At 34.8% G+C, this 69,254-nt stretch overlaps 1 protein-coding gene across 1 annotated transcript; it reads left to right on the top strand.

Annotated features, from left to right (window-relative positions):
* Positions 1 to 21,587: 21,587 nt before the first annotated feature.
* LOC128856612 (death-associated protein kinase related) lies at positions 21,588 to 56,634 on the top strand (the record flags this gene model as incomplete). Its single annotated transcript, XM_054091922.1, has 5 exons — positions 21,588 to 21,646; positions 51,581 to 51,793; positions 51,867 to 52,042; positions 52,143 to 52,461; positions 52,827 to 56,634. Coding segments are annotated over 5 exons (2,775 nt in total), but the record flags the coding sequence as incomplete, so codon positions are not given.
* Between the last annotated feature and the right edge of the window lie 12,620 nt (positions 56,635 to 69,254).

Here is a 69,254-nt window from a genome sequence, read left to right on the forward strand (position 1 = left end):
TCATCACTAGTGTCGCGGAACTGAAATGCCAAACCATGCTGTGGTGATGTGATACTGAACCGAGTAGCAGATGGACGGCGAAATTCATTCCAACAATAGACAGATGGGTTCAAAGGAATTTCGGGGAAGTGAATTACTTCTTAATTCATTTCTTCTCGGGCCACGGATGCTTCCGGAGATACCTATACCGCATGGGTTAATTAAGCGACCTCAAGTGCATATACTGGGAAGCACCGAGCGATGACGCTGAGTACACTTTTTTAGCTGTCACAGATGTCCCGCGACAAGAGATGCTCTGAGGGAGCAGATGAGCGACATCGCGCTGAGCAGCACAACCAGCAAACTGCCTGAACATGAGGACAGCTAAAACGCGGTAAAGAGATACCTCGAGAACTCATTTGTTGTTTTGGCATCTTTATTTGATATTCTTCAATAAATTCCATTAAAAGAGGGATTTCCTATTATTTTTTATTTCAAGTCTGCGTTGGCCATCGCACTTCAAATCATGCACAAACCCAGCTCACCCACCTCGCCTGAGCTCAAATTCAGCAAAGCTCGTATTTCGCAAGAATGATGGGTTTGGACTACCAAAGGATATACAACTGAGAATCTCATTTACCAACAAATGCTAGTTTTGACTATGTGGGCAATTGAGTAGTAAAGTCCTCCCTCGTTAAACAAAACGAACAATTTATAAGGTGTTTTTCACATCCGCTTAATCGGATGGCACAGAAGCTTGAACAATGACAACATCCGATGAGACGAAGCGTCCGAAGAGAGAAATATTCTGCAGAAGACCTTTGCACGTTGGTGATGGCGAATGTCCCATGCGTTGGAACAAGAGTAGCGAATAAAGCTGTAACTGCTCCCCTGGCTTGCTCTTATCGTCCGAATGGACACAAACGGTCCAGCTCTGAAAGTAATCGATGCGGTACCAGCTGTTGGTAGCAGAGGAAGAAGGAGGTCTCCTTAGCGTTTTAAAGATCAGGTGGAGATCAGTTTAAAGATCACTTTGTGCAGAATTTTTCAAATTTTGGAGAATTTTTCAAATTTTCATCAAAGCTTTAAATTTTTTAAATAGTTTCTGTAAGTTTTTTTTTGGGGTATGCAGCTTTATTGCCCATTGAATAAGTGGAAGTATTAATAGATAGAATAGAATAGTAATAATAGATTTTTGAAAACAATTTTTTTTTTGCTCGCTGAGATGTTACACATTTTTTCTCATAAAACGTACATTACGTCGAGAAATTTGTTTTTAAGAAGAAATGGCCCAGCACATTCCTCGGATGGTGTTTGGTCATGCCGAAATCAAGCAATATTTTGCGCAAAAGTAGCTTTACATATTATTTTACTTAGGGGCCGATATTACTCTTTGGCTATTGACCAGTAAGAATTTATTATTTTATTTATTACCAACAAATAATAGCTGCTACCTTAATTTGACAGCCAGCAGCTGCCTTTTTAGTAGATTATAGCAATAAAAAGTGCTATCAGCCCAAAAGCAGCCCATTTAAATTTTTATCTTAACATCTTATTCTTATTCTGTTCGCTTCTATTTCGTGCTAGCAGCCATTAGAAATAAAAACATTTAACTAAATTTGTTGGCGCTATATATTAAAATCGCTCTATGGTAAATTCAAATCCTATCGTACATATTTAGTATGAACAAGTTGCGCTTAGCTACCCCCAACAAATTTCTAGTATTCGTCTTGCTTTTAGCCCTTAGATGACAACTTTAAAGTAGCCATCGACCTCTCTGTGATTATCCGATTCTGCGATGCCATTGTCTCATTTTTTGCGTGGTCAAATATAGCAAAATTTCCCAAACACGTTCGACATAAATGTGTTTGCCATTTCCGCTTTAAGTGCCACCGCGTCATCCAACACTCGACAAACTCAGCCTGTCCACACTTTTGGCAAAGCGGTCAAAAATGCGAATCGATGCCCAACGAATCTAGTCCTTAAAATCTTTTCAATTTATCTGTTTTTTTAATTGGGAATATATGTAAATTGTGTTTTTTTTTTGTAGCGCATACCATATTTGGTTAGCATTTAAATTTAATTTCCACACATTCGTATGCGAAATTCGCTATGCACTTCACTGCTATGGATGAAATGAAATGCTGAAATGTTACTCATACGCCGCCTACGCTCCCAAATGCTACCTTCGCTAATTGCTTTCGAATTTGGCAGCAGTTATCGAATATATATTACAAAAAAAAAAAATTCGAATAATAGCAATTACAGAAAGATTTTGTTACAAAAATGGCAACGTTCGATGTTTGAAATAATATCGAACGCTTTTTATTCAAATCGAATTGAGGCAACAAAAAAGGAAGTGCTAAAAAACTGGCACTTGACTGACCGCTACCACCACCGAAACACATATTAATACGCGAATGCCTTTTTTGGTTGTGTTCACAAAAATGTAAGTGGCGAAATATAATAGGTGTGCAAACGTGGCAGCGTCGGTATGGAATTAACTGATTTAAAAAATTATATTGTATTTAAATTTTTTTTCGCAATGCCTTTTGTGTGAGATATCGATTGCTGAAAGATTGAATTGATTGGTTATTGTTGGTATGTGCATTGTTTGCTCGGTATTAGTCGGTTTGATTTAAATGGTTTATGAAGCTAGTTTTTTTTTCCTTTTTTGCACATATTTTTTAATATTAAAAAAAAAAAAAATGTGTTTAAGGTTTTTTGGAGCATTTTTTTTTCTTTTCTTGTTTTACCTTATTTTATTTTATATTGTAATAATTTTTTTAAAATGCCTTTTAGGTAAAATTACAATTGCTGCGAACATTTTGTATACAGTTATATTATCGCACTGATTGATTATTGATTATTTTCAGTGTTAGCTTAATCTTTTCCTTCTTTTTTTCGTACTATTTTTTATTTTTAATTTAGTAAATTTTTTAAGGCCCTCGGATCGTTTGAAATGGTGTTTTTAGGTGTTTTTTTAAAGGCATATAAAACGGAAACGAAAAAAGATTTTATATTTTTGATTACAGTAATTTATGTTTTAATCCATTTCTAAAAACTAAAAAAAAATTTTTTGGTCATACGAGATTTGTTCAAAAAGTTATCACCTTTAAAAAAATTAGGCGAGGGCTTAAATTTTTTATAATTTTATATTATTTATCGCGCCGATTGATTATTGATTATTTTCAAAATTGGTTTAATATTATTTTTTTTAATTTTATTCTCATTTAATTTAATTTAATTTTCAATTTTATTCTCATTTTAATTTAATTTAATTTTTAATTTTTAATTTAATTTAATTTTAAATTTTATTCTCATTTTAATTTAATTTAATTTAAAATTTTATTCTCATTTTAATTTAATTTAATTTTTAATTTTATTTTTTATTTTATTTTATTTTAATTTTATATTTTATGTAAAGTTTTATTGCCTCTTTTATGAAATATAAAATTCCCAAAAATTAATTATTCTCACACCTGGCTACACCAATCCCTTTAAGGTCTAAAAATATAAAATAGCAAAGTTTCTTATTAAAATTATAAGAATTTAAATTTCAACAGCCTGATAAATTTTAAAATTGATTGGCCAAACCAATCATTAAAGCTACTTTTATTAAACTTTGTGTGTTGCCTTTTTGTGCGAAGAATTTTTTTTATTTTATTTTTTTGTTTTAATTAATGATATTTCATCGTCCGCGCCTACCCGGCGTTTTGAAGATTCATAAGTTTAAGGAGTTGTCGTAAGAACGAACAGACGAGTACTGTTAGAAGCAGCTGCCATAATAACGTCGCAGACGAGTACAGCTGGATATTAAATGAAATGAAAATAAATTGGAATTGGCACTTTGTGAATTTTTTTTCGTCATTTCAATAATAGTGAAAAAAAATTAATTTCATTTTCTTTTACTGTATTTCATTTTATTTATTTCAAGTTTATTGACTTAATTTTAAAATAAAATTTTTTTTGTTTATTTATTGGGTATGCGAATAAGTTTCCGCCCTCGTAAAAGAGGTGTGGCTGCTGATATTATTTTTGTGTTCGCTCTAGTAATATACTGGTGATTTGAAGGTGTATATGTGAGGTCTCGATCGCAGTAGTTGACATTCGTTTGAAGCATCGTTTTATCTGACGTCAAAAATGTTTACATTCGGTCCGAAAAAACAGCATTTGCGGGAGTCATGTTCCATTATTACCTTTTAAAGAAAAATGCAGCTGAAACGTCTCTTATATTGATCAATATTTACGGTAATCAAACTCCCTCAAATACAATTTATAAAGAGAGGTTTCGACGCTTACAAAGTGGCAGTTTCGACGTAAGTGATAAAGATCGCGAAGAGGCACCGATAAAAATTGAAGACTACAATAATTATTGGCTGAAGACGCATGACGAGTCCTTGATGTGTCTATAGAGTTGGATGTTAATAGCTCAACCGTCGGTAAACGTTTGCACAAGATGGGAATGGTCCAGAAAGCAGGTAACTGGGTGCCACATCAATTGAACGAGAGGGATATCGAGAGACGTTTGGTGACGTGTGAGATGCTTCTTGAACGGCAGAAAAGAAAAGGTTTTCTGCATCGCATCGTCACTGGCGATAAAAAATGGATCTATTATGATAAACCTATGCGTCGAAAATGTTGGAGCCTGTCAGGTGAACCAGTCTATCGACAGCGAAAAAAAATATGCATGCTTTAAAGGTTATGTTGTGCATCTGGTGGGATCGGAAGGGTGTCATCTATTATGAACTGCTTAAACTATCTAAAACCATCACTGGCGATCATTGCCGACGAGCTCTCAAAGAAAAGCGACCGGAATGGGACGGTGGACTTGACAAACTGGTTTTGCTGCATGACAACGCCAGCCCACGCGTTGCTAAATCGGTCCAGAAATATTAAGAGGTACTGAAATGGGCTAAGAAAGGATTGAAACTTATTCCCATACCCAGCAATTTTGTTTTGTTTTATTTCTTTTTACTTATCCTGAAATTCCTATGTATTATTTTTTCATTCCTGGCTTCTGTTCTGTTGCTTTTTTTTACTTAATTTAATACCTACTTTTTTAATTTTATTTTAATTAGTGCTATTTCATATCATTCTATGCCCTTTCAATTGATTTTATTTTACGGATATTTCATTTTATTTGATTGACAATCTTTTTACGAGAAGTTTCAGTTTTTAATTTTTTTAATATTGTTGTGCTTGTTGTTGTATATTTACTATATTTTCTAATATATTTTATGATAAATATTTTTATAAATATTTAATATTTCGCCTCTAAGTTTTATTTTCTGGGTTTTTTTATGTTATTTTATTATTTAACTTAATTTAATTTTGTTTTCGTTTGTTCTATTTATTTGTATGGTATTGAATTTAATAATTCCTTTTAGGTTTATATTTTATTTTTTTTTTTTATATCATTCAATTTTTTTTAATTCCTTTTTCATTAATACATTATTAGTACCCTTTTCATTCACTTTATTTTAATTTAATTTAGTACATGTTTTTTTGGTTAATTTTGTTTTATTAATATATTATTTTTATCTTATTTTAACTAATACTATTTCATGGCATTTCATTGTTTTTCATTCCAATTAATTTTGTTATTCCCTTATATTTTATATCATCCTATTTTATTCTATGCTATGTTATTAATTTGATTATTTTATTTATTATTATTTATTTGTTTTTTATTGTATTGATGATATTATTATTTATTACTTTTTTATTTCGGTTATTTTTTATTAAATTCATTTTTTTTTTATTTTTTTTTTCTTTTGCCTATTTTTTTAAATTATTATGTGGCTTCATTTCAATTTTTTAACAGTTTTTCATTTTAAACATTTCCAACCCTTTCTTGCTGCTACTCTTAAACATTTAAAATTATGTAGGTGTAAAACTTGTCTGATTGCTATTTATATAAATTAAATTTATTATTACATCACTTTATTCGCCGACAGCCCGTATTTCCCACCTTTCATGCTAAAGCATTGACCTCAGCGATGTTGTAAATATCTTTTGAGCGCTTCATCCTTCTTTTGTGATGCGATTTTTTCCCAACCTGCTCAACCATTCTAATTTAAGCAAAAGCATATATTAATACTCATCGCCTGAGCGCTCAGCAGCAGATAACAATTTGACACATACTTGCACTCGACTCGACTCCAGTAGGCGCACTTCAGCGGGGCGAGCACCCACTTATCTTCACTTCACTTCGCTTCTAAGCCAAGCTATCCAATTCTATGACACATCCTATCCGATTGCATGCGCTCCAAGACGACGAAGACGATGACAACGATGCGAACGCCCTCTTAACCTCTTGACACTTGGTGCGGCCAGTAGAGGCTTTTGCAACTTCCACATACTTTACTGTATAGTCAGGCGTCATTTAGTCAGTCATTCAGTCATCCATGCAAGCAGTCATTCACATTCACGCGGCAGCATTCAGAATGGATTTGCAGACAATGAGCGCGCGCTCGTACTGAGCAGCAGAAGTAAATGCAATATATCTGCAAACACGCTTCCATGTATGTGTGTATGTGTGTGTGTTGTTGTGCGCACGAGTATGAATGCAAATAAAGCACCAGGAAGTCATTTTGCGTTATGCAATCTTAACGAGCTTTCTATGCCTCTGTGCCAGTAATGGCGGTTACATTCACATATTTAGTACGTGCGCTTGTGTATGTGTGTGTGTTAGTGCAAATAATTTATGTATGTATGTATGAATGTTTGCTTTTATCTGCTGTAATACCTTCATTGCATTCCATTTGTGTGTGTTTTTTTTCAATATTTTTTCTGTCTTCCGGCCTTCCTCTTTGCCTCGATTTTTTGTGTTATTGTTTGCGGCCGTCAATGTGTGTCAATTTGCGCGGGAGCAATGCACACACGCATATGCACATACCTCCCATACATTATGTGATTACGTCTGACTGTCTGTTTTCATATTTTGAATTTTTTGTACGAATAAGCGCTTTTTGTTGATTTGGTTGACTTACAAAGGCCTTAAAGGTACTGCAAGAAGTTGAAAATAAAGAAATCCCATTAAAAACGGAAATTGCATTCGAATGTAAAGCGGCGGCACTAAGGACTTTTAATGGAATTGTGTACACTAACAGCGTCAAAAGAAAGTTGTGCACTGCATTTTGAGATGTTTGCAATTTAATATTTGTAATATTTTTTTTATTGCTTTATAAAAAAATATCACGTACAATAACAAACACCACGCAGCTAAAAGTTTCACACGTTGTAAAAAATTTATAAAATTCGCCACATTTTCTTGAAATTTTTCAAAACATTTTACAACTTTGTAAAACCGTTACCGTAAAAACTTAGAATTTCTTAAACACCAAATGTTTTCCCAATATGTTTTTTAAGGAAGAAAATGCACAACACCTAAGCAAAAAAGTTGTCAAAACTCAACGTGAATTTTGAGCCAGTTGAAACTTGTACTTTGTTATATTAAAATTTAATGAGCAATAAAACTATGTACTCAAGTTTTTTTTTTTAAATATAAATTTTTTTTTTATAAATTTGAAAATACATACGTTAAATAGTTTTTATTATATTTAGTATGAACTATATTTTTTATAACAAAATTAAAAAAAAAATAAACAAGAAATACGCCAAAAGAAAACCGCCATTTTTTCCCTGATTTTCATTAAAATTATTTAAAATGAATAAGTCAATATATTTTTTTCAAAATTGGCATAAAGTTTATTTATACATTAAAATAATATAACATTTTTTTTTATTTTAATCATTTAAAATGGCGGATGTACACTCAATTCTTTCAGGAAAGTCGCAACGGGGCTTCTCAATCGGCGGGCATTGTCGCATCGGCGTCAGTGACCTGAATAAAAAAAACCAAAAATTGTTTGTTTATTAATGTCATAATTCTATATGAATTAAACAAAAATGGAAAGAAAAGAATTCGTGGAATAAAATAAAAAAATATATTAAATAAAAAATATGTAATTGGCGCATACACCCTTTTTGGGTGCTTGGCCGAGCTCCTCCTCCTATTTGTGGTGTGCGTGTTGATGTTGTTCCACAAATGAAACGACCTACAGTTTCAAGCTGACTCCGAAAGGCAGATATTTTTATGAGGAGCTTTTTCATGGCAGAAATACACTCGGATGTTTGCCATTGCCTGCCGAGGGGCGACCGCTATTAGAAAAATGTTTTTATTAATTTTCCTTTCACCGAGATTCGAACCAACGAAATCTCTTTGAATTCCAACCCATTGGCTACGGCGGAATAAAATGCTTCAAAAAAAAATAAACATTTTTGGAGCGAATTTTCCTACTATTTTTGATTCGAAAAAATTATTTTTTCGAAAAATTTTCGAAGAGTTTAAATTCACTTAGAAAGTAATATCATAAAAAAGATGTGTGCAAAATTTCAAATTTCAGGGAGATCGGTCAATAACTTTTCGAGTTATCGTTTACGCCAATTCGAAAAATATAGTTTTGAGAAAAACTCGTCTAAAGTTTGAATACATGAAAATTCCTCTCCCAGCGCTCGAACGCAAAGAATAGAGTCGTCACGGTTGACGATATATAATATTGTATAATACAAGAAATAATTAAATTTACCTTCTAAACATTTTTTGACATATTTTTAAAGGATTATATTAACATTTTATGAAAGAAAAAAAATTTTTTTTCGAAATTTTACAGGTATCTGCCCCCTTAAAACTTTTCAATATGCGATGTATTCTTTTTTTTTTTTTTGACGCTGACAGTTTGTGAGAATCTCTTCCTGTGATGTGAATTGAATCTGTATGGACATGTAATGAAATTATTGGGCTGAAAAGTCCCAGGCCTAACAAAGAAATCACTTGTTTTTGGTTTGTTCAAAATCTGCTTTATTCATCAACGTAATTTCCATCAAGAACAACGCAGTCATTCCAGCGCCGCTCTAACATTTCAACATCACTTTTGTAGAACGATTTATCTTTTGCCTCAAAAAAGACCGCCGTTTCAACGATAACCTCTTCATTCGAGCGAAATTTCTCACCGGCGAGTACTTTTTAGGTCTGCGAACAGCCAGTAGTCGCTGGGACCCCAATCTGAATGTGGACGTCCACTGCGTTATGCATCATCGGTGTCTCTATGGCCAGCAAATCGGTGATGTCAGCAAAACATCCTTTTTTTCTGTGTCTGATGGAGCGGAATGCCCATAACACTTTTCAAGCCATTGCTTCGCTTGGACGGTATTTTTCCCCCATCAAGAAGAAGTGTAAAATTGAAGCACGAAATTCTTTTTGATCCATTTTTTAAAAATAAAAAAGGCGGATTCACTCTTAGCACAACAACTCACTAACTAATCAGTGGAATATCATGAAATTTTAACAGCTGCCCCTTTTTAAGATTAGTACTAACTGAAACAGAGGTGAATGAAATAAAACTAGTGCCATCTATGTGACTTTTCAGCCCATTTGGTATTCTCACTTTAAATTTGTTTATTGGTAACATCACAATTTCTCCCATGGGGCGCCAGAGCTGCAAGGCTCACGCTGTCAATAAATTGAATATTGGCCGCAATATTCACGATAGATTCATTAGATGCCTGCCCTCTCTTCGCAATCCATCTTCCAGCTTTTGAAATGCACAGCTGACTTGATAAGTGCATATCAGCCATATGGACTCATGTCTAGGCACAAAAGCGCAAGTAAAGGGTAATTAACCCATGCACTCCACGCCTCGCCTCGCTTCTTTCCCCCCTCTTTACCATTGCCTACTGCGCTAATCAACTCTGAATTATGAAATTTTCAAAGATGCTGCCCATACGTAAATGCAATTACGAAGAAAATTATGAAGGAAATTTAAGCATAAATAGCTTGGCTCGTATTGCGACGACGCACGCACCAGGTTTTGATGCCTCCTTCATTTAGCTGTGCGTCTTAATTTGAGCTCTGGCAATCAGTGCTCGCATTACCAATTAGTAAAAGAAACGCTTATTATAAAATATTGTAAAATTTAATGACAAGCTTTAGTACACAAATTTAGAGGCTATCAGTCATTTACTGCACCCACTTCACAAAAAAAGAGAAAAGAAAAGGGAACAGATTTTATGGTATTTATTTTTTATTTGTTACTTTGCGCTGACACTCTAACGAGCAGCTACAACTAAATAAAACAGTTTGGACATACTCAGAGGGGCATAATCAAGCATTCGAGTGAGTGACCAATGCTCCCCTACAAGTCTTTTAGGCCGACTAGGTTTTTGTGTTTTTTTAGGCAAATAAATAACGATAAATGGGTTTGGATTGCGCGGTAGCATAATTTTGAAAACGCGGCGCACCCTCACGAGGCATGTAAGTATGTGTGTATACATGTTCATATGTATGCAAGTAGTAAAATTAGTATTATATGTATGTACATTAGGGTGCCTCACTATTCATTAAAAAAATTAAATTAAAAAAATTAAATTAAAAAAATTATAAATTAAAAAAATAATTAATATAAAAAAATTAAAAAATAAATAATGAATTAAAAAACCAAATTAATAAATCAAAGAAATAACAAAAAAAAAAAAAAATAGTAAATTAAAAGAATGAGCTCTGGGGCAACACAACGGACCCAACTTGCGGTCTATGTGGCACTCCGATGCGGGGTCACCCTTAAACCAACAACCAACCAAATTAAAAGAAAAGAATAATAAACTAAAATAAAAAAAAAAATTAAAAACAATAAAAAATAATAAATTACAAAAAAACATTAAAAAAATAATAAATTAAAAAAAAATTATAATAAATAAAGAAAAATATATTATAAAAAACACAAAACTAAAAAATAATAATAAATTAAAAATTAAATTAATTTCAAAAAAATAATAAATTAAAAAAAACTTAATAAATTAAAAAATATATAAATTACAAAAGAGAAAATAAAAAAAAAATAAAAAACTATAATAAATTAAAAAAACAAAATTAATAAAACAAAGAAATAACAAAAAAAATAATAAATTAAAAAAAAAGAATAATAAAGTAAAATAAAAAAAATTAAAAACAATAAAAAATAAGAAATTCAAAAAAAAAACATTACAAAAAAATTATAATAAATAAAAAAAAAATAAATCACAAAAAACACAAAATTAAAAAATAATAATAAATTAAAAAAAAAATAATAATAAATTTAAAAAAAAATAATAATAATAAATTAAAACAAAATAATAATAAATTAAAAATATAATAAATTTCAAAAAGTAATAAATAAAAAAAAATAAATTAAATATTTTAAGAAATTAAAAAAAAGTAAATAATTAAAAAATAATAATAATAAATTGGAAAATAAGAAAAATAATAAATTTAAAGAAAAATAGTTAATTAAAAAAAAATAAAATAAATTAAAAAAAAATAATAATAAATTAAAACAAAATAATAATAAATTTGTTCGCGCCCCTCTTCATAATTCATCGTACCCCTGTACTTCCAATTGTCGTTACAGCTATGAAATTAACATTCACACTCTCTCATCACCGCAGTTGTTGTTGTCGTCGCTAACGTCGTTAGTCGCTATTGTCTTCGCTGGAGCTCCCGTTTACTTACTTCCACTATCTTCGCACCTTTCTTTATGCATTGTTTTTGCCCAATAAATAACACCATTAGCATAAGTTTGTCGAATTATTTTCACTCATTGTATTTTTTGCCTACTATACGATATGTGACCTTCATATTGTAACAGGTGAAATAGCAGGACCTTTCCAGCGTCTTGGCTTATGCATATATTTAATTTAGTAACAAGAATCATTCTATTGACAGAACTCTATAAATAAACATCGTGAAATTTTTAAGCGCTTGTTTTTTTTTTAATATTTAAAATCGTGAAAAGGCTTCACGATGCACCAAAATCGAAGAAAATAATAAATTTCAAAAAAATAATAAATTAAAAAAATAATAAATTAAAAATTATAAAAAATTAAAAAAAAAAAAATTCGAATCACTCAATATTTTGATTCCGTTGTTAAATTAAAACAAAAAAATAAAAAAAATGCAGGCCTTTTAAACTTAAACTCGCTATTATTTGAGGTGAATTTTTGAAAGGAATATTTTTTGATTTTCCAAAAACTAATTTTGCACATAAAAAATGCAGTTTTTTTGGGTTACTTTAAAATCTGTTCCGTATACTTAAATCTTAATATTTTTCCGAAATATTTTAGTGGATGTCTTAAAACCAGTTTTTGTTGTGTTTTTGTTTTTTTTGTTTTTTGGTTTTGTCGGGACAACTAGCAAGTGCTGCACTCAGACATTAATTAAGTCCATTGTACTACACTTGGATTCCCTTTTAATTTTCTTTAAATCTATCCGATCTCCGAAGAAATCTGAGTAGATCTTGTGCTGCCAAAGAGCCAAGGTGGTCGCTTCTTAACACATCAGTGCCAAAAACCTCAAATTCGAACTCATTCGAGCGAAGGCTGGGCAGACGCACAGAAAGTGGTCCGCCGTCTCATCCTCCTCTTCACAATTCCGATGAAAAATTGTACCAATTATTTTTTTCTTTTTTTGTTTTGTATGAAAATTGCTGCACCCTAATGCTGTTACTTTAGCAAGTAGGCATGTGCGTTCATATGCATATTAGAGATACAGATTTATCAAAAAGAAATATTGTGAATCCATTACACTGAAACCCATTAGACCAATGAAACCAATGAACATTTGAGGCCATTTTGATTTTTGCTCAGTGAACTCCTTTGTTTTGTTACTCCATTTATTATTCGGCAGAATTCAGTCAAATAATTTTACCAAGGGATATGGTAATTTATATAAAATCTACTAACAAATTTCTTGAAATACGATATTCGAAATATAGCAGCCGAAAGTGACAGTAACGACAACGTCAACGTCACGTTTTCGCTTGACTGGATGATTGAGTGAATGAGCCAATGAGTAGTAGCAGCTAATAATAAACAGTAATGAACAGTTGCAAGTCAACTTGACGGACAAATGTGATCTAGTGAAGGTACATACATACATACACGTTTACAGCTAGTAAATATTCGTGTACTACATCCATATGGGCACAAGTTTGCGACTTTAATGCGCTTGCGCGCGCCAGTTCCTCACATTTTTGCCACTTTTTCGCCGTCGCCTCACCGCTGGCTTTTGTTTTTTGTATGATATCTACTAGCTACAATATTTATAGATCGTAATTGGTGTTTTATTGTTGTTGTTGTTGTTGTTGTTGGAGTTGTTGTGCTTGCTGGCATTTCAAGGATACAAGAAGTTTAATGGTTTTCTTGCATTTGCGAATTTAGTGAATGAATTTAATGAGTGTTTATGTGTGTGTGTGTGGGTATGTGTCGGTATGTGGCATGGATCATGTGGCCTAGTTTCAGCATTTTATTGCTGATTGCTTGGTCATTGTACAACAACTACATATATGTGCAGTTATGTTTGCAAGTACGCAGATAGGACAAACAAATTAATTAGCAGTAGAAGTTAACGCTGGACTCTCCTCCAAAGTCAAATTCAATAATCTGGTCCTACTGTAGTCTTACAAAAATAGGCAATTCTTAAGGGTTAAAGGCTACACTGATGATGACTGATACCTATATTGGGGTTTAAGGGCATCGAGAAAAAAAATTGAAAATATTTTATCGAGTGAAAGTTTAATGGCAGTTTAATTAGTTGCATCCTCAATGACACAGGGTAATGGGTCCCCGGTACTGCATGCAACCAAAGCTTAGCTGTATGAAAAAGACTTAGAACGAAATTTTATAACAAATAGAGAACCCAGCCAAACCAATATATGATAACCACGTACATGTGTGGGTCGGTAACTGTAGCAGGTATGGGAATTAGTGTATTTGGACCGAGGCTGAGATACTTTGAAACCATGGGAAACAGAAAGATGTGCTGACGTCAATATCAGGAAGCGGCACATTACAATATTCTCGAATTGCCAACAAGACCCTCAAATTCAATGACGTAATCTCTAGACAGGCGATGATGGAGTGCTAAATACACTTAGCATAACCAATTAAGTTTGACTTATCTGGGTACCGAGTCACACTGGCATAACAGGAAATGAGATTGGTGACAGACTCTGTTTATATTATAGCTTCATAGGTACTTTGGTTCTCTTCGTGCAGGTGAGAATGAGTGCCGTATGCGATGCAACAGCGAGCTGTATGAGTTATACCGAGATGTGGGCATAGTGAAGTGTATTAAAATACAGCAGCTGCGTTGGCTTGGTCATGTCGCGAGGATGCACGAAAGTGGTCCGGCACCAAAATCCTTCGGGAGGGAACCCACTGATGGAAGATGAGGAAGAGAACGAACTAATTTACGTTGGAGAGATGGTGCAATGTTTTAGATTCGGCCAAAACCGACATATGGTTGTAGTGCCAGCAGTAGTAAGTAAGTAGCTACTTTACGTCGTGGGAGACGTAGAGACTCTATACGTCTTAGCAAAAGAATAGGAAGAATCTAATAGAGAACTGTACTGAGACAATCCACCAAGTTTGGACTATTCTAGAGGGCTTTCGGGATCTTACAATTAAAAACTCTTTAAGGAAATGCATGAGCTAAGAACCTTTGAACTATCACGGGAATTCTGACAGAATATTGCAAGCTGATCCATTGAATAAGCTGAGAATTCACGCGCGTGAGATCTGTAGACTATGCAGGGAAGAGAACAAGAAAACGAACCTGCGGGGCTCGCTGAAAGTGAGCTCTTTTTTGAAGCAAAAGATAAATCGTTCTGCAAAAGCGGTAAGGAAATGTTAGAGTGGCGCTGGAATGATTGCGTTGCTCTTGATGGAAATTACGTTGATGAATAAAGCTAATTTTGAACAAACAAAACATGTTTTCTTTGTTAGGCCCGTAACTTTTTAGCCCATGTGTCGCAAATGAAACTGAAAATTATTTAATAATTTTTGTTTTATATTAGCACAAAACTTACTTAAAGCAGAGGATTCATTGTAAAATAATTTCCAAGTCCATACAACTTTTTAACTACTTACATATGTGTAGTGTTGTTGTGAGTATATGCTTTTGTAGCAAAAGTTATAAGTCTAAAATTCAATTCGTTTTGATTTCCAAGCAAACCAAATTTTCTTCCATGGTAGAAATCATATGTAAATTTATTTGCTTCATCAATTTTTACACATACATAAATACATAGATACATATGTACTTACACAATTCGCAATTGCATGCTTACTATACATACATACATACCCTGTAGAGAATTAAACTGGTTTAAAGTAAACGAGTCTTCTATAGATGACAACTGATACCTTTATGTGATCACTATTCACCGTTATTGGTGATTTTTAGTCTCCATAAATATTCTTATGCACCTTCAGCAGCAGCAGTCAGTTGCGCTTGATGAGTATGGGGAGCTAATGTGAGCTTTATGATGTGCTTCTATACAGTTTTATTTAGTTCGAGCTATTTTTCAAGCGCACAGCATGTCTTTAAATTATTTCATCAGCTTGTTGAAAATTGCAGTGTCTTTATAACTTTTTTCGTTAAGAAAGTACTTTTTTTAAAGTAATTTGTTCTGAACTAGTTGGCAACTAGTTACTTTGAAGTTAATTTGATGCAGTTTTTATTTAAATCCAACTTTATTTAAAAACAATATATTTCTATGAATTTTTAGCACACTGCACTTTATTCTGCACTAGTTGGCAACTAGTTACTTTGAAGTTAGTTTGAATGCAATTTTTATTTAAATCTTCATTTGAAAATTTATGAATTTTTAATACACTTCACCTTGTTCTGAACTAGTTAAAAACTAGTTACTTTGAAGTTAGTTTGAAAGCAGTTTTTATTTATACCTTAATTTAAAAATATTATCACATTTCTATGAATTTTTAGTACACTTCAGTTTGTTCTGCACTAGTTCGCAAATAGTTACTTTGAAGTTAGTTTGAATGCAGTTTTTATTTAAACCATTCATTTAAAAATATTACATTCAACATTTCTATGAATTTTTAGTACACTTAACTTTGTTCTGAACTAGTTGGCAACTAGTTACTTTGAAGTTAGTTTGAATGCAGTTTTTAGTTAAACCCAACTTCATTTAAAAATATCGCATTTCTATGAATTTTTAGTTCACTTGACTCAATTCTGAACTAGTTGACAACTAGTTACTTTAAAGTTAGTTTGAAAGTAGTTTTTATTTAAACCCAACTTCATTTAAAAATATCGCATTTCTATGAATTTTTAGTTCACTTGACTTAGTTCTGAACTAGTTAGCCACTAGTTACTTTGCAATTGCTTTGAAAGCAATTTTAATTTAAACCTTCATTTATAAATATCGCATTTCCATGAAAGAAAACCAAAAATTTATTAAAGAGCGCTTGGAGCGTGTTTCAAAAAGCATGGTTCTGCATGAATTTTATACCAGTTTAAAACTTCTAGCCCAAAAAAAAATTCATAATCAAACCACAAATCAGATTACTCTGGTCCTATAGGGTACACGGTGAGTCGATGCCTACCTTCGGTTGTTATTGCTTGCCTTGCCATGATTTCATCTTTCAGTTCTTTTCCTGTTTTCTTCACCATTAAAGTGAAACAAAGCTTTTGGATTTCACATTTAGTTGGCGCCACCAGCGTACTTGGAACTAATGTAATGACATACAGTTAGACATACAAGTACACATAAAGATTTACATAATCGTATGTTTAAGGTGCGTTCAGACAACGTAAAAAAAGCGCTTTCTACTCACTTTGCTGTGCAAACATCTTTACTTTCTGATGCTAAAAGTAGTTGAAGCCAGTTATTTTTAATATTCCATTAAAATCAGAAAGCCAGTCATTTTGGAAACTTGACTTCGACTTAGGAGAGAAAATTTTTATTGTGAAATTGAAAAGACAACAAGAAAAAATGGTTTGTCGTAGGCTCTAAACCTTTAGTCAGCAATTCAGGGTACACATTTTCTGAGCAACACCAGCAAAATCTTTTTAACTCAAACTAACCTGTGTCGGATAGAGATAAATGTCTCTATTGTTGAAACTGCAGTCATTTACTTCAAAAACAGTTTGCTTTCAGTTAAAAAAAATATCGGTATTGCATTGTCTGAATATCACAGTAGCATACAAGGATTGAAAAAACGTCCGATGATACAGATTCAAACTAATTTCTAAAATTACTGTGAGAAAGTACTGGCCACAGCAGTGCGAAAAGTAAAAAATTTGTTTCAGAAAGCTGATCTTCAAGTCACTTTTTAGAAATAAATTCTTAAATTTTGAGAAGCTTTTTGAAACCAATTTCTTTACCTCGTCTGTCAGCACCTTTATACACAAGTGCATATCAAACCTTTTCTTCTACCTTTTGTCACGGCTTCTTCATTGTTTTAACTCTTCCACTTCGAGTCACTTAATGGTCCTACAACGGCGACAACTAGCTTGCATACATACATATGTGAGTACACACATATGGGCATGCATATGTGGTTAATGTAAACAACTGCGAAAAAAGTTGAACGAACTTGAGAGCAGAGCGATTTTCAGCGTCCGAATGAAATCAAAGGAAAAAAAAGGAGAGAAGTTGGAAAAAAATGATGGGAAAGCAGATGATCATCAGGTGGTGGCAACGTCATTGCACTGTACGTTGCGATAATATCGGAAATTATGTTTTCCTGTTGTTGTTGTAGTCGTTGCTAGTAGCAAGTCATTAAGTTTCCGAAGAAGGTATGGCTTGGCTAAAGATGTTCCTTTTGCATTTCTTTTGGTTTTTGTTTTTTTTAATTTCTCAATACGAGTATGAGAATACGATTATGCTTAGTATATCGACTACTATTTGTAGACGTAATATAATATTAAAATTGTAAAGTTTTTACTAAGCCGAGTGTACTTAGGGCTGGTCATTATTTTTATTTTATTTTTCACATCGTACCTAGCAGATTCGGATTCTACATAAAATTCTGAGAAAAAAGTCCATAGAGCATAGCTCTAAAGTCAGTAGAATTGCATTGGAAGCCTTCCTTAAATTTTATTTTAAGACTGCAGTTGTACGCCTTAGGACTGCCTTGAACCTTAAAAGCAGAGGATGTTACCTCTAATAAAATATGAGCTTACCTTTAACTATTAATAAACACCGCATTCTGAAACAGGGCATACCGCATGCGGAAACCTGGTGATAGTATTTACATGCATAAAAAGGGCTAGTCGAGGGAAAGATGTAGCCTAGGAAGAGGGGCAACCCAGAGCAAAGATTAAACAAAGTCTAAACTCAGCAATTAATAGACCCAGAACCCTCCCTCGAACTACGCCAAACTATTATATCTGGATGAAAAAAGATGTAACAGAAAAGTCAAGTACCTTAATTTCGGAATTTCAGCAAAGAGGTCCAAAGCACTGTTTGACTGGCTATACCAAGTACGACGTTCGATTAGTCAAACTCTTTTCCACTGATCATTGCAGAGTACACCAGTACTACTCTTTTGTCAAATTTGGGCGTAGCACCACATTCCATGACCAATGCTGATTGTGTGAAGAAGAACAGCAAACAAAAGTATACATAAAGTACCACTGTGAAGCTCTTATACCAAGTTCATACTTTGCTATCTGATGTAACCCAGCTCTGAAAACCTATCACGCCCTTTGCTTCGCAGGGTCGCCACCTCTAAGTGCACAGCCGAAACGACATTTTACATCCACACTTAAGGAGGTTCCATAATGATTAATAATTGTATCAGTAAGGTTGCGAATAGAATTTTGTTACAAAAAACTAGCTCTGGTCGCATTGAGTGGTCAAAAGGTGCCTTGCGCTCCTTTTTCTAATACTAATTTTATCTAATATAATATAAGCTGACACCGAAAACCAATTGCATCTTTTGCATGCAATGGAAGTTTGTTCATACATTCATTTGTAAAAAACTAAAACTCGCACCACTAAGAGGAAGAGACACTGTGCTGCAATTTTTTCGGATTGTATGTTTCTTTTTTTTTTAATTTTATTGCATTGTGTTTAACCTTCCTTTGGGCACTCGGATTTTTATTTTATTTATTTTTTTTTACTATTTTATTTTGTTGTTTATTTTTTCTTAAATTTTTTTATAGTTTACTTCTTTTTTTTTTATTTAGGTTTCTTAACTTTATTTCTATTTTTTAAGTTAATTTTTGTTTTTTGTGAAATTTTTTCTATATTATACAATATTTTTTATTTCTTACTTCTATTTTTAATTTATTTTTTTTACTATGATATTTAATTTTTTTCAATTTTCTTCCTTTCTTTTACTTTTTTTTTTGTTTTGTTTTTTATATTATATTACATTTCTTTTTTTTATTATTTTTTTTTTGTTTTTTATTTTATTTATTAATTTTTTTATTTTTTGCTTTTTACTTCTCTCGTATTTATTTTTTTACTATTTTATTTTAATTTTCTTTATTTTATTTAACTTTTTTGTTTTGTTTTTTATAAATTATTTTTTATTTCGTGCTTCTTTTCTTATTTATTTTTGTAATATTTTATTTATCTTTTTTTCAAATTTTTTTTCAAATTTTTTTTTTTTCAAATTAAACTGACTTCATTTTTATTGTTTTTTTTTTAATTATTTCTACTTCGTTTTCTTAATGTAATTTAATTTTTTTGTCTTAATTTTTTATTGTTTTTTTTTAATTATTTTTACTTCGTTTTCTTAATTTAATTAATTTTTTTTATTTATATCTTTTATTTCTTACTTTTTGTTTTATTTATTTTTTTACTATTAAAGTTTTTTTTTAATTTACTTCATTTTTATTGGTTTTTACAAATTTTTTTTCATTTTAACTTCTTTTTCTTCATTTAATTTAATTTTTTTGTTTTAGTTTTTTACTGTTTAATTTTTCTTTTTTTATTTCAACTTATTTCATTTTTATTGTTGTTTTTTTATTTTTTATTTCTCCTAATTTTATTTTATTTATTTTATTAAAATTTTCTTTATTTTATTTTTGTATTATACTGAATTTTTTTATTTTATTTTTTTATAATATTGCATTTTTTAATTTTTTACTTCTATTTTTTTCCAATAGTTTTTATTTTTTTTATGAAATTTTTGTTTGCATTACATTTCGCATCCATCAACATTATTTTGCTTCCCACTCTCAATTAATCTACTTTTGCTCTACCCTCAGTATTTACTTCTTTAGCAGGTTTCTTCTTATTTGTCAAACGGAAACGTAGTTCCAGTTTCCAACAACTACCATCTGGTCGCTTTAATTCGCAGTCGCGCGCAGCAAGTAAACAAACAATTCCCATTTCTCAGTTCCTATTTTTATTCCGATTCAACTCTTCTACTTCCACTTCACTTTAATGCAACGCTTTTACTTATTGTTGTTTTAGAACAACTGCCACCTGAGTCGAAGTTTCTTTGAAAGTTTACAAGTACGTAGAAGTCGCTGCGAAGTTGAGTACTTTCCACTAGGTAAAGCCTGCGTGGATTCCCGCCGAACGAAAAGTAAAAGAACGTACGCGTGCATGTATGTATGTGTGTGTGCGTGCATGTTTTAGTACAGGAAGCAAAATTTTGCTTTGTTTTTGTATGACGTTTCTTAACACAAAATATTATTTAGTGGTGCTTTGCTCCTTTCCTCGGGTCTTCGCTTCTTCTTCTTCTTGCTCTTTAGTTTTACTTTATTGTGTTCTCCATACAGCTTTCCTGCTTTTAACCACAAAACGCATTGTCGGCTTCTGCAAGCAAGTAAAGCAATACATGCTTTTAGAAGAGCTCAGAGTTTTATGCCCACTCACTTCCTTGAAATGCAGATAATAATGCAAATGTGCAGTGGAGTCTTTTAGGCGAGTAGCCTTTCAGTTGGCATTTGAAAGAGGCAAGCCGCTTTTCTAGTACTCAGTTGGTATCGCTTATTTTTAATTCTTCCGGCTTTGAAGATGCAAGAAGCGGATTGTGTGTACGTATATGTAGGTGTGTGTGTGTTTATCTACCACTGCGGGAATCTACACTAGTTGCGATCGGGTGCGTTACTAGTAAATTTAGGGTTTTTACTAGTTTTCATTCAGACAACTGCAAAGTCGCAGGAAATGTCGTCTTTAATGTTGTTTAAATTTGTTTGGGTTGAGTTTCAAAATTTGTAAAAGATTAATAAAAATACCAAAATTTTCATCGAAATTTCAAACTTTTTAATTTGATAGGTGCTTAATTGGGGTTCGGATTTGTAGATTTGTTAAAACAACAATTTTGAAAAAAAAACTCATCCGTAACTTCAAGCAATCACTCTTTTAATCAAGCGACCTTATGAACCAAGCCACGATTGTGTATGCCGCTTTCCATGAAAGCTTTTCTCGTGCGCTAAAAAAATCATCTCGTATTTGATACGAGGTTCTCACTTTAGACGCGGAAGTATGATGAAGTCTTCCACAAGTTGTTCAAAGGCAAAGGGTCAAGTATGTTCTCATGTCAATAAATATAAATATAAATTTCATTATAATTTTATCAATATAATTCTAAAATAAATATTTCTCTCCTTCAACAATCTCAATAATAAATTTTCATATTTTTTATCTTTTCAGGTAAATAAAATCTTGAGGATAGAGTCAACCAAAGTTACTGCTTCTGCTTGACGTCAGCACGGGAAAATGAAGAATGAAGAAAATGCTGATCGAAAAATGTCATAACTCCTAAAGCAAACACTATTTAATACTAGAATGGAATGACATATAAAACTGCATACTCGTACTTGGAAAATTTTTTTTTTTAATTTTATCAGTTTTTTGTAAATATTTTTCTTGAAGAATTTTGACAGTTTTTTTCAATTCTTTTTTTTAGTCTAATGCCCGCGTTCACCAATCAACTAGAACTTTATCAGACTATTAAAATTCAAAAGAGCTAAGTTTGACATTAAATGATAGCAGCCTGATAAAGTTTAAGATTGTTTGATGAAACCGGGTATTACCAGCTGTCAGCAAGATTATATGTAACGGGTGGTTTTTTAAGAGCATGAAAACTTAAAATGATAATTCAAAACAGAAATATTGTTTGAATGATTTTTTTTTTTTATTATCTAGTAGATAATTCCATGGCATTTATTTTCTGAATTTGGTATCCGGCATATGTCCGCCGTAGCTACGAGTTGTATGGTTCATTCAATCAGTAAAATTTTTGAATATTTTCTCCCTTTTTTCAATAAATCTGGGCGTTTGGCGTCAGTGGTGGCTTGACTATTGCAGTAAATCTATTTCTAAGCTCTGTCTTGTTAGAACCAAATGTCGTCGATATTTAGCTGATTAATTTTTGGAATCCAAAAATCAATCAGGATAGCTCGATAGCACTCGCCATTCACTGTAACGGCAGCTCCTTAGTCATTTCGATAGAAATAAGAGACGATGATATCGCTAGTGCTTCATGAGCTTCGCGAACAAATTTATGTTTTATTTATATTTTTTGTATATTTTTTTAATTTATTTTGTTATTATTTTATTATTATTTTTTTTATTACTATTTTTTATTTTATTTTTTTTCTCAAAGTAAATTTTTCAATTTCCACAATTTTGAAGTTTGTCACCTGTTAATTCTGGCATTAAATGATTTATGATGACTAGTCAACCAACCCTTCTTAAACAGAAATGTCAACACAGTTTGTCAATCTCAGCTATCAAACCGTAGTTACCGATATCGATTGTTCTGATATAACTAAAAAAAAGACCGATTTAATAAATTAACAAAAGAAGTTAACTTTGAACAAAAAAAACGATATACGTTGCAAAAAATAGCGATACGTTTTGCAGTGACTCATACATTGAATAGCTATTTTTATTCAAAGGAAGCATTTAAATCCGTACTTACACGCTCCGATCACAAACATACTCGTAATTAGTTTTGCTTAATCATATTACATTCGTAATTAGCGAATACAAAACAATCAACAATCAAGGCAAGTGAGATTTCATCAAATTCACCCACATTTTTTCGCTTCACTATTTAATTAACGGTTCCATTGTTGCTATGTTTATTTACTTTGCAAAAATTTGCAAGTTCACAAATCATAAATATGTATAGAGAGCACACATACACACACATACACGCAAAAACGCACACCCTCACCGCATTTGGGCTTAGCCGCCAAACTTGTGTTTGTGACCGTTTTAATAATTTCCGGCTTGTTAACCGAAAATGGTTAATTACATTGGCAACGCGGCAACGCCAGCCGAGCACCACCCATCCACCTACCTGCAGTGTGTGCCGATGATGATGCTTACAAGTGCAAAATTATAGAATTAAAAAAAAAATTATTTAATCATTTATTGTATTTTATTTCGATTTGTATGTTTGTGTGCAACTACTTACTTATGCGTGGCTGTCTAACAACCGCTTAGTGAAAGGTTACCAAAGTCATTAAAACTATTTGCTTTAATTCAAAATTTGTTTACAAATGAAAGTACGACTTGTAATTGCGAAAACAAATGCCATCTTTGGCGGTAGTGCATTGACATTCGACGCAGTCGCTAAAAATTAAAAATGCACAAAAAAAAACGAAAACTAAAACAACTGCAAACAATCAATGCAAATGCAAATGCAGGTGAAAAATGATGATTGAGAATATGACTATCAAGTCATTAGCCAGCAGTAGTGGTGTCAATACCAAGAGATATAGGTATGTATGTGTGTATGTATGTATCTACAGTTGTGGTCAAAATAATAGAAGTGCTAGTACTGCTCATAGTTGAATATTTTTATTTTTTTTCGTTGTCTACTTTGTGCTGTATTTTACTTAAGTTACTGTTGTACTTATAAAAAAATATTTATTTGTATAAAAAATTGGTAAGTACTGCATTTTTTTAAGGCCCTCACCTCATTTGAAAAATAAAAATTCGATTTTTTTCGGGTTGAAATCTTTACAAAACCAGTTGTTCGAATTCAAGAAGAAATGCGCAATTTTGTTTGTCTCGAAACTATGTTTCGTCACAGATATAGCCGGTTCTACTAAACCGATTTGGTTGAAATAAAATTTAAATGACTTAGAATTGATGTCTTTATCGTGTGAACTACGAACATTCGGAAAAAAATTTTAGTATTAGGTGTGCAACTAAGTTCTCGCTGTTTTTTGATGGAAATACAACTTTATTCCGAAAAAATGGTTACAAGTGAATCATTGAAAGTATTGCCCATCGCTGGTCACTACTTTTTCCCATCTTTCTGGTAGATCTCGTATACCGTCACGGTTAAACTGTTCATCTTTTGAGACTATCCACGGATCAAGCCGTTTTTTGATGGCTCGCTTCATATGAGGGGAACTGCTGGTCAGCTAAACCATAATCGAACGGCGCAATATCTGCAGACTATGGCGGGTGGGGTAGGATTTCCCATTTCAGTGCTTCCAGGTAGGTTTTAACGGGTTTTGCAACGTAGGCCGAGCATTGTCATGCTGTAGAATCACTTGTTCATGCCTCTCCGCGTATTGCGGCCGCTTCTCGCCCAGTGCTCGGCTCAATCGCATCAATTGAAGTCGATACCGATCCCCAGTGATGGTTTCGCCTCGTTTTAACAGTTCATAATAAATAACACCAACTTTTTCCCACCAAATACATAGCATAACCTTCGCAACGTGAATATTCGGCCGAGGCGACGACGTAGAAACATGACCGGGCAATCCCCATGACTTTATTTTCCTTGGATGTGCTGTAATGAATCCATTTTTCATCACCTGTCACGATGCGATGCAGAAAACCCTTCATTTTTTGCCGCTGGAGCATTTGTCCACAGGCGAAAAAACGACGTTCGAATCCCTTGGTTTTAACTCATAAGAAACCCAAGTCCCCTGTTTTTGAATCATTCCCAAAGCATGCAATCGCTGGGAAATGGATTGGCGGGTAACTCCTAATACTGAAGCAAGCTCTTCTTGCGTTTGACACGGATTCTCATTGAGCGATGCCTCCAATTCAGCGCCTTCGAAGGTTTTTGGCTTTACTTCACGCGTACGGTCGTCATCATTAAAATTGGTTTATGACGTTTAGGTTATATTAGAATAGACTAGCACACACTGTTGGCGGCAGCTATTGAGAAACAGCGGAAACTTAGTTGCGCATCTAATATTTTTTCGCACCTTTAAAGTAAAAAAAGGATCAAAAACGGTTTTCCATCTTTGAATGTCCACCATTTTGTCACATTTTTTTTTAAAATCATCATTCACACGTAACGACATTCATACTGAACAAGAACCTTTTTGTCATTTTGATTTCAGACACCTGTTAGTCCTGGACTCCGTGTCGTCAGCGACATATCTGTTTTTTTGGAGACCATTTTTTAAGGCTAACATTTTTTTGAAGGAACTTCGTATGAACAAAAGAAAACATTTTATTTTTTAACAATGGATCAAAAAGTAAAATACTAAAACAAAAATAATAAATCTGTTTTCGTTTTCGTTTTACACGCTTTTAAAGAAACATCATTTCAAATGAAGTGAGGGCCTTAATGTATTTCCATATCATTTTGTGAAAATCTGATTGAAAATTGTTCAGCTTTGGGACGAGGCGGAATCTTAAAAACAAAAACTAATTTCGAAAAAAAACTCACAGAGACGTTGAAGATATTGTGGGCTGTTCGCCGACAATGATTTGTAAATATAAATCCCAACTTGAAACACTTACTGATAAATCAATGAATCGTGTGGTAATCAATTGTTCTGATTAAATGAAAAATGTATTCTAAATATTTTTTTATTGAATTTGAATTGAATTGAATTGTTTTGACTGCCCATATGCTTTCATTTTAATAACGTAATAGTGATTTATTTTACTGAGTTTACTTTCATGACTTTATTGTTAACAGTCATAATTCCATAAAATAAAAACAACAAAAATATTTAACGAAAAAAAATATTCTTCATTTCTTTCCCATTGTGTGGGCACTACTATTGTTTTGACCGCAGCTGTATGAATGTGTATATGTATGTATGTACGTATGCATGTATGTAAGTATGTATGCTTGTATGACATGTCGTTTAGTTGGTAAACAGTGCAATTGCACTGCGCACGCGCCTACGCTACAAACACCGCCAGGCACAGATCATACAAACACACAAACACCATCGCCATCACTGCATAGCAGTTCATTAAGTTCGCAAGTAGCGCAAGCATAAATTCACTATTCACTAGTCTCTGCAACAATTCCATTTGCAGTAGCACTGTGTGTGTTTCTGTGCGTGTGTGTGAAAGCCCCTAAAATACGCAAACGCAAATTAAAAAAGTGCTAATAATATCATATACAAAACATATTGTAAATGTCTGTATGTCGCAATGTACGAGGAGTATCACAATTGCACGTTAACAAGGTGCGAAATGGCAATTTAAGCGGGTGCGCTGAGGTCGCGCACGATTTCAATTCTACTCGCCTATTTGAATGCAATATGGTGCGAGTTTAATTGCATAAATGCACATTCGTACTTAGTAGGTGTGTGTGTGTGTGTGTGTATGTAGAGCGAGCGCCATCGTGTGAGCTTTTTAATGCTGGTCGTCGTGGGTGCTAATGCAAAATCACTCCCATACATTTTCACATGCATACATACATACATACATATGTTGTACATAGCTGTACTTGATTTCAGTGCTAGGGTGGCTTATGCTGTTGCGGGTGGTAACTGTCGAGTTGTAGGTGGCTTACAAGTTGTTACTACACAGCACAGCGGCGAACTTGTAAATTGCTAATTTTCATAAAACTACTGTAATGTAAACTGCAGTTCGAATGTTAAAATCAACAGCCCACAAAATGGGGAAATATAACAAATATAATTGAACGAAATATGTATGCATGCAAAGGCGGATCTAGGGAGGTTTTTAGGAGGCTCAAGCCCAATCTTCGCTGTTGTTAGTTCTGCAACATTTACGATTTTCAAAGGGTGGTGTTCTTAAACCTAAATGCACTTCTTCGCGAGTTTTAAAAAGCCATTCAGCCTCTTGTCAGAAATATCTTTAAAGGGTAAAAAATATGTTGATCCCAGGCCTTTCTACTCGAGTCCTACAAAGAGGTGTTCCAGTGGTAATGCAGGTATTCCGCCTAAGCTAAAAGGAGTCACAATCCAACTATCCAAAGAAATTAAATATCTTGGAGTAATCCTCGATAGGAAACTCCTCTGGAAATCACTCGTTGAAACAAAGATATCCAAAGCACTGAAAGCCTTCTGGCAGTGCAAGAGTGTTTTTGGGAAAACGTGGGGTCTTTCTCCTAGCAAGGTCCTATGAATCTAAACGGCTATGATAAGATCTATTATCACCTATGCATCAGTGGTCTGGATGAGTAGACTCCCTCTCGTGGGAGTCAGGAGGACCTAATCGAGACTACAACGCACTGTGGCCAGCTGTTGCGTCGGAAAAGCTACTTCAGGCCCGGCATTAGATGCTGTGATTAGTCTACCACCATTTGATGCTTTCATCCAAAGAGAGGCCTTGAAGGCCATCTGCGGGCTGAAACACAACGGGAATTGGTGCGACCACTGTCCAGCATTGGAAAACAGAGTAGGCATGGTCTTCGATCCAATGATCCTCGCCATGCCCCTTGACTCCATGCCATGCTTGACAAGAGCTGCAGTGTGAGGCACCAGAGGCTCAACTGTAGTCAAACACAGAAAATAAGTCCATCAAACATTGTTTTTGCATTTTCACGGATGGCACCATGACCGAACACAGCTCCGGCTCTGTGGTCTACGTGGAATCCAGCGGGACAACTTCGCTCTTGGAATGCATGCAACTGTAGAGGTGTATGCTGTTCAAGAAGCGATGAATTTTGTTGTGGAAAACAGATAGAGAGGCAGACCTGCATGTGTCTGCAGCGACAGTCAAGCTGCGCTCATGGCCTCGTGGGTAACGAGATCTTTGACTCTTTAGCCAGAATGAGCTCTAAGGCCAACTTCCTTTGCCCTTTACGACACTCCGTAAAAGAAGTCTAGCAGCGTCAAATCGCAGCTCCGTCATCATCTTACATCACCGAGACGGCTGCTAGCACGATCGCTGAACTTGGCGTACAAAAGATCAATTGTTGCATGACCTGCTGCGTCGTAGTTCACGCTTTCAATTTTTCATGCCAAAAATCGTATTTTCATTGTCTGGGTCATGTTGCCCGAATGGATACAAACGCTCCGGCTCTGAAAATATTCGATATAGTGCCGCCAGCTGGTAGTAGCAGAGAAAGAGAAGGACTTAGCTTCACGTGCTCGGTGCAACTAACGCAGGTTAACACTGCGCGCGCTTTCTTAAACTCAGTGAAAATCTTTTAAGTGGTTATCGCACCAATCAAGAAGAAGAAGAAGAAGAAGAACAGTCATTGTTGTTTTTGTTGTTGTATCAGTAAGAGAAGCCCCATCAGTGTAGAGTATATCATCGGTCGTCTTCGTCAGGCTCATCTAAAGGTAGGCCCAGGAAACATGCTGTTTCTACAGGTTGGGTCCAGAGGGAGAGGGGTGTTAGATGAGTGGGTTTTAAATGGCTAGTGAAAAGGTGGTTAGTGTCGTGGTAGCCGGTTCAACGTTACCGGAATGACTCGGGTTTTTCCCGACCAAGGGTTGCCGCACCAGTAAACTAGCCCTGTCTAGTGAACAGCCTAAGAACAGTCGAGTATCACACCTCTGTAGTACTCACCGTTGATCGAATTTGAATTTTCAACAGGATGGCACCTCTCCACAGTCCACCACAAACTGAATCCCGAGATTAAAATGAGCTAATACCGGACTTTACGGAACTCGGATAAACCCCTTGATGCGTACAAGTTTCGCTCAGAAATCTTTTTTTTTTACCACTTTTTGTGCACAAATGAACGAACGAACCAATAGAAGAGGTAGGCAGACATGCAATAGTTGAATCGAATCATCTCATCATTCTGAATATTTTGATATACCTATTCACAGTCATTATGTACCAGTGCGCTCCTCTCGGCGCATTTTTTCGTTCCACCCATGCCTCATTTGCTGCTTACCTACATTCACAATTCATAGTAGCTTCGCATTAGCAATCATTGCTAAAGACGCGTCAATTTTTGTCGTGACGCAGTCAAACAACCTGCGCTTGAGCCGCATTCAGCATCAATTTAGTATGCATACATACAAATATACAAATGCACATACATACATACACACTTACCCACATCTAATTGCATTTCGCATTCAATAGAAATTGATAACAAGGTTAAGAGCACACACGCACGACTGACAAACTGATTGACTGACTGGTTGTTTGCTAATTGTAAGCAAATCAGTAAATATGTCCGTACTCTCGTATATCGCGCACCAGTTTGTTTATTTACTGGTTGAATTGTTGAAAGTGTAAAATTTTAAAATTATGACCGAAACAATCGGTTTTTTTTTTATTGCTGTACAATGAAATGAACGTACGAATAACAAGTAATCGACCTAGTGACTGATTATGGCTTACTGACTTATTTAATTCACCACAGCACCCAGCGTCTGACAATTACCGCCGCTGATTTTGGCGTCTAAGCAGGCGCGTCAACTAAGCCGCAAAGCTCGCCGGTTGTACAATTGAGGATACGTTATTATGGAGGTTAAATACAGTTATATTGTGTGTGCATATGTATGTGTGTATGTGTGCAAATAAGTTATAGGAAATTATTAATTATGATTTTTGTAGGTGGCTTGCGATTTTCAAATTATATGCTCAGAAATACAGATGAATTGAATTGATAAATGCGTTTCCTTAGCATTGGTGGTGTTATTGGCATTCGGCTTCAATTAGAAGAGTACAAAAAATTTCCTTGAAAAAAAAAAATTAAAAACAACACCAGACTTGATTTTGATTGAAAGTCATATATTTCTCTTAATATACTTATAGATAGTAGTCATCCAATTTCAGAGAGTTGTGTCTGCCTACCGCACAGTATCAGGGCTAGCTGATCAGATAATAAGCGCTTCAATACAATTTTTTAACGAATTGGAAGATCTCAGTTCTGCAGATATAGAAGGTGTTCTAAAATTTTTGAAAGGCACCCACTGGTTTTAGGAGAAATAGTGTAATCGTCCCACACGGCATCACAATGGGCTATGAGCCTGAGTGTGTCCCACAGGACAAGCGCTTCAACCTAACCTAACCTAACCTTTGCAATGATAAGGTCACTTATTTTTAGTTATACACTATTATTTTTTTTAGTTAATATATTTAGTTTAGTTAATACATAGTTAATGTATTTATAATTTGTTTTATTTTAGTTAAATTTGTTGTTTTTTTTTTAATTTTATTTTAGTTAATTTTATTGTTTTTTTTTATTTTAGTTAATTTTATTTTTTTTTTCATGTTTTTTTATTATATTTAATTTTTTTTTGTTTTTGTTTGGTTTTTTGTTTTGCTATGAAAATGTCCTGTGACCACATTTATTTCTTTAAATTAATTTAATTTTAATACAGGGTGGGCCATAGAGCGTTTGCTTTTCGAACCACCTATTTTTGTGAAAATGGTAACACAAATGGCGTGTCAAATGTGTTCATAATTTACTTAAAGGTTTGAGATTTACGAAATGGGACGCTATACGCTTGAACAAAATTGGGAAATATTGAAAACCTATTTCCAAAGTGGTGAGTCTTCTTCTTCTTATCTGATTTTCACATCGGTGGCTACGTCAATAAGCAAAATTGTCGGATTTGGGGCTCAGAAAATCCACACGTTACTGTAGAGAAGCGAATGCATCCACAACGAGTCACTGTTTGGTGCGGTTTTTGGTCTGGCGGCATCATCGGGCCATTTTTTTCGAAAATGAGCGAGGAGCCGCGGTTACAGTAAATGGCGAGCGTTACCGTGACATCCTCAACGAGTTTTTGTTTCCAAAAATTGAAGAGGATGACATGGACGACATTTGGTTTCAACAGGACGTGCAAATTGTCACACCGCCAAAGTTATACTCGAACTTTTGGCTACCGTTTTTGAATTCCGATATCAATTGGTCGCCTCGGAGCTGTGATTTAAGCCCGTTGGACTTTTTTTTGTGGGGAGCCGTTAAGGGCAAATGCTATGCGAACCATCCAGAGACGACTGATGCTATAAAACACGAAATCGAAGTTGCCAGTCATGAAATTGGAGCCCAAACAATCGAAAATGTGCTTAAAAATTGGGTTGATTGAATGGCCTACTGTAAAGCCAGTCGTGGCAGTCATTTGAACGATATTATTTTTCATTCATAAATGACAATTTTCAATCTTCAAAATAAAAAAACAAGTTTGAAAAAATATTGATTAGTTTTTTTTTTTTATAGCCGATTCAAAAAGCTAATTTATATGGCCCACCCTGTATTATCCTTTTCTTATTTAATTTTCTTTATGTCGCATTATTTTATTGAATTTTGTTTAATTTTTCATTTGTTTTATTTTCGTTATTTTTTATTTTATTTTATTTTAGTCATATTTTTTTATCTCATTTTACTTTGTTTTATTTTGGTTAATTTTGTATTTTTTTATTTAATTGCATTTTACATTTATTTCTTCATTTATTTAAGTTTATTTTATTTATAGTTTTAGTTACATTTAAATTTTATTTAATTACTGTATGTTTTTGGTTAATTTTTTATTCATTTTTGGTTTTTTGTTTTTTTGCTATTATGTACTATTTTTTAATCACATATTTTTTTAATGAATTTTGTTTAATTTTTTCCTTTTTCAGTTAATTTTTTTATGATCTATTATTCTATTTTTATTCATTTGATTTTATTTTATTTTAAATTTGACTAATTTTAGTTAATTTTGAATTTTTTAAATTAATTTTCTTTCATATTTTTTATTATATTAATGGTCACACTTATTTTTTAATTTTGTTGTTAATTTTTTTTTATTATTTTTTTTTTAATTTTATTAAAATATTTTATTATTATATAGGACTTTTTAGAGTTTCCATTAAGCTTAAAACCTTGAAAAGATATTCTTTAGATTGTAAATGAATTTTTATAGCACAAAAAAATTAATTATGTTTTTTAATTATTCATTTTATTTATTTTTATTCAATTTTATTTTATATTTTTTTCTATGTTCTTCATTTATTTTATTTCGTTTTTGCAAATTTTTGTATTTCATATTATTTTTTGTTTAATTTCATTTTACTGTTCTGCATTTGATTTGATTTGATTTGATTAGCAGCTTGAAAGTTTATAATCATTTTGACAGATTCATTTTGTGTTAACCCTTGCCAAATTGGGTAATCTCGTGTAAACTTATCGCACCAAAAATAGGAAGCCTCCACTTATTCATTCATAATTTTCGCCTACGAACGATTAAAAAAAAAAAACTGTAACAACTTTTGTTCCACTCATTGAAATGCCATTAAATGGAGCGAGCGAAATCAGATTAGAGCAAACAAAAGCGGAAACCCAAATCACTTCACACCCAAGCAGCAAATTGAAATCCTTATCTAAAAGCTGATATTTGTACATTTGTATGTAAGTGCGTGTATGTATTTCTATATTTAATTAAGCGCAAAAACTGACATTAAGTACTGTTTGAATGGTCATTTCACGCACGTGCTTGCATTAATGCGGCATTGATACGACGACAGTAAAAAGATTCATTGCGCATGCGTCTAGTCGAAATGGAAGGCTTTGTCGGAATTTACCACACACACAAACTGTTGCTAATGGGGTTTGTTAGAACGCGTTTTCTACAACTTTCGAAAGTTTCAATATCCGGTCTTAGCAATTTTCGGCGATACTTAAGGTAGCGCATGGCCTAGACAATCTCTGCCAAAATTATTTACAAACATTTAAAAAAAAATTATTAAAATCGGTCCAAAATCGCCTTCTCAGGGATTATTGAACAACATTTCTACAAAAACCTCCTTTGGGCGCCGCGAGGTAAATACAAAATTTCAACAATTCATTTATTTCGCCTTTTATGTTTGCATATTTTGAAATACTGTGGAGTTCTCAAATATATTACGCCATCCTTTATTCACTCAACTTAAAATACCATTTAAGCAATAATATTTCCAATATTTCATCAGACTTGAGTTAGTTTCACAAGCAAGTTTTTGCAATACCCACCTGCAACTTCCTGCCTTAATAAAATTTATGCTTCTGACCTTAAGCAAATCCATTAAACATTCCGCAACTTTTGAAAAAATATCTGAAAAATATCTAAAATGGCCAATTCGAAGCAAAGAAAATTCTTCACATTTCCGCCGCTTTGGATTCTTCCAAATATATCAGGCAAATGCAGGAAATAAATACTTGCAGCAAACTTTCAGTTAAAATACCATGCGAGTTTAAATTTTCTAAGGCCTCTCGGCAATAAGCCTTTTGACTTGGTGAACTTTAAAATCTCATTCGCACTTAATTATCATAAAAACGAAATCAAAACAAAACCGCTAAGTAGCCAAACATTGCGTTTCATACACACACACATATATACTCAGCATCTAAGTGCATTTGTGCAACACCCAACAATAGCAAAGCGTTTACAAATTTTCCGCACTCACTGTTGGCAGGTGGCCAAAACGCCTCATCAATTGGACACCACAACAGAACGGTGTCCACACACACACACACACACACACACAATCACCTGCCTGCCTGCCTGCCTGCCTGCCTGCCTGCCAGCCTACTTGTGCATTCATAGTGGCGTATGCGGAACAGTCCCGCCCAACCACCCACCTGTTGACGTTGTGGCGCTTGCCTCATTTGCCATGCCGTTTGATATCTTGCAGATACGTCGATTATGCGCTACTTGTGTGACAGCCCAGTTGATTGACTTATATAATATAATTTGCTTACATGAAGAAAACAACAACAATAATGAAAATTATAAAAAAAGAAAACAAGTGGGCACTACGTGCGAAGGGTCACGTTTTTTCACAACTCAGGAGCTTTCAACACTTCTTCACTATTTGCTGTGGTTGTGTAAATGTTGACTTAGTTTTTCTTTCATTTTTTAATTTATTTAAATTTTTTCTGAACCTTAGAGGAGTTGTGCAGCAAATATTGCGAATGCTGGTTGGGCAAGAAAGGAGCACTGAAAAACCAAACAAAAAATGTATTGCCTATCACAAAAAATACATAGGAGGGTAGGTCAAAAAGTTTGCATAATGGAAGGGTTCGAGAGTAGAGAATAATTTTTTCTTTACTTAGCTCTACTTGGTGACTTATTCCAACTACTAAAAATATAAAATTGACTATAAAACCAATATAAAAAATTCTGCTTGAATTCCTTTGAATGAAAATATGTTCCATGTTTAATGGCAAGGTTTACTCTTTCAAATAAAAAAATATTCCGTGTTTCTATTTATAGTCGAAATAACTGAAATCTCAAACGCTAGGTAGACCCCTCTGTGCAAATACTGATCTCCAGTCAAATCGGCTTAGAAAGCGTTTACACAGGGGAACTTGCTTCAACTCGTAACTTATGGAAGAAACGGTGATGAAGAAAAGAGAGGCGCACCGAGTTGCTCATGGTCGGTCAACCTGCCTTCTGATCTTGATCTTCTCAAGGTTTTTGTAAGCTGTAAACTAAAAACTAACAGAATTGCAAGCAACGGAGTTGATGTGTGTGAACTCGACAAGCAACACCAAAAGAGAATTTGCAAAGTTGAAGCTGCAAAAGTCGCCCTGTAAGAACGCGGTCTTAGCCTTTGAGCTATCGCCAGATAGGGAAGTCAATGGGAAAAATTAACTGCAAAGAAATTCGAGTTTTGTTTCGTAATTAAGTTTCTTACGGGAAACTGTGAGATGGATGAGCTGGCCAGACAAGGGACATGTCAGGTGATTTCCCCGCGAAAGGAGAGAATGGGAATCCCCCTGACTACCTGCGGTCTGCTCCTGGAAAGATGGGCATTGCGCCAACTCAGTGAGCGTTGGGCAAGTACACAAACTTGTAAGGTCGCGAAATCCTTCTGGCCACGTGTGGACCGAGGGCGCTCGAACGAGCTTCTGAGGTTGACAAAATATCAGCTCTCGAATCTCGGGGGTTTTTTCACAGGTCACAGGTCATTACCTCAAGTCCTTTTTACGATGGATGTATGGAGGATGAGGTGGAATCATCTCAGCACCTTCTTCTTAGCTGCCCTCCTCTGGCCAGGCATCTTGGCTCTTACTTCTTTGCTACGCCTGCGGATATAGCTGGCATTGACATTAAAAATCTGATGAATTTCATCAGCAGCACAAAGCGGTTGACGCAAACGCAGCACAGTCATCGTTCGTAATCCACATACTCTAAACCCACCCTCTTAACCATCACCTCACCTCCTTCATAATGGCAATACAAAGGACGAAACCGTTTTTCTTCGTTCAAGTGTGCTCATTCCTTGGGCAACCATGCCAACCTAACCTAAGTTTCTTACTAAGCAAGAAGAAATACCACAAATCGAAAGGGAAAAGATGCCAACTGTTTACCTGGAGTCTTGTCGAGAAAATACTTATCTATAATCTATTAACCCAAAGTAGTAAATAAATTGAAGACGATTAGCGCTCAGGCCGACCAATGGGGTAGCCGTTCTCAAGCATTGCTGAAAAATCAAAAACTGGTTCTAGAACGTAGCATATTTGAAAAAGCTACAAATCGCAATATGAGGTTGGTTTGAAAAGTACATGAGAAATAAAAATTACTTAACTGTTTAAGGCAAGCCTTTTTTTTATTTCTCGACATAGTCTACTCTTACACTTATACACTTCGTCAAACGGTGTTCTAGTTTGTTTATCCCCTTCAAATAATAAGATTTGCTCTTCTTCTCCTTCTTGATTGGCGCGATAACCGCTTACGTGATTTTGGTTTTACAAAGTGCACTAATCGTTTCTTTCTTGTGCTAACCGGCGGCAGTTGGGCACACCAAATAAAGCCAAGTCCTTCTCCACCTGATCTTTCCTACGCAGAGGAGGCCTCCCTCTTCCTCTGCTACGAAGCCGCTGGATCTTTATGCGTTGCGCTATGTCATCCTAAAGCTCATACAGCTAATCGTTCCATCGCCTGCGATATTCGCCGTTGCCAACGTGCAAAGGTTCCAAAATCCTACGCAGAATCTTTCTCTGAAACACTCCAAGTGACGCCTCATCGGATGTTGTCATCGTCCAAGCTTCTGCGCCATACGTTAGGATGGTTATGATGAGAGCCTTGTAGAATGTTAGTTTTGTTCGTCGAGACAGGATTTTACTATTCAATTGCCTACTTAGTCCCAAGTAGCACTTGTTGGCAAGAGAGATGCTAAGTTGGATTTCAAGGCTGACATTAGATTATCATATTTTGATATTCCTTCTTTTTTTGCACTCATCGGTACTAGCTTTTTTTAATAAATGATGGTATATCTCTAGTTGTTATCGTAGAGCTCGACCTTTAACCCTTTGCCTTAAAACAGTGTGCGGGAGGCGTGGCCCTACCTCCGTGCCCAAAATTAGAAATCAAACACGAGAAGCGCGAAAAGCTTTTATCGAAAGTGGCACACTCAATTGTTATTAGATTCATAAGGTACGGGATTAACACACACCTGCCTGTCTTTGCTAAAAAAATAAAAATGATCCGTACATTAAATAAACTGGAACCCTCGTGTCCGTTGGGCGGGTTTTCTAAAAGTAATACCTTCAATTTTAAGCTATTCGTTTATAGGCGAATGGATTGGTGCGTGACTACCATTTGGAAGCGCTTAGGTTCGAATCGCCGTGCATGAAGCACCAAGTGATAGAAGAAGTTTTTTCTAAGACCTTTGGCCCCTGGCAGGCAATGGCAAAACCACGAGTGTATTTTGGCATGAAAGAGCTTCTCGTAAAAAATCATCTGCCATTCGGAGGCGTCACGAAACTGTGCAACCTCGATCCATGTTAAAATACTAAAAAAACAACTACAAAGAGATTTCTAGTAGATTAGAATAAAATCAGCATTAGTGCTTCCCAAGCAATAACATCAAATAACAGGCCTATTGCGCATTTCATAGTGAATAGCCTTAAATCCTTTTTCCGTATTATGTTGCCCATGAATGAAGGTCAGAGGTCAACGGCATTTTATAAGCAAACAAAAACATACTTCAGTTTTGCACTTGAAATTTTGTGACCCAAGGACTTGCTGCCGAATTATTGTACTCTCATATGGGCACAAATTTATGTGTGTATGTATGTATGTATGTATGTATGCATGTATGCATGTTGTATTTATGTACCGTTGTATGTACTATGCAATCGGAAACGCAACAATGTGTAAGTGGTGGCAGGTCGTTAATTGCTGTCATGATTTTGAACGCTTCGCGAATGCTGTGAACCTTGAATGGAGTTAAGTGGCCGAAAGGCACACGACATAAATTCGCACTCGAAATTACAATACAACACAGTAATAATAATTAAAAATTATAAATTAAGCTTAATTGTAAACATCGCGAATATGAATTCAAAGGTAAAATATGCTAAAAATGTGAGATAAGACATTTTGTATGGCAAATGTGGCTATTCTGTGGAAACGAACTGAAGAAAAATAGCTAAGCGTGTGCATATACAGGTGTGTGTATGTATGTATGTAAATCAACTGAAAGTACGATTGTTAATTTTTTTGATTGCGAATTTATTTTTTATTATAATTTATATTTATTTTACTTTTTAAAATTTGAGACCGGACACATTTTTGACACTGCCTAATTACATTCTTGTTTCGGCTCACTTCCATAATGATGAACTCAAGTTTCGTCTATAGCGATAATCTGACTCATAAATGCATTCCTGTTCTGGTTACACAGACTATAAAATCCACGTAAACACTCGACTTGCTGTTGATTCTGAAGTGGTGTACTCTTTCTCGATACCCATCGCGCGCTGATCTTAGACATGACAAGTTGGTCATTGAGAAGGTTCAAAATGATCACAGATGATTTCCGACGTTACGATGGTCGTTTGAAAAGTACGTGCAAAGTCAGAGAGATGGCATCACTGGCGCTTATCGAAATTATTTTCAGTTAGTAGCATCTTTTGAAAGAACACACACCAAGTTTCAGCCAGATCGGAGCATTTCTTTGGGTTTGCCATTCGTTTGAATTGAGAAAAGTCGAGTGATTTTCCTTTTTTATAACCACAACGCACCAGCTCACGTCTAAGCACTTGTGCACGCGAAATTAATGGAAATAGGGTTCCAACTTGTTTCACATCCTCCCTATTCTCCAGACTTGGCTCCCTCGGATCCCTCGGGCCGCTATTTGTTCCCCAACTTGAAGAAATTCCTGACAGGAAAAAGTTTTTATTCAAACGAGGGGCTGTTTGCAGAAACGATTGGCTATTTTTCAGACTTGGACAAATCCTCAAAGCCAATCAAAAATGTCAGCCTTGAAATTTAATGAAGAATCTCTCTAGTCAACAAGTGCTTCATTTGACTAAGTAGGAAAAAGAGTAGTAAAGTCCTCTCTCGACGAGCAAAATTAACACTCTATAAGGCTCTCATTATGACCGTCCGAGCGTATGGCGCAGAAGCGTGGACGATGACAACATCCGATGAGGCGTCACTTGGAGTTTTTCAGAGAAAGATTCTGCGAAAGATTTTTAGACCTTTACAATGTGGCGACGGCGAGTATCGTAGGCGATGTATGAACTTTCGGATGACATAGGCACAGCACAGTATCGTTTTCTTGATGGTAAAGGAAGGAATATCAAAATATGATGAACTAATTTTAAATTTTTTTTTCCAAGGCACGCAAAAGTTTGAAACATTCTCATATATTTGTCCAACATAGATTTCGTACCCCAAGAGCTTCAAACATGTGCCACACACATACACAGACCTGGCTGTTTAGGAGTTTTCTCTTATGGACAGTGTAGAAGTTGTAAAGATGGGGAAGAGGAAGAAATAGTTGAGCACTTTTTTCCAATTGTCCAGCCTTAGCCCAGAAAAATTCATGAAATTTTTATTTAAATCGATGGTACAGTCCATATAATTTAATGTTTGAAGATTATTTCATGCAAATGTTGACCGCGACTGCGCTTCAAATGGTCCTTCCGCTTAGTCAAATTTTGGCATACTCTTTCCACTGTTTCGGCCGGTATCTCACATATAAATGCTTTAATGTTGTCTTCCATTTCGTTAATTGAAGCAGGCTTGCCTGAATATACATGAGCTTTAACATAGCCTCACAAAAAATAATCTAAAGGCGTTATATCGCACGATCTGGGTGGCCAATTGAAAGTCCATTGTTACGCGTGCTGTGTGGCATGTGGCACCGTCTTGCTGAAACCACATGTCATGCAAGTCAAGCTCTTGCATTTTGGGCAAAAAAAAAGTTGGATATCATTTCACTGTAGCGCTCACCATTCACAGTTACGTTACGATTCGCAGCATCTTTGAAGTAGTACGGTCCAATGACACCTCCACCCCATAAACCGCACCAAACTGTGACCTTTTCTGGATATATTGGTAGCTCTTGCAATTTTTCTGGCTGATCTTCACTCCAAAATCGACAATTCTGCTTATTTACGTACCCATTGATCCAAAAATGAGCTTCGTCGCTGAACACAATTCGATAAAAAAGTGGATCTTGAACTTTCTTAACAGAACACGCATTTTTATAATAAAATTCAAGGATTTGCAAGCGTTGTTCGTTTGGAAGACGATTCTAGGTAGATATTTTTTCTATTCTCTTACGGAACTGTTCGGCGTTGGGATGGGACCAATCCAAAGCGAGTTGGCCGTATACAGACCGACTACCACCATAACCTAAGCAAAGCTAATATTGGAGAAAAACATTTTTTTGATTTATTTTGAACAAATAGAATTTAAATAAAATTATTGTTTTTTTTAATGTCCCTAGTTTTTCAACCTTTTTACGCATCAAAAGTATATTTCGTGAAAATTCGTTAATTGCCAAAAAGTTTGTGTCCATTTTTCAAACGCATCCACTTTGGTTACTTTTTGGAAGAAGCCGGCATCGAACAAAGTGATATCTTCCGCCATTTACGGTTGACAAAATGTCGCCAGTAGTTTGCAAAAAGATACCTACTTAGAAAATAAAAAAAACAAAAAAACAAAACCAAAGCGAAAAAAATGAGTGCCGCAAAAGCGCGACTTGTTTACTGTTTGTTGTTTGCTTTGCTTACGTACTCACTTGAATATATACATATATATACACACACACGCATACATACATTCGTATATTCGTGATCGATCAGTAGAAGACAACAGAAATCTTGGCCATTTAAGGTTGGCCACATTGTTGCGCATTTACCTTTGAGACGCGTCAACAAGCCGAAAGCAAGCGACAACATACATAAACACACACTGACACACATTCATAAACCTACCAACAACAATTGTGCAATATATATGGCTGCGTGCGTATGTATGTATGCATAGATATTAAGCACTAAGAAAAGCGCTGCCGTCCAGCGGTGGAAGAATCGCACAATATGCGAAAAATTAATGAGGCAAATAGTTAAACGCGCTGCAAACTGTACTTGCGCATACATACATACATATGTACATACATACATACATACAGGCATATATTGAAGCATACATATGTGCGTCCATGTAAGTGGCCATATATGAATGTCAACAAACGGCAAAGAGCGCGCAGAACGTGCTGCATACCCTCCCGCCACTGCGCCTTGCGGCGCTGTTGGAAAAGTGTAAAAGGCCACCACCGCCACTCGAGTAAGTGCCACTCACCGTTTCATTTTTCCTGACTTACATTGGTATTTTATATATCTGCACACATATGTTCACACATACATACATACATGACATGCATGCTCATTCATATAAGCATAAGTATGTAAATTTTTTTTGTTTGTTTTTGTGAGTGGCGTGTGGGTGGGAGTGTCCACTGTTTATGCCAACTCAACTTCAGCTTTGGCCAGACAGCTTCAGCTTTTGCGAGTGCAAACGTCTCGCAATAGAATACCGCAAAAAGACGAAGCAGTATTTTGAAAAAAGAAAAAACAAAAACAGCAACAACAACAATTCTAACGACTAACGAATGCACGCGCGCTTACCAAATCACCAGCGAAACGAACCATGAACTTTAAGTGCCCTAAGCAGTCAATACTCCGTTCGACCAGTCTCTACCAATCGACCGCTCAAGCGCAGTCGCGGACTCGACAAAGACTCGCAAAAAAGAATTTCGAACGCAAAAATGTGGCTTATAATTAATTATGCGAAATTCTCAGCCTCCAAAGGTTCAATAACTGTTTGAAGAAATTTGTGTGTTTGCTTCCTGTGCTGTATGTGTGTATGTATATATATATGTATGTATGTGTGTGTGTGTAGATATGTAGCTAGGTATTCTCAACTAAGTATCCATATATATCTACAAGTATTTTTTTAGATTCATATTATTGATGTAGCGCCCAAACAGAGGCGCATAAAAATCGCACACCCACGTTACAGTTACGATGTCACAGTTTTAGCGCGAAAAAAAATGACTCCAAAAAATTAAGATTGTCAACAAAGCCCAAAGCCTTTAAACGACTAAAACACAAATAGGCTACTAACACAAACAATCTATGATTTGATGATTTCGTAAATGTCCATATTTAATTTGAATTATTTGTTTTTCAGAGTCAATACCCCTTGATTGTTTTTACTACGCAATTTTTGCGATTATTTTTAGTATTAGCTGTCAAAATGAAAATATTAAGCCTGGAAATGTTATATTTAGCATTTTGCATGTAAACAGCTTGAAATTGGAGATTGTTTTGATACCTTATATATATATATATTTTTTTTTTAATTTTTTTTGAATTTAAGCAACTTTTGAGCACAAATTTATACTTGCTTTGTATAATATTAGGTGGTTTAGAATTAATCATCCTGTCGGAAGAATTACAATTTTTGCAAATGGCGTCGCACTTCAATCATATTCGACACTTGCGAACCAGACACAGCTTCAGTGTACACACAGACAAGCGATGGAGCGTGTAAAGGTCAAAATAAAGATTTCCATCACTCAAACTATTTTTTTGTTTTTATTTTGTAAAAAAAATATATTCACAAACAAAATTGGATGACTAATTTTGTGCCACCTTGTATATATAATGTATATACCTATATATTTTTTTAATTTCCAATTTTATTGCAATCTGTTTTAAATTTAAACAATAACTAATTTACATAACTTAAGCTAATAAAGCGATCTTGAAGTGCGCGAGATAGATGAAGTCCAAGTTAACCTACAGAATTTGCTCACCCCATGGTCTAGAAATAGCATACTGAAGCATGAAGTAAGAGGCATGACATTTTATTATTATTATTTATTTATTTATTATATATATATAATTGGCGCGTACACCCTTTTTGGGTGTTTAGCCGGGCTCCTCCTCCTATTTGTGGTGTGCGTCTTGATGTTGTTCCCCAAATGGAGGGACCTACAGTTTCAAGCCGGCAGATATTATATATTTTTATGAGGAGCCTTTTCATGGCAGAAATACACTCGGAGGTTTGCCATTGCCTGCCGAGGGGCGACCGCTATTAGAGAGATTGGAACCAACGTTCTATCTGTGAATTCCGAATGGTAATCACGCACCAACCCATTCGGCTACGGCGGTCGCCGTTTATTTATTTATTACTATTATTATTTTTTGCTTTTGTTTATATGAATGAAGATGTGTGCCCCTTTTGAAGCGCGGTACGTAGGTGTTTGGCTGAATTATGGCCCTGGGAAGTGCGTTGGGGTGGCTCTACAAACGACTGATGTATTTGTCACTGAATCGTTTTGTCTCTTCCTGTATTGAAGATATCCTCGTTTTGTTCCGTATTAGCTCGTTGCTGGAGTAAATCGAGTCTCCAGTGATTAATCGCAGTGTCTTTGCCTGAAACCTCTCTATGATGTCAATGTCCGTTTCCGTCTCCACTCCCCATACTTGGATGGCGTAAGTCCAAATGGCTTTAATTGCGGCTTTGTACAGAAGAAGTTCGTTTTTTAGAGACAGCAGTGAGCTTCTTCCCATAAGCCATTGCGCCACCTTGTATGTGGTACAAAAAGAAGTTATTAGCTGAAATCACCAAGTGCGATTTCTAAACAAAAAATTGTTTATTCTAATCCCTTAGTTATATTTGGTGAATTAATTTTTAAATTTAAGCCTTTAATGCATAAATTAATAAAGCGTTGAAAAAAAAATTGTTTCACTATAGAAATAACTTTATTTACTTATCAATAAGACATTTTAAGGGGCTAGGGCCCGAAACAATGACGATTTTCAATATTTTGTTTTTTGCTAGTCAGAAAAACGCGTTTAAAGTTTGAAAAGCACTTTACATTGGGTACAAATTCTCTGAAACGCCTTTTTAAATTTGCGTGTAACTTCGAAAATATTCATCGGAACGATATTGAATTTTCTGTGTGCATTCTTAAATATATGTACATTAAGAAAATAAAATAAAAGCAAACCCGATTTTTTTTAAATATAACCCCTTAAGCTTTTTACCAGCAAAAATTCTCTTATCTTTTACAATGCGTTCAAACAAATTACAGGTAGTCTGAAAGATTGAAAATAGATGATTGGAAATATTGTAATTGCTCACATTAGTCTTGTTTTTTGTTGGTTTTAATTTCCTTATAATTATTTTTTTTTTGGTTTATTTAATTTAATTTGTTTTTGGTTTTATCTTATTTTTTTAGTTTACTTTAATTTATTTTATTTTAGTTAACGGTTTTTTATTTTATTTTATTTGTTTTATTTCATTTAATTTTTTTTAATTTAATTTGTTTTTTATTTAGCTTTTTTTAGTTTTCTTTAATTTATTTTATTTTATTTGTTTTATTTCATTTAGTTTAATTTTTTTTTATTAAATTTTTTATTTAAATTAATTCGTTTTTATATTGTAGTTTTATCTTATTTTTCTAGTTTACTTTAATTTATTTTATTTTAGTTTACGGATTTTTATTGTATTTTATTTGTTTCATTTCATTTATTTTTGTAATGTAATTTGTTTTTTTTTTATTTTAACTTGTTTTTAGTTTTCTTTATTTTTTTTTTTTTGTTAACGGTTTTTGGTTTTATTTTGTTTGTTTTAATTCATATATTTTTCTTTTGTTTATTTGATTACATTTTTTTAAATTTAATTTAATTCGTTTTTGTTTTTATCTTATTTTTTATTAGCTTACTTTAATTTATTTTAATTTAGTTTACGGTTTTTTATTATATTTTATTTTATTTGTTTTATTTTATTTAATTTTTTTAATATAATTTGTTTTTTTATTTATCTTGTTTTTAGTTTTCTTTAATTTTTTTTTAGTTTACGGTATTTGGTTTTATTTTATTTGTTTTATTTCATTTAATTTTTTTTTTTGTTGTTTTAATATTTTTTTTTATTTAGTTTAATCTTTTTTTGGGTTTTATCTTATTTTTTTAGTTTACTTTAATTTATTTTATTTTAGTTTACTTTATTTTTTTTTTTAATTTTATTTTATTTTTTTTTTATTTTTTTTTTATTTTATTTTATTTCATTTTATTTTCTTTTAGTTTAATTTATTTCTTTTACTTAATTAATTTATTTTTATTTTCGACTCGATTCTACTTAACATTCAGCAATCTCGCTCCATGTTGTTCGTCCTAATGCAATTCTGTTATAAATGCATCGATTTCCTCGAGAAAAATTTATATTCACCAGTGCAACATAATTTACGCAAATGCTTTCAAATGTCTTGCGTGACTAAAGCCGTACTTATTTGCGTCAAACCAAACCCGCATACCAATCAACAGATCAGCAGCTTACAGTGAAGCACAATAAAATGCACACAGCTGCCGCCGGGCTAACATCTACCAATCAGCAGCCAACTCTCGCGTTAGTGCCAGTGACCACGAAGAATCGCAGCTGCAACACTAATAGGCAGGCGGCGATATTGGTCTTACGTGTTGCATTCCCTTTGGTCATAAATTGTCACCACATTGAGAGTTTGTGCCTGCATATATTAGTGTGTATGGATGTGCTAACAGCTGCTACCGTCGCTCTAGCACGCATCCTTACACTGTCTACCTACAACAGACCCCGCACCATTGCAACGCTATTTACCGTATGCCTCTATGAGTGTTTCTATTTGTATTTCCCGATACAAAACAAAAACAAAAAAACAACGAAAAACCTTCATTATTAAGACTGCTTAGTGCCAGAGCACGCCTCACTCAACTCATCATTCCGAACACGCAAGCGAGCAGGCAGTCGATTTTGTTATTGCGCGCCGATGTTGCTTCTATTGTGTGGTGTTCTATCAATGAATGGATGTCGGCGCCAGAGCTACTAAAACCGGGCGGCTGGCTACTCACGCCCAAGTCGATGCGTCCAGACAAAACGTACACATCCGTTTGAGCGCTGCTTGTTTTTCTGGCCGTCTGTCTCTCTGCTGCTGCTAGTCTGGCAAGCTGAACTGGACACTACTTGCAAACATAAGCGCAGTTATTTGTGTTGCGCACGAGGGTCGCTATTGATATTTTGTGATTAAAGAAGGCACTTTGTTGCCACAGAAGTTTTTTTTTGTCAGAAGGAAGACTTATAATAAAACACTGCAGTTGGGAGGCAGCATAAATCTTTGAGTTCCTTAATTCGTAGGACAACAGCAAATTTAGGACACCCCTTTACAAAATGCAACACCTGAATGGGGCAAAGAAATTGGATGGACAGTACTGGATTGGACTACACAGTAGATAATGTGCTTTCGAAACCACGAAATATTAAAGTAGTGGCCCTCGTATGCATGCCTTGTGTGTGCCTAGCAAATGCGGCAATTCGATGCCGTGAACTTGATTTGGAACGTGTTAGGTGGATTGTGGCATAATAACTAAGTATTTATGCCCGTATTCTATCAATTCATGCGTACAGTATTGTGCAAAATGTAAGAAGTTTTCGTCGAAATAGGATATATTGAACACAGAGATATGTCGAGTGTAGTATGTTTCCTAAACTGAAAAAATGCAAGGAAGGATTACAAAATGACTACTCTTCTATTCCAAATTCCAATTATATTGATTTTTTTTTTTTTTGAGAATTTCTAGTAAATCGATAATAAAAACTGACTCGATAATAAGAACTAAATCGATAATAAAAATGTTTCTATAATAAAAGAATTGTTCGATAAAAAATTATCGATAATATAAAATTACTCTATAAAAAATAAATCAATAGATGTGGATAATCGATTAAATGACAGTTTTGTTATGAGAAAAAATTCACGATAAAGAATTGTCGATAAAAGGTTGAATCGATAATGAAAAAGTTTAATCGATAATGAAGAAGTTTTATCGATAATAAAGTTTAATCGATAATAAAAAGGTAAATCAATGATAAAACAGTTATATCGAACAGTTATAAGAACTAAATCGATAAATAAAATGTATCCATAATCAAATACATAATTATTCCATAAAACATTATCGATAATATAAAATTACTCGATAAAAAATAAATGAATAAAAATTTATAATCGATTAAAAGACAGTTTTACTGTGAGAAAAAATTTACGATAAAGAATTGTCGATAAAAAAGTTGAATCGATAATCAAAAAGTTTAATCGATAATAAAAAATGTGAATCGATAACAAGAGAGTTAAGAGTTAAATCGATAACAAAAGAGTTAAATTGATAATTAAAGCTTACTCGATAGTAAGAACTGGATCCATAACTAAAATGTATCTATAATAAAAATATTATTCGAAAAAAAAATATCGATACAAAATTACTCGATAATAAATAAATCGATAAGAATTTATCGATTTATCGATTAAACGACGTCGTTATGACAGAATACCAGATGTTGGTTGGTTGCTTGGTAGATGGGTTGATTCATCCAGAATCCTACTAGCGCTTCCGCCTCTACCAGAGTCGGAACCTTGTTATTAATTTTTTTTTATTTCGTTTGTGCTGCACAAAGTTATCCGCCAACCCTATTTAAGGGGTTAAATGGGTTTTGTTGGTTCAAAATATCGATATATTTTTTTTTTTGCTTATTAATTTCTACAACTTCTCAGGAATATTATCCAAAAATTTCAAGTCGATCCGAATAATAAAATCGGAGATACAGCCTTTGGAATGTGTGCGCTCTAAGCCACTTTTATTGTTACTCAAAACTTTAAACGCGTTTTTCTCGGAACCGTGTTTTCAAAGTCCGTTGTCAAATGTTCTCGAAAACTACTCAACCGATTTTGATGAAATTTTACACAGGTGTTCGAAATACAATTTACTCGTGCTTGAACGAAGGATTTTGTTTTTTTTTTTTCAATTACAACTATTTAAAAAAAAAACAAAATGTCAAGCAAATTTGACCGAAATTCTAAGTTTTTTGCAAAAATGTCTGCCAAAATTCCAATTTTTACTTTTTTTCTTTCCTTCGTTCAAGCACGAGTTCATGGTCTTAACTAAAGCACTTATTTTTGTTTTTTCATTTTTGATGAGCCTGTCAGGAGTTATGCTGACAACGCGGACGCACCTTTTTTTTCGAGGGGTCACCGGAAATGACGTCACAATGGAGGAGTTTTAATTTTTTTTTTTTTTGGAAATTTCAGAAACTATTCTTTAAATATGTATGTATCTATAAGACAGAAAAAAGTTTGAATTAAATAAATAATTTTTTACATAAAAAAAAAAAAAAAATACTGAAAATAGGCCTCTTTTTACCTGACGAAACCCATGTAACCCCTTAAGCCTACTTATTTTTAAATTTAAGTTTTTGTTATTGTACATAGATTTTAGTTTTACCAAATTAAAAAAAAAAACTTTGTATTTAAACTTTTGCTACTAAAAATTTTTTTAAAATACAAATATATTTTCATATTTTCTTTAAAGTCTCTCCAAAAGACTATTTTTTCATATTATTACAGTTTTAAATTTTCACTAACCTCTAAGTGCCGCTATTTGTATCACTACTGTTGTATGCACAAAAAGTCACTCATATCGCTTTTTCAAACTTTACTCTAATATTTCATAGCAAACTACACAACTTTTTTTGTTGCTATTCGTGTGGTGTATGCCGGAAGCAAGCCGTTGCTCTGGCTTTTATTATTGACATGAACTCCTTGCAGTTGGGCTAAACGCATACACACACTCGTGCATACAAACAAATGTTTTTATTATTTCTTCAACGTCACTGTGACAATTGCGTTGCGTGGCACATTACTATGCGTCATACGCCAAGTGTCATTCTGCTTGTTGTTCTTCTTACTCTTATTGTTGTTGTTGTTTTTATTACTGTCATCAAGCTACCACTTAATGCCGTAAGTGTACGCGACAAAACGTGAAAAATGTCCGCAAGTCTTTCACACTTTTACAATAAAGTCTACAATTTATGCCGCATACACCCATACGCACACACATAATATACATACGTGCATTTGTGCATATTTGAGTATTAACTTCCACTGCAACACTGCCTAACATCGCCACTAAGTCCACAAATAAATGCAACATTGACATTTAAACCAAATCGTCCGGCAAAATGAATTGTGTCTGTTCTTATGTTGTTTGTCTGTTTGTCTGTCTGTCTATCCACCCATCCAAAACTGGACTATGCTGTCTGGTGACTTCTGTCACTCGTCATGCGCCCCCAGACCGTTACCAAATTAAACATGGATGTGTGTGTGTACATGCATTTGCTCTCATTGCAAGAATTTCATTAATGAAGTATTTTGCGCGGCGGTTACCTAACCACTCAACTCAACGGTTCTTTGAAACCGGTGCTCGGTATTTAGCTGTTTACTTCATTCTTTTCACTATTTAATTTTTTATTATTTAATTAAATTGCACCGTTATTAAGCACAACAAATCATTTCTAGTTAAGTGTGAAGATTAGGCTAATTTAATGTGCTAAGTACTTTGAGTGCCTCGAACAAAAGTTAATGAATATAGAGTGTACCGAGGTATGGCTATTAAAAACTGACGCTGTAAATTTACTTAGTTAATTTTGATTTCTTACATATTCGTTTTTACTTAGTACCACCCCTCGCGCAACGCTTTGTGCGTCTCATCCATTGTTCAGAAAAATGCTTGAAGTTTTGCTCGGCCAACTGCTTCAAAACAAACGGTTGCCGTTACGCCAGATTCAACGAACTCAAACCTTGTTCTCTTAAATGCTGACTTCCCCTTAGACAACACTTAACAGTCGCACGGCGCACTATCGTACGAATAAAGCGGTTGGCCTCATACCAAGGATGATAGATTACTAGGTTTCGCCATCAGCTATAGTGAAAAACAAAATGTACGAGTAACTTCGGCTGCCACATCATCGAGTACTTGGCAGCAGAATTCTGCCCGCTCATTTCACACGTATTCCCACACTCGTCCAATCAGTCGGTGTAGTAGACGGAGACGAAGAACCTTGATTTTTTTTTTCATATATCACCAACACAATCTCAGTTTCTTCATACAGAAGTCGCTCTCATGAACCCTATCACATCAGCCAATCGGCTGATTCTATCAAATTCGCGGAGAGCCGGTTAACGGTCTGATCTTGCACACTGGATTGCTGCACTTGACTAGAAACCTTTTGCCACACAATGCGGTGTCAGCCAGTGCATTATCTTGCTCTATTCTTCTCTTTACATTTTTTTGGAGAAACAAAAACAAAACACGCTCATGCTAACGAAGGCTTTTACTATACTGATTTGTTTACAGAACAAAACAAGGCGAATCTCTTAAAGGTGGTATTGGTAAATCAGATGATTTGTTTTTTTGTCCATGTAGCTGTCAGAACAGAATAAAATAAGGCAAATTAATTTTTTGTTTTTTATTTCGCAAATATTGTTGTTGGTCTAGTGCCACCACCTTCAATATGCGCTTTGGAACAAAAGGTATTGCATTCGAAAGAGAAGGTTTCGTGCTAAACAGCTGGCGTTTGACTTATGCGTACTTCCTCTAAAACAATGCCGGTCTCGTTATTCTATCGAATTTTTTTTCTCTACATATTCATGCCCTCGGATATATGTAACTGTGCCTGTACATAGGTTAAATGAATAAAATTTTGATCTTAATATATATTTTTTTTCATCCTTTCTCTTTTTTTATTGACTATAGGCTTTAATTGTATAAATCTAGGCTCAAAGAGCCGTAATGATAATAATCAATAATTATAATAATGTTTGTCATGCTAGACTTTTCTTGAACTTTGTATGAGAATATAATTTTTAGTATATTGAGAGCCGTATAAATCGAAGTTTCAAACTTTTTACCAAATTTAAAAAAAAATGCTTCATGCATCATCATCAGATTTTCTAACTTTTTACTCAGAATTTTAATTTTTTTTCTGGCATGCAATTGTATATATCATTTAGTTCAAGTACAAGTATGAATTTGCTGAAAGTTCCCATTGATTTTTACTTATTTTTTCTGTTGACAGTCTCTGCATTTTCACTCCTTCAAGCTTTCAAACGTTGTATGTACGTATAGGTATGTGCAAGACCGTCAGTAAGAAAATATATTAAAAATCAACGTTAAACGTATACTTTATTGCACTAGAATTAAATTGGCTATAAAACTACCTACCGGTTCGACAATACAATACGATAAAAATTTGATGAATTTATTTTATTAAGCTTGAAACCTTAAAATATGTTGCTTTTGTTGTAGTATGGACCATATTTTTTATACAAAATTAATAGAAAACAACTGACATCAAAAGCATTGCAAAAATTAACTAAGTTAAAATTTTTTTGCATTACATGCAGTGAAATCTACTCAAGTAAAATCACATGTCTCTTGATAATGAAGTTTTTCTTTTTATTGGTTTTTCTGTTACCATTTAACGAGAAATTAGCTGTCAAAATAGATATAAATTTCTTATACGTGAAATATGCGTAAATTTTCTCTCTTTAATAATAATATATTAATAATTTCACGACAAAGTTGTGCTCTGTTCACGCTGTGAAAAAGCTCGCAACATGTTGCTAGCAACATTTCAATTCACCGCTGTTTCAGTTTGCTGACGCTGTAACCGAATGGTTTGGTGCGTGACTAGCATTCGGGAGTGCGTAGGTTCGAATCTCCGTGCATGAAACAGCAAAATGATAAAAACAGTTTTTTTAATAGCGGTCGCTCCGCAGCAGGCAATGCCAAGCCTCCGAGTCTATTTCTGACATGAAAAAGTTCCTCATAAAAAACCATTTGCCGTTCGAAAAAAACTGTAAGTTCCTCCATTTGTGGAAAAACATCAAGACGCACACCAGAAATAGGAGAAGGAACTCTTCCAAACATCCAAAAAAGGTGTACGCGCCAATTTTTGTATACATATATTTTATTTAAACACACTTTTCTTGCTAAAATTTGCCAATTACTTCTGGGGTAGTGCTTATAAATTTGACGCTTCTTCTCATTTGACAATCAATGTTGCTAGCAACATTTCACGGCAAGCCAAATGCATGTTGCTGGTTAAATTTCGCGGATGTAAACTTAATATAGTACTTTCCTTAAGAGTAAGGTGGGAGTAAGAGTAAGGTGGGATCAAATAGTCGTATGCTCAAATGAGAGTAAAAGCGCATGCTCGATTAATGAAAATAGCAGACGAAAAAAATATAACTATGCAAAATTTGAAACAGCGTGTCCTTCTTGGCATGCACTGGCCGTCTGTCATTTAAACAATTTTTAACTGTCGGCTCAAAATGGGCCGGTATCTGTCCCTTAACCAAGAAAATGAAATGGTTTGAAAAAATTATCATAAATAAATTATAGTACAAAGCTTGTATAACCTGCCTATCTATTTGTCTTGTTAGTTAAAAAAAAAAATTGATATATAATATATATTAATTTTTAGTATTTTCCCATTTTTAATATTTCTCATTTTCCCAATTTTCCTTCTCTTTTTCTACAGAGGCAAATTCGCTGCTGTACGCCGCGCAATACACAAAAATTCCGGTGTACATTTTGCTGCTAAATTTCTAAAACGACGCCGACGCGCTCAATCCTCAGACAAGGAGATCAAACATGAGATCGCTGTACTGATGCTCTGTGATGGCGCCGACAACATTGTCAAATTGAATGCGGTGCACGAGTCACGCTCCGATACGGCGTTGCTGCTGGAACTGTAAGCGTTAAGCAAATTGAAAGCCTTTTGAAAAGCCACCTATTCTAATTATGCAATTTACTCTCTCTTCCAGGGCAACCGGTGGTGAGCTACAAACATTTCTAGACAATGAGGAGTGCCTCAGTGAGGCACATGCCCGCTATTGCATGCGTGAAGTACTTAAAGCACTGCAGTTCCTGCACAAACGTTCGATTGCACATCTCGATCTGAAGCCACAAAATATTTTGCTCACTGGTGAGCACATCGAAGGTGCGTATCTTTTAGTGCACACTGTGTGCACATTGCAATTGTTTATGAAATTGTTGTTATACTATTTAATTTTGTTCTTCTGCTTGTTTTGTATTTGCAGACGGCTTGAAGTTGTGCGATTTTGGCATCTCTCGCGTCGTCGCCGAGGGCACAAATGTGCGTGAGATTGTCGGCACACCGGATTACGTGGCACCCGAGGTGTTGCAATACGAGCCGCTCTCATTGTTGACGGACATTTGGTCGGTGGGCGTGTTGGCGTATGTACTACTGTCCGGTTTCTCGCCTTTCGGCGGCGAGACAAAACAGGAAACGTTCCTCAACATTTCGCAATGTGCGCTGACATTTCCGGACAAACTGTTTGGCGGAGTGTCCGCTGCGGCAATTGATTTTATACGTCGCGCTTTGCGAATAAAGCCAAAGTAAGTGGATGTTGTTGTACAGTGGTTTGGAGGTGTGAAGTTGGTTGGTAGCGAAATCGCCAAAAATAGTGAGATGTGGATGTGGAGACTATCTAAGCTTGCAAAATATTTTTGATTGATTTTTTTTATTTTTTATTGTAATTCGTAAAGCCCTAATGTTATTATTTGTGTAAATTAAACATCTCTAAATATTTTAAAGTTATGGAAATCCCGTTTTTGAGTGAAGCACTTGCGAATTAAAACAATTGAAAAATCAGCATACCCTCGCTATTTCTGGCTCTTCTATCGCGCCATTGTGAACCTCAAACTAGTCCTTTTTGCATCAGCATTAAAAATTTATTGATCAATTTTTTTTTGCTCTACAGTGATCGCATGAATGCTGCAGGATGTCTCGAGCACATTTGGTTGAAAGACGAATGCTCAATCGATAGACAAATCCTCACAGACATCGCCAAACCAACGACAGTCAACTCAGCAACAGCTGCAGCCGACGAAGATGTCGATGATGATGACGACGACGACGACGAGGAGGATGAGGTAGAAGAGGAAGAGGATGTGGATGAGGTGAGAGCGGATGAAGCTGAACATGAAAACGAAATGTCGCATGATGACGGCGATGAAGACGAAGAAGTCAACATTAGCATTGATTCCAGCCAGCTGAATGGCACAAATGGCAGCAAAATGGAATCATCCGATGCGGAGGAAGTGGAGGAAGCACCACAACCAATCAAGCCTGTGGTCATCACTAATGGCAAGGCTGCATACAACAACAGCAATAGCAACAACAGCAATGGCTATGGCAAATATAATGGCCGAAGTGCCACTAATACCAGCTCAACAACAAATAACGCCACGCGCCACAATAGCAGCACCCACTCCACCTATGCCACCGGTGCTGGCAATGCTTCGAGATACAGCAATGGCACAAAATTCGCTTCAAGCGCCAATACAACAACAACACAAAGAGCCACCGCAATTGTGACGGTGCCCGCAATGCGTGCCACAACCATACCGTTGCAGTACAACGGCGGCCATCATCACTATCAGCAGCAGCAGCAGCAACAACAACAGCACCAATTTGCACAGCAAAAGCATCACCAACAGCATCTACAGATACCTGCACGCCGGCATTCATCCTCAGACTCCAATAAGGAGAACACTTTTCTGGCTACCAAGAAAATAACGCCGACCGCAACGGCTGGTGTTGCTGGTGGTGTGGTGAAGAAGCCACTTTCGGCTACAGCAACAACAACAATTGTAATTGGAGGCAGCGAAATGGGCGGCACTTCAGCGACGACAGGAGTTGCTGCATCTGCTAATATGGTTGCCACATTCACCCTACCCAGTGGTTATAACCACGCCAACAGCAGCAGCAGCAGCGGCAGCAGCAACGTCAACAGCCACAATAGTGCCAACAACGAAAAATATATAACCACTACAACAGCGCATTGCCTCTTCCCCGACGCACCCACAACACCGAAAGTTATACGCAAAGCTCCCAACGCGGAGGCATCGCCCACTTCGGTGAAGGCACTGGTGAAAAAGTTTCAACTGGAAGGTGGCAACACAAGTCCGCACGGCGTGGAGAAGCACGCAACAACAACAACCACACATCTGAAAGAGGCACAATCAACAAATCAGCAGACACAGCATGCAAATGCAACTTCACCGCAAATAAATGGTGGATCTAGCATTGGTGGCGGCGCAGGTATTGGTAGCAAGAAATCGCCGCACAGTAATGGCAACGCCAAGAAATCTGATGCGTTGAGAAAATATGGTGACAGCAGCAGCAACATTGGTCATGTCGTAGCCAATGGACGACGCGCTTCTGAGCCAACAAATACCGTGACGCACGTAATGGTAGCGCATAATCGCAGCGGCAGCGGTGGCGGCAGTCTGCCAACCAGCTACAAATCGACTTGTGTGCTCTGTCTCAGCTGCGGCAGCAAGGCGACAACGAACAGCGCCGCGAACGGATGCAGGCATTCAGTGGACGCCAGCGGCAAGCTCAGCAAAGCAAGCAACGGGAACAGCAACAGCACTGCCACTAAGAGTAGTAAAATCGCTAATAGCAACAGCAACGCCAACGCCACTGCCAGTGGCACTGCCATCAGCACAGCAACAGCCATCGTTAATGGCAGCAGCAGCAGCAGCAGCAGCAGCAACGGCAGCAGCAACGGCAGCACCTCATCGACGTCGACAACTACTGCTTTATTGCTGGGCAATCATCAGCAGCAGCTGCACCATCATCACCACTTAAATAGCGTACACCATCATCCGCACCACCACCACCACCATCACCATCACATGCATGTGGCGGCGAAGAGTGCTGCAGCCAACAATTTGAGTTTGGATCAGGGTATTATTTGTTAGCTAAGGGCCAGCCGGGCGCGTAGGAATGCCAGAAATTTCTTTAACCGATTTCTTTGTTGTATGTAGTATTGCGTGGATGCTGTGTAAGCGGCTGGCCAACACAAATGCAGGCTATGCAGCCTAGCCGCTTGCTGGCGTTGGGTTTTCTGGTTGTGGCGTGGAGTTGTTGAGGAGCAGCGAGCGCATAGTTTTTCCTACTCTTTGCTTAAACTCAATTTTTTCTTGTTAAAATAATGCATAAAAAGTGATTAAAAAAAATCTATATATTTAAATAAGTATTGTTGTAAAAATATGCGTTCCAAACTCTGTCACACACACACACCGCTACACCACTTTGACTGAACGCCCCCCAGCAGCACACGCATGCGCGCTTACTAAATGACTATTGATGGCGCGTGATTTGCACACGACGCTGCTTAATGTACGAGTAGTTAAGTGTTATAACTTTACAGCTAATTTTATTTAAATTAATGTGAAATAGTTGCAAAACTTGTAGCGTGAAATGGATAAGTTGAAATTGAATTAGTTGATTAGTTCAATGATGGATGCATGGGATGGCGCGATAGGCATCGTAGTTGTACAAAACTTGCGACATGTGTACACGCATAGGTACATACATAAATGTTTCCGAACAAATGTTTAGCTACAATGCGCGCATACTTAGCGGAATCGTAAATAAATGTTCCCTTAAGTAAATTTGAATTTGAAAAGTTGAAAGGTTTTCTTCAATTTATGTTTTGCTTTCGCTTTTTGTTGCTTTTTATTTTCACTTTTATGCTTTTCTTTGTTTGAAGCAACACTGTGACTGTTTGTTTCCTTAGCTTCTGCTTGATTCTTACGCATTCAGTCGTTTGCGTCATTGGGTTTTCACCCCACGCGCGCTTTCAACTTACTTCTCTTAATTTATTTATTTAGTTCATTTACTTTATTATGCTTACACTTTTTTTATAAATATATAAATGAAAATATATCTCTTTAAGTTGGTTTAGTTTTATGAAGCCTTTATTTTTTATGATAATTCCATATCGAAACACAATTAATTTTTGCATAGAATAAAAAATTGTACGTTAAAATTGAATTGAATTGAATTGAATTTGTGAATTGTGAACAAAGAAATGCCCAAACTTCTAGTTTTAATGCAAACATAAAGTAGGCAGAATTTAGAAGAAATGTGCATTGCAAAGCAAATCCAAGTCCGCGCTGCTGCTCTTAATTAATTAAGTTTTAGTGAATTAGTTAATATAGAAATGTATTGTAGTTGTATTGGCTGTTAAGGCTTCAAATTGTTGGTGTCGCTGCCGTTGGCTGTCTTATGTGCTGCTCTGCCAAGCAGCTGCGCTTAGTTGAGATTTATATGCGATTTATGCGATTTATTTGATTTCTGTATTTTTTATTACTCTCTTTTTTTTGGTTTGTTTTTGTTTGTTGCAGCATCTGCTGTGTATGATTTAAGTTTTTCACTTATATTTTTAATATAATTACCATATCTTCTATGTACTTTTTCTGCGTAGTAGCAGAAGTGGTTAACTTTACAAGATGAAAATCTGAATATGAAATGATTTACCTACCTTTACTTGTAGTTAAAAGCGGCATTATTGAAATAAATAATTACGTACATATCTACAGGCATGCAAATTTGCGCCGATCGTAGACAAATAGTTACTAATTAATTGATTTATGATAATTGATAATAACTGAAATTGAATTGAAATGAAAATGATTTGTGGTTTACTTTCTGTCAACACATCAACACATAAACGAATAAAAGAAATCCATTATATTTGGTAATGCATTATGAAATATTGTTTGTTTTCATTTCGTTTGTACTCGTTTTTTTCGAAGGGTAAGAGTTTTTTAATTTATTTTATTTTATTTTTGTTCTTTTGGTTTTTTTGAAGGGTAGCATTTTTTAGATCTTCGCTTTATTTAATTTTTTTTTGTTTCGGAGAGTAGCATTTTTAGATCTTCACTTTATGTGACATTTTTTTAATTGTCTTTTTTTTATTCATTTATTTTTATTTTTTTTTATTAACTTTTTATTAATTTATTTGGTTTTGTTTTTAAGGGTAGAATTTTTTAGATCTTCACTTCATTTAAGGCCGGCGGGCCAATTAGATGTCCTAAATTCAGTAGTTTTCGCGAAGCGTTGTAGGATGAGAAAAAAAACAATTAGCCAAATGAAGTTTTGGGGATAGTTTAATATATATTTGAACTAATATAAAAAAAAAAATTTGTACAATCTCCAACAATATATTGTAAGCCGAGTTATCAATAGATTCCCAGAGCGCCTTGCCACTGAAGTATCCAACTTCTGTACAAGATACAACTTGCAATTTTCATCTGAAAACAAAAAAAAAAAGATTGTTAATTTTGATGTAATTATCTTCGATGTGAACTAAGAAAATTGGGAGAAACACGTAAAATTCGAATTTTTGGCGAAGGTAATATAGAAAAAAAAAGTGGTTTTTCAAGGAAAAAAAAACTCTTCAACTGGGTAAAAAGTCGCTTAAAAAAAGTTTTTGGATGTTTTTTTTAGTTCACATAGAAGAGAAAACAATACTGAAGATAACGCATTTTGAATGAAATGGATAGCTCGTTTAGTTTTTTTGCAATCGTGTACATAAATTAGGTAAAATCGTGAAAATGAAAAGCCGAGAAAACGCGCTTCAAAGTCAATGGCCAATGGGCGGAGCACTACAACAATAAGCGCACGGTTGCTCGACGCCGCACTACGCTCGGCTCTGTAACTCTGCAAATACTTGGAATTTAACTCTGAAAATTTGTGTCTCATGTTCTTGAATATCTAAGCTATTGATTTCAGGAAAAAAAAAATCGATTTTTTTGACCTTTTAATTGGCCCGCCGTCCTTAACATTCTTTGTTTTGTTTATTTTTTTTTATTATTTTATTAATTTATTTTTTTTTTTTTTTAAATTTGTTTATTTTTTAGATCTTCACTTTGTTAAACTTTCTTTTTATTTTTTATTTTATATTTTTATTTATCATTTTTGTGTTTTGTTTTTTTTTTTGGTAGAATATTTTAGATCTTCACTTTATTTAATATTTTTAAATTGTTTTTTATTATTTATTTATTTTTTATTTTATTTTTTTTTTTCGAAGGGAGGCATTTTTTAGATCTTCACTTTATTTCACATTTTTTATTTTTTTATTTATTTTTTATTTATTTGTTTTTTTTTTTTTGTTTTCTTGAAGGGTATCATTTTTTAGATCTTCACTTCATTTAAAATTTTTATTTTTTATTTATTTATGTATCTTTTGATTTTTTTTCGAAGAATATCATTTTTAGATCTTCACTTTATAACATATTTTAAGTTTTTTTATTATTTTTTTTTTCTTAATTTTTTATTTTTTTTTTTGTTCTCTTGAAGGATAGCTATTTTTTAGATCTTCACTTTATTTAATATTTTTATATTTTTTTTAATTTCGTTTATTTCATTTTTTTAAATTTTTTTTAATTTCTTTTATTTAATTTTTTTTTCGATGAGGAGCATTTTTTAGATCGGCACTTTATTTAATCTTTTTTTATTTATTATTTTTTTTTTTATTTATTATTTTTTTTTTTTATTTATTTATTTTTTTTTTGTGTCGAAGGGTTACATTTTTTTAGAACTCACTTTTCTAATTTTTTTATTATATTAGTTTTTTTTTTGTTTTAGCTTAGCATTTTCCTTATTTCTTTAAAACCTTTGGATGGACACCCGGATCGAGGATCCTTTTTAAAAGGTTATTAAAAGTCGTTAGAAAATTTAATTTTGAACCGGGAAGCTCAAGTCGTTAGCTATAATAGAAATATCTTAAATTCGATTAAGAAATATGCTAAAAATGAAAAAGCCAGTCTGGCCAGACCCGGATGCCTAAAGGAGGACTAAAATTTCCATTTATTTATTTATTTATTTTTTTTTTTTTTTTTGAAGGGCCATTTGTTTTATTTTAGATCTTCACTTTATTTAACTTTTATTAATTTTTTTTGCACTAAGAGAGTGTTTAAGTTGCAGGGCTTTTGCATTTGGAAACACTTTTCTGTAACTTCTGACTAAATCCTGGCGGGATAAACAATTTTTTGTATCTGTAGCGTGCCCAATGACCGTTGTTTGCGTTGGTAGTCGGCCCATATGACCAACTCACTTAGACCTTACAGGTCCGTTGTTATACCACTGTGCGACACAGGACACTTCGACTTAAAAGATCTTTTGTGTCCATCCTGGAAAACTACTTTGAGATTGATTTTCATGAGAGCAAAATTGTTTGATTCTATCTATAGCTTACTGTTCAGTATGTATTTATTAAATATACGAGGGTGACCTTTTTATATTATTTTCGAAGCACCTTTGCCACTCAGAAGTGGAGATGCCACCACCAAAACGAGCTTTTTAAAGATTTCGACAGATTCTTCAGGCGTTGAAAAACGTTAATCGCGCATTTAATTTTTGTTGTTCAGACATAAAAAGAAATTAGAAGCAAAACGCAATAGGCGCCAAATCAGGGCTATAAGGCGGATTAATTCGATCTATTGAGTGCTCAAAAACTTGCTGAAGGATGATTCGTCTGCGGCGTTTAGTTTTCCTCAATTCACCGAAAACTTCTGGCAAACAGAAGATGGTTGTGTACCACTCAGTTACGACATGACCAGATTTTCCGAAAAAATTTGCGGCCATTTGCTATCAGCAAAGTAATTGTTTTAGTGTGAAATGTCACCTTGACAACGAGCATAAACTTTAAATTGTTTGATCGATACTTTATGAGATATCGACGATGACACTACAGCCATCTACCAAGAAAATAGTGTATTTCTTTCCCCCAAATTAGTTAATAACCAAGAAGTGCAAGCATAAAACACGAAGGATACCCTCAATACTTTCGATTTGTTTTGTCTAAAATATATTTGCTAACATTCACCACTTTAATCACAATTTTTATTTAAATTTAGAGCTTTTACTCAATTGGCTAATTTTAATTCGTGTTTATTTTTACTTTGCGATCAGCTGTTTTTCTCACTTGCAAATTCTTTACTTGTTTTTTTTTTTATTCGATAAAAACTGGCAGCTTCCCCTCAATATGGAATGTCATTTTGCTCTCTCACTTTCCCCTACTTTGTATTGTAAGTTTTTTGGATACATGAACACCTGACTTGATAATTATTTGCTTCATGAACAAATCTAATGTCTCACCATAAATTAAATTTCTGACACATCAGGGCGTTTTTTTAGGTTACAACTCTAGACTTCGAATATTTCTCACTAATAATGTACGATATTCCTAAAATCTTTTACGATGTGAGTTATATATAATAAATGTACTACTTTTACTCTCGCGTTACTCAATGTGTGTATAAGTGAATGTAATTTTGTTGTTGGACAGCTCTGCACGTTTTAGTTTGTAATGTGGTGAAACTGTAAGAAGTTAAATGTTGTGCGACGAATTTGGAAAAAAATGGTGTTCATTACTTTTAATGTAAAAAATATTAAAGAAATATACTACCATAGATAAATAAAATATGCGCTAGCAAATAAATACAATATTAAGAAGAAGCAGAAAAAGTATGTGTAGCTAGAAGTCAGTAGTTAAAGTATTATGAGAATTAATCCGAATATAAAGTAGTATAAAGGTTTTTGTTGTAGCATGAACTGATTTATATAGAGGAAAGTGGTATGTTTATAATTTTGCAACAGGGTGTATGTGAGAAGAAATCGTAGGGTACGAATTAATAGGGTTTAGGACAAATTCTGGTGGTGGAGGTGTTGCCTGAGTGACACAGCCGAGACCCAATTCACACAAAAGATGCCATTTTGATACACAACTAGTAGAACCACTTTTTTTTTTTTAGTAGAGCCAACTTAATTTGACTACGAATCTGCCCAAGTCGCATATTTTCTTTTCTGCAATTTCTTTCAAGTTAACCATCGGTGATCTCCCCCAGCATTCTATGTCGTAGAGCACCCAGACTTGGGCACACACACAGATTGTGAAAGGCTGATTCCTTAGATTCTTCCTGATTGCAGCTTCTACAACTACAAGGTGAAGTCCGAAATAAACAAGACTAAGCTCAAATAGAAACGACAGGAGCTTTGTTCTGATAACTTCGAGTTTATTTATTCCAAATAGTCCCCTCTGGCCTCGATACACTCGATACGCGATCTAAAAGCTTCTCGAAAGAGTGTTTCAGGTCATTGATCGGAATTTCGAAATATCGGAGTCTACGGACGCAAAACGTTTTCCTTTCATGGCTAAATGCAATTTTCCGATTAGGTAAAAGTCTCAGGGAGCCATAGCAGGTGCATACGGTGAGTGTTTGATGATTAAAATGCGATTTCTAGTCAAAAAATCAATCACAAGAGGACATCGATGAGATGGTGCATTATCATCCAATAACCGCCAGCTTCGTCCTTCGCGGTATTTAGGGCGAATTCATCGATGGCACGAACTCCTTGTGGACAATTCTCTTGGGATCGTAAAGACAAATGAGCCTCGACTTTATTTTTGACTTCTCCAAACCCGATTTTTTGGGTGCCGGCTCGTTTGGGACCTTCCATTCGGCACTTTGACGTTTAGTTTCAGGTTCATGTTGAAAACACAACGTTTCATCACCAGTTCAATGTTGTAAAGGAAGTTCTCGTCTTTTCTCGCCTCTTTAATGAGGTCTTGGTCGTCAGTTCACTTGAGCGGTATGAAATGTGCACAGACCTTTCGTAAGCACAAATGATCAATTAAAATGCGATAAATCGATGTTTTGGAGATATTCCAATTTACAACTTCGATGGAGTTTTCGGTGATTACTGAATTTGGGCGGCCCGTATGTTCATTGTCATTTATGCCTGCATAACCATCTCTAAAACGTATACACCACTCATGCCATTTGCCATCAACTTTTTTTCATTAATTTTTATGTTTCGGTAAACGTTTTACCGGTTTTAAAACAAAATTTGATATTAGCTCGTTTTTCGAAACTCATTTTTGTACCGACAACGCAAATAAACTGACACTTTAAGCGCAATAACTTCGCATCCACTAAACCGAATGTCACCAAGCTTTCACTGGAAGTCAGCCAGGGATGTAACTTCCAATGCACTAACTCATTAAAAAGATGACACCATCAAAAACATTTTTATGACGCCAGTCTGGTTTATTTTGGACTTCACCTTGTATTGTTGTACGGCTACCCCATCTTCCTGACATGGGCTCCCAAAGGTCAGTGGCCGGTTATTGTTGAGGTAATTCTACATACGTATGTATGCCTGCTCGTGGATTTCTAAATAACTCATCAGTTCTGGATTTTCTGAAATTTAGCCATGTTTGTTTAGTTATTTTGCAGGTATCCGTGTTAGTCCATCTGCCAACGGCCTGCCTCTGGAAAAGCGGGAAGATTTCCCTTTTGGGCACGCCTTGCGGACAGCCTATTTCTACCGCTTCGGATTCGTTATTGGATACCCACTGTCGTGCCAGTTCTACAGTTTTCTCATTTCCTTCTATGTTCCCATGACCAGGTACACAGACGAGAGTGATGTCTGTCGTGCGCACCAAAGCATTAATTCTTCTTTGCGTTGTCTGACGATTTTTGAATTGGTTATAGGTGACTTTAGAGCTAAGATGGCTGCTTGAAGGATAAGTTCTATTCTCTTAATTCCTTTGTAATGTTTACAGAACTGCCCAATGATGGTCGCAGCCGAGTGAGTTTGTGCGTAGCTACCATTTGCTTAGATTAAAAAATTAAATTAAATTAAAAAATCTCTATTTGTGGTTTAATAGGTTTTAGAAAAAACAATGTTTTGCCAGGAAAACTTTTTTTTTCATTTTCAATCTCACGTCAGATCCACCAAACCTAAACCGATCGAGCTCAAACTTTGTATTTGCCAACGCCTCAATTATGTAGTTAAAGCCCAAAACAAAATTCCCGGTAGGTCTCACGCCTTAGGTACGTAGTTAGTGAGACAAAAAACTACCCGACAGGTCTCAATTTGTGCTTCATAGTCAGGCAGTTGCTTAAATTTCCTGTAAAATATGTCTTTCTGGCAGGCTTCAACTTTTCAGACTTCCATTCGTCGATGAATTTATTTACTTATAATACACAACGCCATTGTTGTAGTTGTCATAGAAATTATTTTGAAAAAACGCGGTAGAATTAAAAAAAATTGGAAGTTAAAAAGTAGTTATTTACTACATTTTTTAAGACTGTTAAACATGTCAAGTTAAAATCCGAAAATATCTGAAATATTAAAAAAAATATTGGTAAAAAATACAAAATTATAAAAATACAAAATTAAAAAAAAATATTGGTAAAAAACACAAATTTGTAGATTTAAAACGTTTTGAGAATGCAAAATGTGTATTAATTTTTTCGTGTGAAATATAAAAACATATCAAACTTGTTTTATCTGATAAGAAAGAAATTTTAGGCCATGTTAAAAAAAACTAAAATGTTGTGTAAAATAGATGTAAGTAAAGTATAGATGGATGTGCAGTAAGAATGACAGAATACCAGATGCGCCGTGACGTCAGTACGGAAAATAAGCAAATGAAAAGAAGAGGAAGAAGTGAGTAAGTGAGTCGAGACCAAAAATGTGGGAATAACTCGCACACAAAGGAGTCTGACGTCACTCAATAGTAAATTTGCCGAAAACAAAGTAGCGATTTTCAGAAGGCGCCACCTTTTATATTATCTACCTCGTGGTACCGCCCGACACTTTATTACTTTCATTAGCGAACGCAAAAGGTTTATGCTGCGTAGACCCAGAATGAAGACTGAATTTATTTCATAACCTGTTATTTTCGTTAAAATTTTGGAAACTCGCCACATTTCTTACTATTGGGTTGGCAACTAAGTAATTGTGAATTTTTTTTAGAAAATCAAAGACAATTTTTTTATGGAACTAAATAACTCTATTCTGTAATATATTGCCCATTTTGATCAATAACCTTTTGCCGTCGTTCAGACAGCATCATGATTCCACGTTCATAAAACTTCTGATTTTTATCAGCAAAAAACTGAAGCAGGTACGATTTGACATCTTCATCATTATTGAAATTTTTACCATATAAGGAATTTTGTAAAGATCGAAACTAAAAGTAATCAAATGGTGCAAGGTCAGGACTATGTGGTGGATGTGGCAAAACATCCCAATCAAAATCTCCAATAATTTTTTGCCGAGTGGCCAAAGATGTGTGTGGCCTTGCATTGTCGTGATGGAATACAATACTACACACATTTCTAACCATAAAGCGGCCTAGCCTCTGGTAACGATTTTAGTCAAAGCCGTATGGCACTCAACGTGTTAATTTTTGCTTTCCCAAATGAGGTTTTAAATTAGAAAAAGTTTCAAAGCCCACATTTTTAATTTATAAGATTGAAATTTGAGAAATGTGTGGAGAGGCCACAGATACCTAAACACGTCGTTCTCCTATGTTGAAATTTTCACCGCAATCAAGCATTCAACCATTCAACATACAAAATATTTACGTGAGAGAAATCAGGGGTCGGGTAGTGCAGGTAGATACTTTTGAAAGTATTAGCGAAGCACGAATACAAACGCAACGATTCCAGTCAATTAACACTAAGAACCACAATTAAGAAATAATACGAATAAATCAATTCAAAATTTTCGAGTAGAAAAAAGTGTAAAAAAAAGTTACTCAATCAAACATTTTTGGGATTTTTACTCAGCACAACTTTGGTGCTTAATACAAAGAATTGCGAAATGGTCCCATATAGGGTGTTTGAATAAGCGGATCCTATCTTTAAACTGTCATTGGTAAAAACAACAAATATGGAGTAGGGTAGAGCATAAATTTTCGGTTTTTTGAAAGTTTTGCTAATGACATTGATTTTTTCGTTAAACCGGACTCCGTCATTGCTAAAGTGGCGTTTACACGGGACAGTTTTGCAAAGGCAATAGCAATACATTCACACTTTTTTATTAACATTTTGACAATTCTCTCATTGCCTTCGTCTCGGGCTATGATTTTTCGAGAACACTAAACTAAGCAAATGATTTGGCGTAACCATTCCACAAATTCATAAGTGATAACACTCTCAGCTGATCGTCAAATAACGACCACAGCGAAGATCACCTGATTGCATAAAAAATAATGAAATTTCATAGAAAATTGTTTCAAAAATTCTAAAAAATGTCGTAGAAATCCAGATATTTCTCAGTAAAAACCATTATTATAGCTAAGAAATATATTAAAAATTAAATACTAGGTTGTTCAATAAGTTTTGGGGTTCGATAAGAAAAACACAATTTTATGGTTTTCAATACACTTGATTATTCAAATTTTTTTTCTGGTGCGAGGTAGGGTTCAAAGTACCTTCGCACTTACAGCGACCGCCGTCTACTGCGTCGTGTGATGTGGCCACTAAAACGATCCCTCCTCTCCTTCTGGGGAGACACCCTTCCCGGGACTGCTTTCTATATTACTTCAGGAGGGCACAGAACGGCATCCATAAGGGACCAATTCTATTCACGCAAGTCTCGGTCCACCATATTTGTAGTCAGCTTTCATGCTATGGGCGCCTTCGCTTTGTTGCACTCTGTCGAGGTCAATCTTTTTTTTCGTAGTACGTTCTCGACCTTTTTCAACATAGTCTCCCTGAATATCAGAACACTTCTTCCAATCAGATTCCAATTTATGAATTCCATCCCTGAAGTGAGAAACTGGAAGGGCTGCAAAATACGTTTCCACAGCTGTTATGACCTCATCATTTGATAATAAACGTTTTCCACACATGCATTTTTTTATGTGTGGAAACTGATGGAAGTCGCTAAGAGTAAGTTTAATTCATGAACTTTAGCCATTGTCAAAATGCTCTTGTGGATTCGTGCATTGTCCTGATGAAAAAGAGTTTTGCAAACTGGGTCTTTTTTCACGAATTTTTTCCTTCAGCTAATATAAAAGGTGGTCTAAATAATATTCACAATTTATTGTTTTACCAGTTTGCAAGTAATCCACAAACATAATTTCTTTCGCATACCGAAAAACTGATGCTGTCACCTTCTTGACCGATTTCTGGACACGAACTCGCTTCGGAGTCGAAGAACCAGGTTCACAACACTCTTTAGCCTCTTGTTTTGAGACCCAGGTCTCATCCATACTGATGAATCGACGCACAAAGAAGCGTATGTTTATGCATCACGGGTGCCATGAGTACAACCTCTGGCGATGCCCTAAATGTTATGCTTGATTTGCTCTCCTTGGATCTTAAGAAATAACAGGAAAGAAATGAAAGCAATGTGTAGACTCCATAAATATGGTTTCTGGCACGAAGATATAGAGAAATCTTGAAGCTGCTATCTGAGCAGTATCCACTGTTTTTGACACCTAAAGACCACCTGATACCCATAGTTTCATTTGGAAGGAAATTTGATGTCAGATTTCCATTGCGTGAGGAATGGGGTAATCCAGAATGAATGCAGGGAGGTTTGACTGATATTTTCTTTACCGATGGGTCCAAATAGGGTCTGGAGCCGGATGGTACTTAAATGATAGTAATAAGTATCACTATGCTATGAGGAAAATGGCAACTGTTATCCAAACGGAAATTTTTGCCGTCCTAAAAGTAGCCGAATGGATAATCGAGAGGAGATGGAGCGGAAACAGATTGAAGTTTTCAGTGACAGTCAGGCTGCACTGAAGGCCCTGGAGAACGCGAAGCAAACCTCAAAAATTGTACAAGAATGTAAGAAGAAGCTTAATTTTTTCGCAAGACAAAACAGGCTTGTACTTATATGGGTTCCAGGATACTCCGGTGTTCAAGGAAACGAAATTGCCGATGAATTGACCAACCGTGGATCAGCGGTTTCCCCACAAGGGTCAGAGCGAATAATCGGAATCAATTCCGCAGAAATCATGAATTGGATTAGCGATTGTGTATGCAATCTACATAAAGAGCGATGGTCCGGTATAGAACGCTGCAGAATTGCAAAGTGTTTTATGACAAGTTCGAACAGAAAACTGTCAAACTTTCTACTAAAACTTGGAAAGAAAGACGTTCGGGTGATGGTCGGTATTATTACAGGGCACAACCCATGGGGTCAGCATATGACCATCATTGCAATCATTGAGAACCCGATGTGCCTGTCTTGCTTGGAGGAGGCGGGTAGCATTGAGCCGGAATTCTCTGTGAATGACCTGCCTTTGCTAGAACAAGACTACGAATTTTGAGTTGCGATGTCAGGGTAATGGGTAAAATTCGTTCTCTCAAATTGGAGGATGTTTTCAGATTTCGCAAAGAATCTGCGAAATTCTCACAGAACTCGCTATATCTGCATCTGTCTCTATTCTATCCTATCTCTTGCTCTCTGTCACTTCTCTCCTATTCTCCTTGACTATCAACCCATTTACTTTTTAGAGTATCGAATGCAATGGGCTTTTTAACCTGAGTGTTTTAAGAGTTACCATTCAGGGAACTGTCTCTATAACTACCTGAACGCCTAAGCTACGCAAACAATTTTTCTACTTTTCGGCAGCTAATAAGTATTTTCAATTGGCCCAAATAAAGATATTCAAAAACCAGAACAAGAGCACGAAATATAAACATTTAGATATTTTCTTTCTGATTTAAGTCAAAAGTCACAAAAATCGCGCACCCATTTTATTAGCTAAAATATCTTAAATAACAAGACGCTGGTGGTCATGGGCCATACTAGTTCAAGAAACACTTGTCCACTGGTGCTCATGATTGTTCTTCCATGGCTTCTTCCATATGCGCTAACACGACCTCGCTTCAAATACTGCACCCCGCTGAACCCAATTTTAGGTAATTTTCAAAATTTCAACATTTTTGACTCTGCATATTCGTGAACAACACAACCGTTATGACAGTTCCAAGGTAGGATACCGCTATTGCAAAACCCGTTAATTCTAATGCAAGTCAATGAACAAGAAAACCAGGAAATTATGCAATAAACACAAGCGTGTGAAACGACGAACGCACAAAGTTCAGTTTACAGTTAAGCTGAATACGCAAGTTCTCACATCGAATACAAATTTTTTCAAGTATGCACATTTTCAAAGGATATTTTTACAACAATTACAATTTGAGGTTTCGTAAAAGACAAAATTTGCATGATATACAAAATTCGAATGAAATAATTTTGTGGAAAAAAATTTTTTAGGTATAAAAAATGTATTTAAAATTAAGAAAGTTAAGAAAACTGCAAGCGAATTTCGCTGATTTTTGAAATTTCGTTACGTACATAAATAAAATATGAAAGTCTATATAGTCTTGCTGAATGTTGTGGAAATTATTGAAATAAAAACAATACCCGTAGGTAAATAAGTGTGTTTCCAAAGATCAGTGTATGGATGTTTTAATGGACGTATAGAAAGTTTATAAGCTTATAAGTTTATGAGATATAAAAAAAATACATATGGCAGCGTTATTTGTTTAAGTTATACTTAAACAGGAAAAATAGAAATATCACAAAAAAAATTAAAACAAAAAAGCGCTCTCAAAGCTGGGCACTGCATACGTGTCGCCTGCTTTTGCCTAGTCTAAGTGGTAGACTTTAATTTGCCAAAACAATTTTAAGTGGTGTGTGTTTTTAGGCGCATGCTAGGCACAGAGAACGTTAATATGCCCATTGCATAGGGCACATGCTAAGCACATTCACATAAAACAGTAATAAGAGAGAGTAACTGCAATTTGCCGCTCAACAGAAAATAAAGGCTAATAATACGATGATGAAGCAGTGAATCGTCAAATATCAACGCTAATTATTTACAATAAAATATAAAATTTAAGCAAAGTGAAAAACAAAAAATAGAAAAACCAAAAACACAAATTAAAATATCATTAAATTTTAAACCGTTAAACATTGCTATAACGTTTAGCTACGCCACTTTTCATTTGCAACTTCAGTAAAGCCAAAACGTCTAATACACACACAGCGTATACGCAAACATACGCATATGAAAATATATGTATAAGTAAGCAAAGAGAAATAGTTTTGAAGTTGCATCGAAAAAAAATGTATTTGTCAAATTGTTATTGCGAATGTTAACTAAAGTCTTATGAATTTTTGCGCTACGAATTAAAAATACAAAAAATATTAAAAATATAAATGTGAATTTAAACAAAAACAAAAACCAAAATAAAACAAAAACAAAAATAATAGCAGTACATTGTACACATGAATACTTATGTATGAGTAAGAATTTGCAAAAATCCGATTTTTCGTTTGTTTTAAATTCGAATATGGGACTAAATACAAGTTTTTTTTTCTAAATAATATAATATCAAAGGAAAAAATGAAAAACATCGGAGTTTGCACCATTTTTTTTTTGTAGCTACTCAATAGCAGATGCAACTCACCCTTCTCCTTGATTGGCGCGATAGCCGCTTGTGAGATTTTGGCCGAGTTTAACAAAGCGCACCAATCGTTTCTTTCTCGTGCTAACCGGCGC

The sequence above is a fragment of the Anastrepha ludens genome, chromosome 3 (genome assembly GCF_028408465.1).
Source record: "Anastrepha ludens isolate Willacy chromosome 3, idAnaLude1.1, whole genome shotgun sequence".
Classification (NCBI taxonomy): Eukaryota; Metazoa; Arthropoda; class Insecta; order Diptera; family Tephritidae; genus Anastrepha; species Anastrepha ludens.